At 39.0% G+C, this 61086-nt stretch overlaps 1 protein-coding gene and 1 long non-coding RNA gene across 2 annotated transcripts in view; both read right to left on the reverse strand.

The window, feature by feature from the left end:
* The window catches only part of st8sia3 (ST8 alpha-N-acetyl-neuraminide alpha-2,8-sialyltransferase 3), a 21709-nt gene extending 7788 nt beyond the window's left edge, over positions 1-13921 (reverse strand). The window contains exons 1-3 of the mRNA XM_044334480.1: positions 12871-13921; positions 3654-3773; positions 1146-1703 (exon numbers count right to left, since the gene is read on the reverse strand). Of these exons, the coding sequence (XP_044190415.1) occupies positions 1146-1703; positions 3654-3773; positions 12871-13130 (938 nt within the window). The 5' untranslated portion in view covers positions 13131-13921. The remainder of the gene's footprint in view (positions 1-1145; positions 1704-3653; positions 3774-12870) is intronic.
* A 20221-nt stretch (positions 13922-34142) lies between these two features.
* Positions 34143-40343, reverse strand: LOC122967935. The gene is made up of 3 exons (XR_006398721.1): positions 36980-40343; positions 36743-36898; positions 34143-34226 (listed from the first exon to the last, which is right to left on the reverse strand). It is a non-coding gene; the product is annotated as an uncharacterized LOC122967935 (long non-coding RNA).
* Positions 40344-61086: the final 20743 nt, after the last annotated feature.

A 61086-nucleotide genomic window follows, 5' to 3' on the forward strand; every position in this document is an offset into this window, starting at 1 on the left:
GTGCTGAAAGCCGTCTGAGCTGCTTAAACGTGGTAATTCTTCCAGAGCAGGTAGATTTAATGGGATTGGTAAAGATTAGGGTACTGTACGAGGAGCCTATTCTACCACTACATCACTATAAGCACCAGACTTAAATCCCTCTCCACACACAGTTACAGCTCTGTGCCATACCTTTCACTAAATAGCTGTTTCCTTATAATCCAGCTTTGGAGTCTAAATCTCCTCTTTGCCATATAGAGCACCGCTCAATACAATACAACCACATGTTTGTCACTAACAGTGATATACAGGGACATTTAAACAGAAAGACAGAAATAGAGAAAGAGGGACGAACTAAACAAGAGACAGACTGACAGGTGCTGACATGTTTGTGTCCTGAGTAACATGGAATTTTTCGGAGACAGAGTTGACCAGCCTCACCAGGTTTGAATGGGGACTTACTGTGTGTGAAGCAACTTTGACAAGTAGAAAAGCACTGAAAGGTGCAGGACTCTGAATAAAAAAATGTCAACTATACACCCTGAACTACTTCCCTACGACCGCTGCCAGTGCATCATATCAATCCATGCAGCAATAATGTTTTGTTCCAAAATGTAATCAGCAAAAACTACTGAGTAGTAATTAAATTAATTTTTATGAAACAGGGCTGGGCTTGAGAAACTGTGAAAATCAACAATTCAATTCAATCCAATTCATCCTACAAGCAAGTATAATCTGTGTATCCAAAGCCTGATATACTGTTCTTCTGTGCTGTAGAGCTCCCTTGCTGTCCAAAACCTATTAAAAACACATCAGTGAGTCACACTGTTGCACTGGGTGATATGTTCCTTCATTATCATGAATACATTCACATAGTTTATTTTGACTCAATCCAACACACAGTCCTACTGCCAGAAATATTCACTAAAGCACCATATGTATGTTAGTCCACCACTGAAAATAGTTCCCAACAAATGCACCTTTTGCTCATGTTGGAGCAATGTTTCCTAAAATCTAGAGGATAATTAGGAGTCTTTTTTAAAAATGAAAGCTACAGACAAGCCTTTAGCAAAGGAAAAATAAATCACCTGCATGTGGGGTCTTTGTTGTTAATGTACTGCATGATGATATTTGTGGATGTACTGTAGTATTGTAATTTATCTCACTTGTTGATGTACTGCATGATGTTTCCAGGCCAGGCCAGCTGGACCTTCAGCTGACCTCGATGTTCCACAAAGAAGTCAACCAGTGTCCTGGTTACTGTGGCCGACGTGTGGAAGAAAAACGCCGGGATCCACAGGATGGCACCATCCAGCTTCTTCAAGCTTAGGAAGAAGTTGTTCCTGTCCTGCACAGTCAGTAGATTGTTGTAGTATTTCTCAAGGATACTCGGGTTAAAGGTCGTCATGTTGGTCCGCCGCCCAACATCCTTCTTAAAGATTTCCGTCGGCGCAAAGTTGCAGCGGAAGACAAAATCAAACTTCTCAATTTGGGTACCACAGCGAGAGCCAGTAAGGATGCCACTGTTGCCGACCACTGCGCAGACGTTGTAGTGCTTGTTGAGGATTGGCGAGACCTCAGGGAGGAGTGAGCGGAAGTTCTCGCCAATGGAGAAGACATACTTGTGGCTCGAATAGTCATAGTGCATCAGCTGTCCAATTCGCACCGAGCTTCGTGTCAGCGTGAAGTTGTGGGGAATGTCGATGTACTGAGAAATCTCATTCCTGCAAGATGCAAAGATGTTTTTGTTCATTACTGCGGCCTTACTGTAAGCTTCCACAAGCTTCGCACATTGGGTTTTTTCATATTTACCATAGCACAGGGAAATTTACAGGGTTTGGACAACTGTAAGTTGTTCCAGGTCGACAAAATAATATGAAACTTACGATATAAAGACCCAATATAAGAAAACCACAAAAAAAAAAAAATACCATAGAGTTGAATCAAATCTTTATTGCATTGGATGCACTGTATACTACAGGTGTTGCTGTTAACATGTCCACCTCCTGCAGTTCTCAACGTAAGGTAATTTAAGCTTATTTTACAGATTTGCTCTTTATGCAGTCATTACTGTGGATACGACAGCTGGCACTGTGACCACAACAGAATGTAAAAGTAATTATAATAATGACAAACAGTGGATGAAGGATTTAAACCCCATACTGCACAGATCTGATTAACTATGAACACAATAAAACCAGTTAATACCAACTCTGCATTTAAATTATGTCCTTCAGTCTAATTGGAAACAATGATTATGATGATATTATGTACTGTATATAATTCTCAATCTGCATTAAACATGATTTGTATGCATATTAATGTTTGTGGATGATGGAGGAGCAGAATGTTGCTGTAGATGCAGTTCTCTTGTTTTGTCGCTGCTTTGTTTTCAACCATTTAGCCCCATCAGATCTGATTAAACCACATTTTGTGATATTAAAATTCATCAGCATCAAAATAAGTGTTTCATTTTCTGATGCTTTTTTTCCTGATGATCTTTTAATCTGAACATGATTTTGGCTCTCTGGTTGCACAAAAAACACTTCTGCTTCCACAAGGGCTTTCATTATCATTACTACTAATGGATCTGTTTTGACCAAATAGACAAGTACACTTATGGACTAAAGACAGAGAGAATTGAGAGACTCCATAACAATGAGGACTTGAAACTTGACTTGAACTTGACTGCTGAGAGACATGACTTATTTGAGATTTGACTTGACTTGAGGCTTGAAAGCAAAAACAAGAAAGCGACAGGAAGGACTTGCATCATCAACCATCAATATGTAATTATTTGGCCTCTCCACTGAAAGGACTTTGTCTCTGTGATGTGAAGAACCACTATCAACAGCTTCAACTGCTTCAACTTGAGATTTTACTTGGACTTGCCCTAAAAGACTGGAGATATAACGATTAGCTTTAACACGACTTGAGACTTGACTTGGATTTGCCCTCCATGACCTCAGACTTACCTTGAGACTTGCTTTGACAAAACCTGTCAAAGACTTATCTAAACTGACTCAAGACTTAACTTGGACTTGCCATCAAGGACTTGAAACTTTTTAGATTGGGTTTGACAAGACTCAAGCCTTGACTCGAGACTTGAATTGGACTTGCCTTCAAGGACTACTTTGTAAGGACTTGAGACAAAGTCTTGACTGACTTGAGACCCGCTTTGACAAGATTTGAGACTTAAGACCTGTCCTCAAGGATTTGAGAGTTGACTTAAGACTTGCTTTGTCAAGACTCAAGACTTGATTTGAACTTGCTCTCCAAATTAGATGTTCATACGTTTAATAAAAAATAAGTCAAGTCATAAGTCATATATAAATATAGTAACTTACATTGTTGAATGATTAACCTAAATTAATCCGATAAGGAATTCAAAAGATTTTATAATGGATTCAGATTTAATAAAATGCTTTCAAACCCAAACACCACAACAACATAAGCCATCTGTTGTCAACATTAACTTATTTGTAAACAATACATGTTCTATGTGAATGCTGCCTTATTTTTTGTTACTGTGACATTGTTGTGATCTTTGCTCAAGATAACTGAAGCATTTTTACTACTACTGCTGTAAGTGCTAAAAGCACTCTAAGCTTTCAGCACCCGCGGAAAACACGATGGAAAGAGGGAGATTGTGTGTGTATGAGTGTGTAACCTACCTCTGCTGTATAAAAGCAGTGCTGTTGTACCTCCATTTAGAGGAGTTCTGCAGGTCCTCGCTGAGAGCGTTTGTCAGAGGAGTGAAAGCTGGATCCAGATACTTCATTGCCAGCTGGGAGCTACACAAAGGAAGAGGAGGAGGTAAAAAAGGAGGAGGAAGAGACATGAAGGTTAACCCAGTCTTCCTGAGTGAGGAGGAGGTTGGCTTCATCCACTTGCACTTCAAAATGTTTTTGAGAAGCGTTTTAGCTCCTTTAAACAAGGTTTGTAGGAAATGCCTTGGGCGGTTGAAGGATAATTCGTTTGACAGGGATAGGAAGACAAGCAGTCAGACTATCAGACATGTTGTAAACAAGCCAATAGCTTAGCCACTCAGTTAAACCACGTTTTCTGACCAGACCTGGTTTGAACATGCATAAATTTGCATAGGAACAGTCTGCGCAAAAATTGGAGACAAAATTGTACACGTTCTTTTCATCCAAGCTGTTGCAGCAATGATGATAGTTTGTTGTTTTCTTAATCAGATAAAAATAAAGTATTTCTATTGCACAAAGATGCCTCTTTGTTACTTGAAAAATACCTTAAAACCTGAAAGTGAGGGCACCTGAAATGTCGCACAGGAAAGCTGTGTATGCTATGCACATAACTATGGTAAGTAACATAGGTCAAATTTGAAGTAGGATTAGGTCTGTAAACTGTGATAGATGTTTACACCTGACAGTTTGAATAATCATTTTACAGTTCACCTTTGTTTTCTCTTCCAAATGAGTTTGACTAACTTGTGGGTCTGACTGCTTGTGTTTCTTGACGTGTCAAACTTTGTTATAGCAGTGTTTTAGATATCATGGCCAAAAGTACAAAAATAAGACTCAAGATGTAATAAAGAGCTAGGGCTGGGTGCTGCAGAAGATTCATAATTACTGATATTTTTTTTTCTCCATCAGTCTTCACAAAGCTAAAATGCCTCCAAAAGAAGAAGCTGATTGAAATGTGCAAGTGTTTGAGGAGCCATTCAGAAAATATGTTTTGTTTCTTTTAGAAATCCGCTGCAGTGAAAAACTCATTCAGACAGTTTCATTTACACTATCAGCTCAGTGTAAACGCAGACTTTGAGCCCTTTGCATACTTGTGAATCTAGTATAGTCTCAGAATAAAATCACCTCAGTGGACTGTGGGGAAATTAGCAACAAGGCCAAACTGTTGCAGCAATTCTGTCCATCTTAGCAAGTTGTTCATATTTAATTTGAAACACTGTATGTGATGTGAAATATTTATCCTTCATTCAAATTCAGTTTCATGTACTTCTTTCAGTTTCAAGATGGTTTGAAAAAACTGTCGGCATCTTGAAATGACGCCTTGTAATTGAAGACTTTCTAAAATATTTTAAGATTGAAGATGAGGTCAACATACTTGTTAAGATGAACACTTTTTTTGCAGTGCAAGAAGCCTAAACTCTTCCATTCCCCTCTAATGATAATCCCCATGAGTGAGTATAAAACCTTAACCAGAGGATTAACCATGTATTCCTTTATCTTTTAAGCCTTTCCATATGCCTGCTTTATGCACAGAAACCTTGACATTTTAAATGTATTTGAGTTTTTCTTGTCCATGTTGCTGTCACCTGGTCGAATAACGACCCTCCAAAGTCAGGATAGCATTCGGTTCACATTTCCTGTTACAGTAATAGGCCAACATTTTGGGAAATCCTCTCATTCTCCATCTTCCCCAGGGTCAGATGAGAAAATGAATCTCTGAGTATCCAGTACAGAGATGTGATCCAGGTCCAGGATGTGTTTAGCCTAGCTTAGTACAAAGACTGGAAGCAGGGGGACACTGTTAGCTTAGCTCCCTCAAAAGAGAGAAATACACCTGACAAATACAAAGCTATCTGATTAAATGTTTTATCTTGTTTATTATACAGGTGTAGGTGTGTACAGGTGTACTTGATGACCAATGACTCCTGGGCACAGTAACGGCATGTAGCATCTCAAAAGTCCAGTTGTTACTGGAGGAATGTTGAAAACACAAACTCACTGGATAGTAGGAAATCTTAGTGAGTTTTAAGGTGAAAAAATTTACATGAACATTTTCAGATTAAATCCAAAAGAGAGCAATAACTTCCATTAAAGTTGTAACCCTTAAGATTTTCATGAAATCAAACTCCATTTTGATATTATTTATGGTAGCGATTCAATGTATTTACATGCTGTAATTATCTCTCTGTATGGTAGTTTTTATGAGTTGTGGCAGGGTATGCCATTCCCGCACAGGATTCAGATTTCCTTCCAAAGCATGAGGGATTCACAGGAAAATGATGCATGCATGTAATCTAATGCAGTTTAATGTCATTGATATCAGCCTCACTGTTGGCTCTCTTTGTGTCAGAGCTGAATTAAGCTTTTGTTGTGAAGCAGCCATAGGAAACACAATCTTTAAAATTGGACTGGACTTATCTCTGTACCAGTCACACAGAGATGAAACTGATATCCATCTTCTCATCATCGTCTGGGGAAGATGGACAGCAAGAGATTTTCCCAAATGTTGGAAAGCTAGTTTAATGAGAGAACTTGCCTCTTTAACACTACTCTACTGAATTTGACTAAACACCAAAATGTCGAGGTTTCAGGTCAAGATTCTGCTATGGCAGACACAACTGGTCAAATAGTATTTGCAAGTAAGTTGAAGTTTGGTTCATCCTGCATGAAAAACCAGGCCGGTGGAGTTTACTGCATCAGGAGGTTCGATCACCGAGATTTTGACAAAACCCAACACCAAAATCTGTGATCATTCAAACATTTTGTAACCTATCATACTGTCCTGAACGGCAAACCCCACCTCTGTGGTGCCTGGTCAGTTTAACACCAACTCTTAAAAGTATTTGTAAATACTGTTTGACCTGGATCTGATGGCAGTCAGACCTCCAGCAGCTTTATTTTGTGGTTGCAGCGTCCGCCATCTTTGTAGAAAGTGAGGCTCAGCCAGAATGGTGCAGCACTGGATCAGGATCAGCATGAAATATTGATTAGAATTTGCCCAAAAGAAAACTGTGGAAATACTAAAAATGAACAAATTGGTGTTGGGAAAGCAACTCACTTCATATCAAGACTTCTGAGTTGTTAATTTGGACACATCACTACAAATGCATATTAGGGAGCCCCTAAAGTCCCCAAAGATCATGTATTTTTTATCCCTTACATGCACACAAGATACTAACTTGTGCAGGCAAATATTAGATTAAAAAATGTAATCTTTTGGGACTTTGGGGGCTTTGTGATGAAATAAAGTGACATATAATTCATACTTGCTAAAAGAGAATGTTTTTACTAGTCTCTTGACTTCTTTATTTCATGCTGTTTCAAATCCAGCACCAAACCATCAAACGGCATAGAAAATTTAGTGTCTTAGACTCGATGTTGCTTCTCGTCTTTATAGCAACACAAACAGTTTGATGGCTGCAGGTTTCAGCTCGGCTGAAAACAGCTGAAGCAGAAGCTGCAGATGGTTTTATAAGAAAGACAACTGCTGCTACAAACGTCAAACAAAGACTCTCCCACTTCAAATGATCAATAGCAGGAAGTAAGTTGTTTGTCAGACCATGGATAAATAGATAATTTTCTTGAACACGTCAGCACTCTGTATTCACCTCAGGTCGGGTTTGCGAGGCGGCCTCTCGCTGCAGGAGGAACGTGAAACAAAAACATGAAAAAAGACTCATTCACTCTTATCTAAATCATCATTTAACTGACAGAAAAGAATACAAAAAATTGACTCTATGAAAACCTGGCATGCAGAGGTTAAGTGCATTCAAATCCTTAGTATATATCATATCATAGCAACAGTAATGCACTTATAATGGTGATATAATACAGCTATAAAGGTGATTACCGTATCTTTGCCATATGAAACTTTTTGCACATTTACAAAGTGCTGCTTAAATAAAAAGACAAACATTTGACAATTGGACACAGTAAGAGATAGATTTGGTCTAAACACTGGATGAGTCAATACATTTGTTAAAAAACATAAAAATATGACCCCCAGAGACTGCAATGTTCATGACATTTTATCCTGTACTTTAATCAGCAAAAATATCAAGGGGAGGGGCAGGGGGATGGGGTGTTATTATGAAATGAAACTATGAAAGGTCTCAACAGCTATTGGATACATTGCCATGAATTCGGTACAGATATCCAGGATGCCCAGAAGATGAATCCTAATGATTTTGGTGATCTCCTTACTTTTCCTGTAGCGCCATCAGTAGGTCAAACATAAAATGTAAAATTTCATACAGACATTCATAGTTCCTAGGTGACATATTGCAATGACTTTTGTGATCCTCTGACTTTTCATTGTGCCACCATGAGGATGGTATTTGTGAGTGAAATATTTTGCAACTATTGAATGGATTGCCACGAAATATGGTGCATACATTCATGTTCCCCTCAGGATGAATCCTGATAACCTCAGTGATCCTCTGACCTTTCATGTAGCGCCATCATCAGGTCACATTTTCATGTCTGTAGTACTTTGCTTTATGACCAAATACCTGCAAAACTAACACTCCCATCAGCCTCAGCTGGACTTAATATTTATTACTGATTAGAAATTGTTAGCATGCTCACACACTAAAGTAAGATGGTGACAATGTTATCATTGCATTGTGAGCATGACACCATGCTGATTATAGCATTAAGCTCAAAGCACCACCTCAATGAAAACATTGCACATGCAATGAAGGACAAGTTACATAAATTGGGAGGTACATGACCATGCACTACACAGGGGACGTTTCATTGACCTTAAACGAAGCATCAGTGTGGCCAATCATTTTAAGGGAAACCTAACCATTAGAGTCTAGTGGAAATTTTCCCCCAGCTGGTGGTGCTACAGTAAAGGTCAGTCAGTCACCAAGATCATTTGGAATATTGTCTTCTTCAACTTAATGATGGCAGATGGACAAACATGTTCTCCATCCACTGGCTGCACCGCAAACAGAGCAAAACCACAAATTTCTCTGAATCACCATCTTGCAACAACACAGCAGGAAACTTATACAGATTTGTCCACCAGCAGAGTATTTTCTCTTCAAAATGCTGCTCTCCACATCTAACTCACTCTGAGCGTAACCTTGGCCTGTGGTGACAGCAAGCCAGGAGGAAAATGATTACAGGCGGGTGGAAAATGAATGCGGCTCTCGTGTCGTAAATCTGAGCCAAGGACGGCTTGCTGGCCTCCAGAACCTTCATCAGACCGACGCTGTTTTAGCGTCACACTCCGGACCTGACCGAACATGTCGGACAACGAAGATTTACAGAATGATTTTCCATGCAGTTGTACCGCAGTGACCCTACTAAAACCTGTTTCAAGGTATCAGAGCTCTGCTGGTGTCAACAGACATCCTGTTTGGACTGGAATCTGAGGCAGTAAAAATGCAATAAATCCAGCTGTAAACATACCTCACACACACACACACACTCAGGATCTGACCATCTAAACTAGTTGTGGAGGTCATCAGACATACAGGCTCATTAACAATAACCTGTAAATGGAGAGCCCATATCCTTGCTCTACTCTGTTCGCCTCTGTTCCTCCGCATTTTTTTTCATCAGTCTCTCTGAAAAGATAAAACATTTTTCTGTCATACAAACACAGTTCTCTGTCCATACCCACTCTATCTATCCAGAGGGAAAAAAATTAGCAACGTGCAGCATAATCCAGCACTGTGTCCCGTCCACTATGTTCTCCTTGTCAGAGTATGTAAGTAAATGTGAAAGTAATCTATGTACTTTACCATTTTGTACTAACAGGAAATGATACAGGATGTGTACTGACAGATATCAATCAAACAATGGCTTTGGTTAAACTTCATACAGAGAAAACAAGATGCTTCTTATACTTCTTTTTACTTTATAATATACTATACTATTAAAATGAACACTTTTCTGAAATTTAGCTGGAGCCGTTGCATCACAGCTCACAATTCATTTTAATGTTTTGCAGCTTGGAGAAGGTCCTTCGTTTCCTTTGTGCATTGCATTGTGGGACAGCAATGTGCATTACCAGCACACACAAAATGCAAGTCTATTTAGTCTGCACACTGACTTTTGCAAGGATTTCATAACGTTTCAAATATTTGCCAGGGCCTACATTTACTGCAGAGAGACCCAAGTCTTTTTTTGAAACTTCCTCTATGTTTACCTGTTGTCTTGATAAATTCAGGATAATGTAGCCTACATTTCCATGACTCACTACTGTTACGGTTAAGTCCAGTTCCTTCTGCTTTGCTGTTGTTGATGTTAAGTTATTGTCAAGAAAATTCAACCATCCCACACAGATGTTGCACATTAAAATCTTTCCATCAACTCAAAGAGCATCATTTTTAACAGGACGGGTTGAGTTTCATTAAGAGCTGCTTAACACCAATAGAAAGAATGTGACTTTGTTGTTGTACTGAGAAAAATGGCGTGGTGGAAAGCAAGACACAAACTTGGCTTTTATGAGAATTTATAAAGTCTGTATATACAGCCGGTTTCATAACCTCAAGACTGCATAAATTGGGAGACAGGCCAGATTTCAGGTATCCACTTATAATCTCAGTACATCATGATCTCATGATTATTTGCTGAAATATGTAAAATAAAAGGCTTACTCATCACCCAGATGTCCTCCTAAGTCAGAATCAGTATGACTGTTTGCATCATGAGTCATTCACAAAATGTGTTTTAAAATTTGGAGTCTTTTTTTTCAACAAAACACTTCACAATATGCACTTGGAGAGAAACATGGCTATAAAAGGACTAAAGAAGAGACACAAGAGCTGTGAGTGAATGAGCTGCTCTAGTTCACAGCTGTGGGATTAAGTGACAGATGCCCTGTTTTCCTTCAGGCTGATACAAACACACACTGAAAACACATTGACATATACCACATTTAGACCACTTTATCAGGGCTGAGGATGTCTTCTTATTGAAGAAAAACATCAGCCAATTAGTGTCATCCATTATTGACATATGGTGTAGTTTGCCTTATTATACTGTATATTCAATACAAAATTTATCAGTAACACACTGGCTATCTACTAGGACATATAAATCTGCACAGTCTTCTGCTGAGACACTGTGATCAGATTTAAAAGCAGAATGAATGAAAACTGCTTTGTGGGGGCAGCAGCAGTAATTGAGATATTCTACAGAAAGGAAAACATCAGTGACCCCTTTTTAACTGAAGTTGTAGTAGCGTAAAGTGCTCATAATTTGAGGTGTATTAGTACATCTGTCAGATACTATTCATATAAATATACTTACAGCTGCTAGTGGTGGTAAGACCAACAGTAATAGCGGTAAACAATAGTAGTGGTACTGTAGTAGTAGGAGAAGAATGCTAGTAATAATAGTAACTGCAAAATCAGTAGTAGGTAGAATTAGACATAGTGGGAAATCAGAAATAAGTATAGTATGACCCGTACACGTTGTAGCAGTAGCAATAATACAACTCGGACAAAGGACAAAGGACACCCGAAAAGGGCTGCTAGCTGATCTGCTGTTAACGTTTGCTCTGCTTGTTTCTCTTAAGATCCGGACTAGGCTAGCTGTTTTATGCTAAGCTACGCCAACCAGATCCTGACTCTAGGTCTTTACTAAAAACACATGAGAGAAGTTCTGATCTCTTCATTTCCATCTCAGCAAGAATGCAAATAAGCGTACAAGGTGTCAAACTACTCCTTTAATGTTTTCCACAAATGATATTATGTCAGCTATCTTATTTTTTGCATGAGGATTTTAATATCAACACACATATAGGCCTCCAATATCTATCAGCAGCTTTTGTCCAAAACTGCATGTCCATTTCAGCTCTCAAAAATAAATATGAACAGAACATGGACTGTATGTTGACTCTTTCTTTGGGTAAAGTAACTTCCACATCCTAGTTTGAATTGATAATGCTTCCAGTAAAGATCGGTCAAATCTTTGAGATTCCCTTCTACCGGGAGATCAGAGGTCAGCTGCTAGTTCTAATATTTTGTCCACCTCTATTTACATTAATTGGTTTAGGCGTCTGTAAAAAGGCCCATCATCCCATCATGTGTTCATGGTCACTGAAAAACTGGTCTCTTTATTTGAAACATCTGCTTATACACTATGCTGTTATTGCTGCATATACTTTTTCAGTAAAAAGCTTGTTTACATGAGAACTGAGCTACTGTAACTAATGCTAGCAGCTGGTGTCATGGTGCCAGTTCATCCCAAAGGTGAAAGGTCAGGGTTCTGTGCAGGTCAGTCAAGTTCTTCCACACCAAACTGGGAAAAATAATTTATTTATGGAGCTGGCTTTGGAAAGAAGCGGTGAGTCCATAGCGTAAAGTAAGATCCAGCATCAAGGTTTGTGTCCCGTCACAATTCATCATTTAATGTGTGCTTTTTTTCTACAACCATAACCACAAACTTTTCCCCAACATTAGACATACTATAGATACATGGATAGATATTACAGAAAGAAATCATTTTAACAATGTGGCCTTAGACATTAAAAAATATTGTCATTATACATAATCTAGTGTTTTGCAGAAATGTCTAATAGCAAGGTTCCATCTTACAACAGGTTCTAAAATATAATTGTAGGCTGTAGCACGAAGATTCCCCTTCATTATAACTGAGGGGCCTATATAGAACAAACAATACAAACAGCCCAAAAACAGTACCAAACATACACTAAAGTACGTGGTTAGGTCCACATACCTTTGGCCATTTGGTATATAAATGATTAGAATGAACATTTTAATAAAGTCTGGTCTGAGAAACAGAACATCTCCTCTTACAGTGATTATATGCAGCAGTATTTGTCATTTACAGGCAGGTGAGCACAGCAGTACAGTGTGATCTGTGAGGCCTCACACAGCAGAGAGGCCTTCACCTGAGTCTGAGCTGCTCACTGCATCACCTTCATGAGCTACTGTAAACATATTTCAGTAAACAGCGTTTGGGTTTTTCTGATATGGTTGCTCCATCCTGGAAGAGGGATGACTTACTGTCAAACTATATAAAAAAAAAAACACCAGTGATTGCTCTTTAACAACGTTCATGAGGATTTAAAACCATTTCAAAACATAAACAGTCATGCTGCATCAACTCAGATCCAACTGGTTTTCCTGCCCTGTCAGCATATAGCCTACATATGAAAACACTGTTCTGATGCAAACCAAGCCTGGCCTAAACTCACCGAAAGCCGGCGTGGAACATATACATCCTGGGTCCTCCATTAGGTCCGTATCTGGGGGTGCTGAGCAGGAAGTCCTTCTTGATGGACACGTAGCTGATGAGCGACAGGATGAGCAGCGCCACGCTGAACATGACGAGCCCCAGCGCGCTGGCGATCCGCACCATCTTGCCTCTCTGCGGGCAGCGGCCCCCCCGGACCAGAGGATCACTGACCGGCCAGGTCCAGGACGAGGAGACAGCGAGCACCCAGGCGCACCGCATCAACGGCAGAACGAGGGCGGAGGCGCGGAGACTACGAGCTCTGCGCGCAAGTTTCAGAGTCCATGTGGAAGGAAAAGCAGACGCGGTGTCGCAGGGATGTAGCGTTATCTTACAGTGGGTTTCATCAACTGAATGGCAGACAACGCGGCGGCGGCGGCGGCGACGCGTCAGCGGCAAAGACAGGCGCAGAAATGCAAAAGGCCGGACAAGCGAACAAGGACGGGCAGACCGCAGATTTATCGACGCTTTTATCAGAGGTCATGAAGGCTACACAGTCCATGTGTAGAGCTGGAGCGAAAAGCCGGGTGTCGCGTTTCTGCAGCAGATTTCACAACCAAAATATCAGGCAAGAAGGTAGCGACGCGTCTGCGGAAGAAAAGACGCAGGAGGAACGAGTGTGACGCATTGAGGGTCCATGTATCTGAGGATGCGAGATAGGAGGGAGGAGAGGGGTCGTGGAGGGGTTTCTGCCGGCACGCAGGGTCAGATTACAGCCGGTTTCATAACCTCAAGGCGGTGAAATGCAGCGGCGACGCGCGGTATCCTGCAGGGAGGTGATGCAGGCGGCCGGCGGATGCTGCTCCCCCTCTTCATCTGCATCCTCGCGTCTCTCTCCCCCTCTGTCCTCTCCGGTAGTCTGATTAATTAAACCGGAGTGTCGCTTTAAGGAGACGCAGCTCTTGTATCGCTGTAATCAGATAAACAGCAGCAGCATCCGAGGCGGAGCTCTGCTTCCTGTTGGAGGAAAAGTCGCACAGGCAGAGGACCGCCGCTCAGACTGAGCAGGAGGGCTGCAGGGTGTCAGTCTGAACTCACACATTCAGAAACATGTGAAATTATATATATATTTAAAAATAATGTTTTTAGCGCATGTCAATACTTGAAATATGTATGTGGCGTTTGCAGCGTATGGCAAACTGTATTTTTAATGTAATGTTAAATAATGGATTTACTGTATGTTCACATATATGGACAAATCCTTTTGACCCTTTATCTGTGTTGCAGTATTAATTACAAGAAAATTCCACATTTGGGATATTTTTCAAACCTACATTTTTGTTGTAGCAGCACAAGGTTATTGGTCTGAATGCACCAGCTGCTTCGATGAAGGATGTTTAACTAATATAAAGACCATACAGATATCATATATATCAACATTTATGATACAAAACTGTGTTATATATCTGTAAAATTACATTAGATACTGAGTGAGATACATTTTACAGTACACTATATACTGTATTTAGTTTACATACATAGCCGTGCATCCAGTTTTAGTATGAGGGATTTACATTTTTATTATTCTAATAGTTTGGTTGACCTGTGGGATTAATCTTTATCTGTTCAGTTAACACAGGTAGTGAACTGTTATAATCCAACCTATGAAGCTAAGTGGAAGGATACTGAATTATCCTCAATGGACATACAGAAAGTGCTGTGCTGCCTCAACAGGGTAAAGGTGATATGATACACCCATAATATTTTTAATTATAAGTAATGGGTTCAACGTGACATCTCCTCCCTCCATAGGACTGTATCTAATTCAGAATTTGTTGTCTGGATGTCAGTGGGATTAAGTAGCTTCAGTCAGAGGTAAAGACACATACATTCTACTGTATAATACTTAACGTTTTCTTAATGTCAATCATCAGTTATTTCACATGTTTTCACCAAACAGAAGGCAGACAGCAAGAGGCTTTAAACATCAGACAGACAGATAGACAGACAGGCTGTCATGGCTGCTGGCAATTCAACATAGCAGTGACCTTTCTACTGGTCTTAAGGCCTGATAGAACCTAACACAAACACACAAACACACACACACAGAAAGAGAGAGAGAGAGAGGTCTTAAGGCTTTGTAAAGCCTGTCAAACAGACACACAGATTAAAATCCTAAAGCTTCAAATCAAATGTCTCTTTCTCTCCCATGCAGTCACCATGTGTCACTTGTAAAGTAATGACCAAAAGGTTTCCGGTGTTTTAGTTTTCCAGTTAATGTGGAAAATATGTCTCGTCACACAAATTACACATTTGATCATCTTAACTAGAAAAGTTGAAGCGACGAATTGACAGTTGATATGTGGAAGAAGGTGTGTTGATTATGTTGATGAACAAAACGTGAACATATCATATATAAGACCTGTGCTTTTCCTACTATGACAAGTTGATCTGTGGTGCCCTTCACTCAGTCTTAAAGGGGACATATAATTCACATTTACAGGTCTATATTCTTATTCTGGTGCTATATTGGAATATTTTTGCATGAATTACAGTTGAACTTATTAAACTGATACAGGCCCTTTATGCTGCACCTCAGCCTCTGTCTGAAACAGGCCGTCTTAGCTCCTGTCTCTTTATGGCTCCTCTTCTGATGAGCCCACTCTGTTCTGATTGTTTAGTTTTAGGAAGCAACTGTTCAGAAGAATTCCAACAGTTCCAGAAGCTATGTAAACAAACAGTAGTAGCCGGATTTTACTTCTTCCCATTGTTTACACAAAATATACTTCTTAAGTACATCCGTAACTGTTCGAGACTGAATCCAATCTGAAGTATGTGAGTGGACAACATGAACAACCCATGGGAAAACCTTAGCAGCAAATGCTACGGAGATGACGACTGTTTGTGAGCAGACGGGAACAATCTGTCTCAGTTCAACGGGGACGTAGAGTTAACTTTACATAAGAAGTGTTAAGAGCAGGCTCAAGCCCTGGCTTTTGACTTTCAGGCAACATTTTTACATACATTCACCTCAAGTTTTGGAACTTTGACCATGTTTAACATTGATATCTGACATTATAATAGTATATACAGTACCTGTCATAAGTTTGGACACACTTTCTCATTCAAGGGAATGGGAAGTGTCCAAACTTTTGACTGGTACTGTAAATCATAAAAAAACATTAAGTCCCATTAAAAAAAAAGATGTTCACACACACTGATCTGTTAACATGATATTCTATAAGATCACGGTGATACTGTTGTGGCTCAGAAAAGAGCAAAGAATGAACAACAAAGGCCCCACTTACACTTGTCATTTCAAGTGTCTCATATCTTAATAAAAATCATTTACACTTTGCCACTTAGAGTTTATGTCTTGGCCAGATCACAAATCTGACTGCAATCCGTCTTGGTTTTCCAGGGCTATACGGAAATAAATGACAGCCCTAAAAATGAAAATGAAAGATTACGACTTTGTCAGATATAAATGGCTTTGAATATGTGATTAAAACTCCAAACAGCCACAAATGGAGTGATGAGAGGCCAGAGGAAACTCTAAGTGTCTAGTTGACTTTACTTCACTGGACTTCACTGTTCTGCACTGCATTGCACTTGCACCCCACATTGCACCCCAAACATCCAAATATGGTCAGTGGTATAATGAGGTGCTGCTATCACAGCCATGAGGTCAGAGGAAGTGACCTCAGAGAAAGAGAGAGAGAGAGAGAGAGAGAGAGAGAGAGAGAGAAGGCCAACTAGAAAAAAAACAAAGAAACAAAGAGAGAAGGTAAGAGGAGAGGATTTGGGAATCAGTTAATTTAAGGAAACAAGATGAGGGAAGAAAAGGAGTGAGGGTGGGAGATGTGAGTGTAACAGATAGACGAGAAGTAAAATGATACCGAGAGGAGAGAGAGGAGGGAGACGGAGGGATGAGGAGAGATCCAGGATGAAGATATTGGTGTATCAGCTTCCGATAGATAAAACACCATCAGGATTTGTTTTTTCTTAGGAGAGAGACTGATTGTGTAATGACCTCCCTTCATCACTCTGAGCCCTAAAGAGTCACCAGCTGTCACTGCTTTACACTCTGTCAACCACCACTCTACCACCACTACTGTCATATTCTAGTATAGAATCCAATAGATAGATAGATTTTACTTGACTATACTTCACTTTATGTCATTGCACTACACGACACTGCTCTTCAATTCACTACATAGCAGTTCACTGTAATTAACTGCTTACATTATTTTACATTGCTTTATTTTATTTTACCTCACTTACTGCACTGCACTTCACCTCACCTTACTGCATCGCATTTCAGTTTACTTTACTGCACTGCTGTTGACTTTAATTTACTTCACTTCAGTTTATCTTCATTCACTTCATGAGAGATTCACCATGAAGACATGCAAAATTGCAAAACAAGCAACACAAATATTGTTGTATGATTTTAGGCAGCTGAAGCCTCTCCTCTCAGGGGTATAAACAGAAACTCATCCTGTAAAGGATGATTTTGACTGACCATAATGCACCTGGCTTTGCATAGCGCTGGTTGCTCAAAGATGATAGATAACACTGTCCCCCCAGCGTCTCACTGATCTGTTTCACAATGTTTTGCCACCTCTATCTGGTCTATAGTATTAGATTTAGATGTGTTTTTCTGTCCTCAGCTCTCTTCTTCATGTGTTTCTACAGTTACACTGCAGCTTCAAAGAGTGAAGGAGGAGCTTGATCTGGCTGAAAATAAGAGCAGTCTGTGAAGTACTTTTGGGGCAGAGCGAGGAGACAGATTTAGAATAGGGTAGAGCTTCACTGCTGCCCCACATTACATAAAGATGTTTTTTTTTTTTTTTCACCATTTTTCATCCAGAGAAGTTTAACTGAGAATCAGTTTATCATAAACAGCTGTGCCGTCAGTGCCTTGCTCAGGGACACCTGGACAGCAGCTGTTCATAACAAGCAGAAGAAAAAATGCAAAAGGAAAGATATGGAGAGAGATAGAGGAATTATTGGATGGATAGATGCAGACATTTTAATCAAAGAAACAACTGAATTCACATTTCTGTAAATTGGTGTGTTTTTTTTCTGGGTTACATATAGTAATACAGCTATACAGCTTTTCAGAAGATGACTCCAGTCTCAAATGTATCATCCATAAAGTCACCACAACAGTATTACCATATGAAATTAGTATAATCTCATTGTCACAAAAATGTAATTTAACCTAAAAACTGATCATATTGAAAAAGCTATTATATAAAATATACAGATTTTTAGGTAATTGGCTGAAATGTGTCAAACTCCTGATGTTGTCTTTTAAGCATAGAAAGACAGGCCTGACCAGTCTGTCCTTGGTGTGGCGTCTGTAAGACTCCAGCTCCAGTGTCAGCACGCTGGACAGCAGTCATCAGACTCTGCCAGGTTTATTAGAAGTGACTCTAACACTACTAATGATAATATGACTAATAATGATTGTCATAACATCGTCAAAACCAAAATCATCAAACAAAACAGTGAAACTTTTACAGTGTGGTTTTCCTTTGTTCTCGCGCGGCTGCAACACTCCACTGAGCGCTTCAATAAAAAGCAGAATGAACTCATGAATCAGGTTGATCAGATTTTCATGTGAACTCTGTGATATGAAACCAATCAGAGGAGCTCACATCTCATGAAAGAGCCAATTAATAATCAATAGTCATTAGAGCAGGGAGGAGGGTGGGCGATCAGAGGCTGCAGCTCCGCCTGAGGCAGAGGAGCGTGAAATTGCTGCACTCTGTGTACTGTACACACACACACACACACGCACACACACACAGAAACAAACACTCATAACAAGACCAGGGTAACGTCCCAGCTCCAACTTGAATCTGCCGAGCTGAGGCCAAATGTAAAAGGAACAAAAATACTCTCGTCACTCGGTTTTTTTTCATTCTGATCTCACTTCCTTTACAGTTCACAATAAATTATGTCTTTAATGATTTAATGTCAAAGCACAAGTAGAACTGATAAAATGATTTGTTGTTACTTTCAGGGGAATTTATTAACACAAAAGCATGCGGCAATACTAACAAACTACTACATACATACTGTATAGTATATATATGGTACATACATACTGTGAGTGAGTGTTTTTAGTTGCAAATGGACAAAATAATGACAACCTGTGACCATGACGATAGATACGAACAGTGCAACATAAATTACTGTGTGTTCCACATTCACACAGTGCTGATGAAGCACACTAGCTGAGTTTTTAAATGTCAAATTCTTAAGAAATAATACCTAATGATGTTGTTCTTTGATTGTTGCCTATTTAGTCATGAATATTCAATGTTACAGAGAAATACATCAGATTTGAAGTTTTCAGGGTTTTAAGTACACTCCACATGGCAGCTTCAGTTTGATTAAACACAACTTTCGTTAGGAATATGCACCATAACATTAGCAGAATATAAACTTCAATAATCAAGATCATAGAAGATTTTGACATAGGGACCCAGCCCCATAACATTAACCAATAATGCAATACCCACCTTAGTTTATATGTACAAACAAATATGCAATTAATCAAATGATTATTACCTATAGATAAGCAGTAAACCGGGACTTTTCCCAGCTGGTGATTCAGCTTTGCACAGATTACAAGTGGAGAACACAGTCAAACTACAAGAAGAGAGGATAGTACTCAATCACAAGAAAATAAATGAAAAAGCAATATTTGTGGTTCAACACATAACTAACTGAACAAAAATAACACTGAGCAATAACATTTTAAGAGTAACTTCAAAGCCACAGAAAATCTTGTTATTTACTGACCTTGCTGCAGTGATTTTTTGTTTGTTTTTTAAATTGTAGGAGCTTTAAAGAAAAAGTTTTTAAAAAAAACAAAAAAAGACCTGAATATCTTGTAAAGCTTACAGTAATTATATTTTAACAGCTTTTTTGTTCGTATATTCAGATATTGAATCAATGTATTGTTTGATATGAACAATCAGCTCTGAAAAGTTTGGCTTTTTGCTAAAAATGTTTGATTTGTGAACATAAAATTTGGTCAAAATAATAAACAAATGAAATAAATAAAACTGAGAGCAGAAATTCCCGTCATAGTCAGTGAATCCAAACAATACATGTTTCTATAGTCATGTAAAGTGAGGATGATTATGCAATAAAATATGACAATTTACTTCACAGTTGTTTTGTATGTGGGCAAAACCAAATGAAATGTAGCAGCGTTTCTCTGAGCTCCCCATGAAAACTACAACTTACATCAATGTCTTTTTTGAGTTTCTGTAAATAATGATGAGTTGGATAAAAACTTGTGCATTTTAAGCAGATAACATTAAAAGTTATGGCTTTGACTTTGTTAGTAAAAAAACAAAATGTATTTGCAACAAAGCACATGTCCAACCACATCCATCAGTGATGCTATGTGTGTGTGTGTTCAGAGGTTTAACAGAATCCAAACTTTCAACCAGAGAGGGCAGGAAACACTGATCTGAAACCTGGCTTTACGTTACTCTGTAAATGAAGGTAAATTAAAACCTTGATTTTCAAAACGCACTGTTAAAAAATGTCATGCTAACTGATACTGTCTGCAATCTAAACATATTACTGTTATTATTCAATAAAAATGGACCTGCAAAAAGCCCTCTGATTAAAACTTTGTAACAGATCTATTTAAATGTCAGGTGTGAATGTAAGTTAACTTAGTGTAATTATCTGGCCTGTTTTTCATTAGTCAGTCAGTAGTTTATTATTGAGTGCGGATGTCAGGTGAGGCGGAGCTCAGCAGGTGAAGAACAGACAGTGTGTGTAAATGAAGCCTCAGCTGAATGTCCAAGGTCACATTGAAGAATCCAGTTTCCACATTTCATAATTCATCATCTCAACCTCGAGATTGAACCTGTTCCTCTCTCAAGATGAGGTGTGTGTGTGTGTGTGTGTGTGTGTGTGTAAATAGACTGGACTGCAGTGCTTTGTTATGTCCACTGTATCGATGGAGGACAGCAGACAGACTGTTCATCACTCATAGTTCAGACAGCAGACAGCAATGAACTGAGCCCTCTTAATGTGTGTGGCGCGTGTGTGTGTTTGGTGTGTGTGTTCACATCTGTGTGAACAAGGCCGAATAAGCCAAACTGAAGCCCTGACAGAGTTAGATCAGGTTCTGCAGCGTGTATGACGAAGCATCATAATGTTTTTTATGTGATTACAGAAACACTAAATCTGTGGTGTATGTGACTGAAAAGAAGAGTCATTCACCTTTATTTAATCACTTTAGTTGTTATGGGTGACCCTCAGCCTGGGGTCACTAAATAGAATGTGGATTATGTACTGTAGGTGGAGAAATTATCTCATATACAGATGTATCCACTTTGGATGCTGTTTTCAAAAAGCTTCCAGGTGAGAAAAACGTTTGTGGACAGACGGCATTTACATGAGAGATATTATCATGAAACCAAGCAATCCTTTATTTGTGTTTCTGTTTCTTTGAGGCAAATCAAAGCTTTCTGGTTACATCATATGATCTCCACAGCACCAATAAACAAGGTTAAAGTTAAATATGATTGAACTTTGAGTGTAAATTCCAAGCTGAAACGCAGGTCTGAAAGCAGCAAAGAAAATCCAAGAGAGAGCCAGACTCCAGCAGCTGAACTGTGTCTCTGCAGGTCTCTGAGTCTGAGTCGAGCAGCTCTACATGTCCAGAGGCTGAAAGGTCAATTTCTTTCTATTTCAGAGCAGAGAAAAGATAAATGGGAGAATTAGGTGAGAGGAGATGGTCTCTGTACTGCAGAACATATTCACTCTCCTCCTTATTTCTACTCCTCCCTCAGTCATCCCTCCATCATTTCATCCAACCTCTAGCCCCTACATTTTATCTGTCCTTTTGACTCTTTTTCCTCATCCTCCCTCCATCCCTAACTCTATCCTGTCCTAACATCCTTCTCATTCTTCCCTTCTCTCACTCCTCAACTAATCCAGTCTTCCATCTCTCCCTCTTTTCTCCTCCTCCAAACCTCTCTCTCCCATTCTCTTTATCATTCATCTTTTTCTTTTTTTCTCCTCTTTCTCCTTTCACACACACACACACACACACAATACCTGGCCGAGAGCGAGGGGGAGAGAGAGCAGCTGTTGCCAAGCAACCCGGATGACCAACGAGGTGCGGAGAAGTGAAGGGGGTAAAGGCGAGTAGGTAGGAGGATGATGGGGGAGGAGATGAGGGACTGGGTGGGAGAGAAGGGATGAAGGAAGGAGAGGAGGGAGAGAGGCTAGATGATGAGAAGGAGGAAGAGGAGTGAGAAAAGAGAAAGGATATGAGAGGAAGGAAAAAAAGGGGGGGGGGGATAAGGTGGTGGTCACTGCCCACTGATTGCAGGAGTCGCTCCGGCCAATCAATTTCAGCAGGTGCGTGACCAGAGCTATCCAGCATCAATCACACACATGTGCGCGCGCACACACACACACACACACACACACACAGTCGTGTTTCCATCACTTCAGAGGACATTACATTGACTTCCATTCATTTCCTGGAGACTTATCCTAACCTTAATCATAGCCACCACTTGCCTAACCCTAACCCTAACGTTAATGTAACCCTAAACTAACCATAACTTTAAACCAAGTCTTCACCCTAAAATGAATGATTTACGTTAGCAGGACTTGCTTTTTTGTCCATGTAGGGAAGGCAAGTCCCCACAACATGACTGTGTAAACAGATTTACATCCCCACAGCATGAGGAATACCTGGACCACACACACACACACACACACACACACAAGGGAAAACTTCATTACAGAGGAATTTGTGAAAGTAACAAGGAGAGAGAGAGAAGGACCATGAGTGCAACAGAGAAAAAGAGAAACCAGTGGGGGAATAAAGAAGGAGAAATCATCTGAAGAGAGTTTTGCAGTCCCGGCCTCAGATCAATCTGTGTGTCTTTAAAATTTAACTGCTGCCATCCAGCTGAGCACCACTAATTCAATTTATGTTTAATCAATCACGGCCATAACAATGATATGAATAAATAATCACGTAGAGTACAAACAGTAAAAGAAAGAACAACATAACATCATTAGCAGTGGCCATAATAGTAACAATAGAAGCTGTAGAAGGAGCAGTAGGTCGCATTGAAGAATCTTAAGGTAGTAAAAGAAAAAGATGCACTTTATTTGAAGTGAAGATGTTCTGTATCAGCTTTAGCTAATTGCCTTCCATCAGCAGTCTCCGGGCAGATTAGTGCAAGTATGTAGTAGTTACAGAAGAAGCAGTGCCAGCAACAACAGGACTACACTGTAAAACATCAAACAGGAATTTAGTGGAATCAACTAATCTTTTGGAATTAGCTTAATGTAAATATATCAGTTTTGTTTATTTCAAGTTAATTCAACTTAAAATTTGTATAAACATGAGTTCAATGGATGGAAATCTTTTGCCTTGAAATGATGAGTAGAATGAATGTACAGCTGAGAGTTCATTCAACAAACAAACATGATCAGCATATTAGCAGACTTCCCAGCATGCATTGTTGTTGTTTTATGTGTTTGGAAAAAAAACAAACATGATGAAAACTTAAAACGATGCAAACCATGATGACGGTTTGTATCAAATTCAGTCCACGTCCACTTTTAATTTAACAGGGTCAGTGAGAGCAGCCTTGCATGTTGTTTTTTTTCTGACTCTGGTGCAAAGTGCAGCGTCTCCAACAGCAACAGGCACAGCTGTATGTTCTTTAATATAAATTTAATATAAAAGTGACTCTTCTAACTGAAAAAATAAAATGGAAAGAAAATCTGACTGTGATGTTTTTCAGTGTGACTGAACTTGTTATCTCTAGTTGAGTTAACTCAGTTGGTTTTACATTTTCACAACTCACAACATTGAATAAATTATTCAATTTAAGTTTAGTCTACTCACCTTTGTAAAGCAGCAGGGAAACATGAAGCGTTTTAAAGTTCAAATGTTTTACAGTGTACCCGGCAGTGACAAGCTTTTGCAGCAGTAGTAGTAGTAAGCCTATAGACACAAAGAAAAGGTGTTAACTAGAACCACAGTGATGTCAAAGAAAAACAATTTTTAAAGAACCTCTTTCTGAAGGGTTCTCTTAGGAACCCATTCTGTAAATGGTACTTAAACATCTCACAAAGGTGCTTTAAAGAACCACAAAAAAGGTTCTCTAGGGTACCGTCATTCCTGGTGCAATACTTGGATAACGGACACCAGGATTGGGACTCTGAGTCCTGCGTGTAGTGAGCTTTAGGCTACTAAAACATCTTGATTACAGTTGACTATGAATAATGACTTTATTTGCTACAAGCTGGTATTGTAGTTAAGGTCTGTCGTTCATTTATTTATTTAGTTGCAAGATGTAGAAAGAAAAGTAGCACTAGTAGCAGTAGCAGTAATATAAATAAATAAAATAAAACAATAAATTAAAGTACTTGTACTAAATAAAAAGTACAAGTACCAGAAACAGTATCAACCATGATCGTAGCAGAGTTATAGATAGAACTCCTCATTTCTTGTATCCCCCTCCTCTTCCTCCCTCTGTCTGTCTCTGGCTGTCTCCTTCATTAAACTTGAGGCTCCCAGACATCAGAACTCGCCAGTTTCACTGATCAGTCTGTCTCTAAACAGTATTGATCCGTCCTTATACGAGCCGCCATTGATCTGATCTGTTAGGATGATTTTACCCCATGGGATGAACACTGTAAAATATGACAAGGCTCACAAATCACTTCACTCCATCTTATCCTGTAGTCAGACCAGATATGACGGTCAGTAAAGTGAAGTACAGAAGCTTCTAAACTCTGTTACACCAGCTGTCCTGACAGTACCACAGCTAAAGGTCTTCACCAGTCTGACTTATAAAGTTGTGTAGTATGGAAGAGTTTTCAAGCATCCAGGGTACCTGAAGTAAAAGTCTGGTTCATTATCTTGTGGACAATGTTAGGTGACTGACAGTTGGAGGTACACACTTGTAGACACAGAAATGGGAGGAGAGAAGTCAACTACAACTTCCAATGTGCATTTTGGTACAAAACAGCTTAAAATTCTGTGCTGCTAACTAGGGATGTGCCAAAATACAAATACATTATTCGGCAAAGCACAAATAATAGTTTTATTTTAATATTATAATTTAATATTAGTTTCATACAAATATTTTGAAAATGATTTGTTTTCACGAAGAAAAAAAAACCCATGTCAAATACTAGCACACAGGTTACACGGTTACATATCTATCTCAGTCTTTCTCCTTTGCTCCGCTGTTACATCTATCAGCAAGTCACACTGTGCTGTCTCTATCTTATGGGTGTATAAATAGGTAGAGGTCTGTCTGCAATGAGGTGATGAGTGAAGTTTTAGCTCAGTAGTCAGCACAGTCATCTACGATCTGGGAGACTCCAGTTTGAGACCTGGTGTGGGGACCTCCTTCATAAGGTACTTTATTCATGAACACTTATTGTAACACTTTCATTTTCTAAAATTAAAAGCGTCATAAAAACAAAAGCAGGATTTTTAAGCCTCTTTCCACTTTTATTGAATACAAATACAATTACAAATGTGTATGTATACTCAATGTTGAGGAACACTGAGGAAGTCAATGAAAGAAAACTTTGAAAATGGTAATTGACAGTATACAAAAAACACTTTTCAGAACCTGTAACAGAGAATGCATTTTGTCATAGAGAGTTTCATTCATCAGTCTTTTTGAAAAGATGGAATAATGTACTGCACATGGGTGTCTGTACATATTTGTATATTTGTACAATTAATTGTTATCAGTACCAAATTAAATAAGTAATATTTGAGTACTGCATTGATTAGTATGTTTGTATTGAGCTTAAGTCTCCTTCTCCACCTGTGTTACCTCACCTTAAGATTTTGGCATTCACTCTATGTGACTCATTTTTTACAGTGTGCCATCATTGCAGCTCATCAGGTGGGATAAACAGGGACAGTCCAACACACAAGGCAGAGTGACTGAACATCTCTCAGTTCATTTCAGAAAATGTCATCTGGGATGTTGATTATGAGATGATGAAGGTGAAAATGAAAGTAAATGTGATGGAGGGAAAGAGAGTGATTGACACTGAGTGGGTGAGTGGAATAGATAGTGGCAGAGGTATCACAGAGACACAGAGAGGAGATTAAGTAATTCAGTAATTCACATTTTTACATTTGCTTCATTTCCATTAGGTATTACCCAGAATCCCTGAAGAAATCTACTCATAATAGAAGATACAATCAATTTGAGTTTGACCAGAATACATAAAAGGTTGAATTGTTTTAAATAGAACAATCCCTCTTCTTCATAGCTTTATATTTTTCCAGATATTCATTAAAGTTCACGGGAACATTTGTTTCATCTCTCGTTGATTTCAGTGGACTCTGAAACTGTCATGTAAATTAATGGCTTTTAAATAAAACATGAAGATTGGAGATTTGACTGCAGCTTGCAGGCTAACTAGCTCACTGGCTAACTTGTATTTTGGACATGTTCGGTACCAGTGATGACACTCATCAACTAGCATATGAACATGCTAACATTTACTAATTAAATAATTAGCAATAAACACAAAGCTGATGGGAATGTACCAAATCTGTTGGCAATATATAGTTGTTTTGTTATATCTGATGAAGGTCAGACAGACCGAAACATTGTACACTAATAAATAGTCCAACAATAAATGAGACAGTGTTTGTCTGTCCATATTTACCAAAACATTTCACTCCCAAATCAATAATGATCTCATGGTGAGGCTAGATGAGGTTACATGATCACCAAATTGAAAGACATGATACACTGTCTGGAATGAATGGTTGTATCAAATTGTGTGCCAATCCATCCTGCAGCTTTTTTCTCAGATGAGTGATGTCTTTTATTCGATAGGCTCACAAGTCAGTCTCTCAACACTTTACTCGTCTAGAGACTGAAGACAGTCTCCCAGCTTTCGTTGTTAAAACTGGGTGGAAACAATTAGAGAGTGTAAAAAAAACCCTGCATTGCAGAACCGATCCAAAGTCTTTAGGATGGCCCTTCATACTGGGAGGAGAATGGGGGGAGAGCATCATTTCTGGTAAGGCATATCCTTGACACATTGTTAGGGGCGTAGGTTTGTTAGCGTCTGTACTGTTCAAGCAACTTCCATGCATTTAGAAATCCCCAGACGATTGGTAGGCAGGGAGATCTCTGAATGTCGGGTATTGTGAGACTATTTATCTGGTGACACTGCATCAAAGATCAGGGGATCACAAAAGTCATTACAGTTCATCCTCTGGGGAGATTGAATATCTTCACCACAACTCCATGGCAATCCATTCAATAATTGCAAGGATATTTTAGTCTGGATCAAAGCAATGGAATGACTGACTGATATTGCCATTCTTAAAACCTAGCTACCAAAAAAGGAAAAAAAAATGTAGCCACTACTGGCTGAAATATACTCATCCTGTGTATTTGTGTGTCATTATGAAGCACTAATATGGTGCTGCAAATTTATTCTAATAGACAAAACTGGATGATGACTAGCTGTGTAGTACACTTTGGGAAGGCTCAGGGGTTTCACAGTGAACTAGATGTTGTCAAACTGTATTAATGAACCTCTGCCACTGGCTTAGACACTTACAAATTAAGTTTATATAACACTAAATGTTTTTGCCAGGTTTTGCCAAATATAATTTGGTGTAAACATAATTGCTGTGTGGATTATGTTCATTGGCAACATTTAGTCCAGTCCAGTCCATGAAGTGCAACAATCTTGTACCACACAGAATTCATAGGGAGGAGTACAAAGTAAAAGACTTTGAGATTGTGGTCCTCATTCTGTGTCAAATGCATGGTTAAGTTTAGGCTACTAAAAAACTTATTTGGTTATTAGTAACTGGTTATAAATATGGTGGTTTTGGTTAAATATTGGAAAAGTAAACATCATGCCTTGTGCTTCAAGTCAGTGTTGATGACTTTAATATACCAAGACCACAATATTTCCCAAATCTTAACCAAATGACTTGATTTCCTAAACAGAACAATAAAATGAATCATGCTTATGTTGTGTCTTCGCAGATACATTCATTACAAACATTTATGGTTTGAGAGGTTTAAGTCAGCTTGGTTTCCTAAAAAGTATTCTACCAATTTGAAACAGCTAATACATTTTGTAAGAATGCCACCCGGCTTATATCTATTTTTATCTACTTAATGAAACAATAACTGACAAAAATCATCATTATCAAAGGCATTTAAAAAGTCAAATTAGAGAATTAATGTAGCTTATTGCAGAGAAAAAGATTTTGTTTTTCTAGAGAGACCTTTTCCATCCATTATAATACCCTCTTTTTTTACATTACTACAGCCAGTATTTGATATGTCCTCCAGTGGATTCAAACTAACGACCCTCTGATCACCAGTGTTCCTCTGTGTCCTAAGGCAAAGCTGGCCTGGAGGTTAAATACCAGAGACTGTAGGATGATTGAGTAACAGACATATTAATCATCTTTAAAGGAAATGACCTGTAAAAATGGCAATCAATATCTATCCAAATATTAGCTCACACACCCCATCACTGCTCTGACTCTCAGGCTTAAGTGTTTAATCATTGACTGCAACTCAGTAGTACATTTGAAGTGGATTTCAGTCAAGAGTGGGTCTGTCTGTTGACACACATACACCCACTCTTGTAGCTGCTTTGTAGTTTTCTAGTTGAACCAGTTTAACCATTGATGTCGTGGCTGTTTACTGACTGATTGTTGCTATCGCTGTTTCTTTGGGAACAATGGCAGATAACAGTGCAACTGATGTTAGACAGTTATACTGTAAACTACACTGATAGCAACACTCCCTCTGGCGACCTGGAGGTCCTCAGCCCTGTAAACACCTGGCAGTTCTGAAGATTATTTGAAGATCATTTAATCATGATCACTTAATTTCGAACTGGGGACATTGTGGTTTATGATTGCTTGGCAGCTGTCCTCAGCTTTATCCACTTGAGTGTAAGTCAGCAGATATGGTTTACTTATGTCTGTTTTAACTCAGGACTGATCATTCAATCATGATCATTTAATTTGTATGAAGTGACTACTTCCTGGGCTTGGCGAGCTGGCTGGCAAGCAAAATTTTAACATGCTAATGCTAGACTTGTAGGAGGAGTGTGCTGTTGCTACTTTACCAGCCAACTATGTGTTCAAGTAACAAAGTAACAAATGTGAAAAAAACATGTTGGTGAAATAAAGAAGATTCTTGCAGAAGTCAGCTTAGTGTTGCCAAGTTGTTTCAAGCATGCTAGTGCTAGACAGCCACAATAGCTTGCCAGCCAAGCTTGCTACATACCTGTAGCTAGCTAGCTATAGCTTAGCCACCAAGTTAGTTAGCTGTTAGTTAATAAGTTAACTGTGTTAACTTACTGTCTGTGGACAGTAACACAGTTCATTTCAGAGGCATATTTGACTCCTGTCTGACAGCTGACTACAGAATATGCTAAATATTTGTTGTGTAGAAGTTTATAATAGGATTATACATAATATAATGTTGCAAGACAGCTAACTTTTTTCTGTTTGTTGCCCACTTGGTGGCAGCAGGTGTTTCTTGTGTTCAATATTCGTTCTTTTAGCTCTGTTTTTGGTCTCCACCAGCTCCTGAGGGAAATATCTGCTGGTTGCCTCCATCAGTCACATGACTCTCATTTATCCCAGTGGTCTCATCTGCTATAACTAGACCACTTGTGTTTTGTTTTGGTAATTATTTTGTTTCAGTACAGTCCATCACATAATCCAGCTGCTGTCATTGACATACGGTACCGTATTGTTGTATTTCTGTTGTTTTACACCAGTGTAAAAAAATGAGTCATGGTTACAAATTGCTAACTGGCTCACATCGTTTCAACATCTATTCTTACCCCCCAAAAATGAACTTTCAAATAAAGACACAATTTTATTCGCATACCCAGCAATGTTAACAGCATAGACGTGACATTTCCTTTCATCTCCTGTCACCTCTTTTTTCTCTTCTCCTCCTCCTTCCTTTGATTTCTCATCCTCTACTCCTCTCCTGATATGTAGTAATATGTAGAGATGATGACCTATTGATTTCTGCTGGAGGGATGTTTGACAAGCAGGCGGCAGCTGGAACACACTCAGGTTGTAATCTCACTTGTTCTGTAATTAGCAGTTGACTTATTACACTGAGACTGAGGCTGTGGCATGCAGGAAATTCTAAAAAAATTCTGAATATCAGCAGCTGAAAAAAGCTCTGAAACTGCAACCAAACCATCCTTGAACCTTTAAACTCTCCAGTACTACAATGGACTACTACTACTGGCACTGCTAATCCTACTATTGTCACAACTACAAATACTATTAAGTCTACCACTGATACTTAAGTCAAATAACACTATTGCAGTTACTACTACTATTAATTCTAATATTACTACTTAAACTACTGCTCTACTATGAATATAGTACTAATGGCAATGTAAAAGTATTAATACTGCTATTAATTCTGCTACTACTATGACCATAATCACCACTATCACTGCAGCAATTACTACTACAATCAAGAGTATCATTACTGCTGTTTCTGTTGCTACTACAGTCACTGCTACAAATATTGACTATGATTCATATTTTGTAGATCAGTGGTTGAGCATGTTATGCATCTTATTGATTTTGTTCTGTTGTAGCTCTTAGAGTACTTCTGTCTGGCATACATACATTTTTCTATTTTAGCTTTATTTTTTTCAATATATGTCATTTTACAGTAAATGTGCTATTAAACACCTGTATTTAGACTGGTGTGTAGGAGAATAGGAGATGAGTCCAAGTAACAAAAATAAACTCTTGCAAACTGTTGATATGTATTATACCAAAATGTAGCTTCTGATAAACGTTTATCAAGCAACCATTGCGTGACGAAGGTTGCTTCACTAATACTTTCCTTTTCAATGATTTTAACATAACTGTTGACATCGTGCAGAAGTAGATTTTTGTTAAATGTACATTTAATTTCAGTAACGGAGTAATGGATATTACAGTCCGACTACATCAAACAGATACTTTGGAGTCAGTTCACATTAATTTCTCCTCATTAACTGTCAGTGCAGAATAGTTAAATTCATTCATTAAATACAGTATGTGATCCATGAAACTGCATCAAATCAGAGGCTGAAAAGATGATTTATTTAATGAAAGTAAAACAGTATCTGCTCTGTTTACAAGTACCTTTTAAAATGATGGAAAAAAGAAAGTTTAAGAAAATATTAAAAAAAACTCTTAAACCAGGTGAATCTGTGTGAGACACTGAGTGGAGTCAGATTACTCTCTGGTGTTTTGAGGACATTTTAAATGCTGTGAAGATGAACATTGTAGTGACAAACAGAGTCACACCAGCTGTATGCTCATCATTACTAATTTATACTTGATCCTTTCTGCTAAAACCCCAGAGACACACACACACACACACACACACACACACACACACACACACACACACACAGATGAATGAAATTAAAGGGTAATTCTATTGTGTTGGAATGATATTGGCCAAGTTGCCTTACTAACAGATGACTCTTATTTCTTTTCTTCTCACTTTTTAGCCATACTTGCTGATAATAAGTCCACCACTTTGGTCCAGACTGAAATATCTATACAGACATTCATGGTCTCCAAATGATAAATCCTGCTGACTTTGGTGCCACAAGCAGGTTAAAGTTTTCACTTATCCTATGAATATCTCAACATCTACCGAATGTCTTGGCACACAATTTGGTACAGATATTAATGGCTCCCAGGACAGGAATCATTAGCAAGGCCAACAAAAATGAGCAAAGCGTAAATAAATTTCCTTAAAATTGTACAATTATTAAGTCAAGTTTTGTACAGTACTTAAGTAAATGAGCTTATTTTTACTCAAGTATTTATTATTCAGTTACTTTCCACCAACCAGTGATACTACACACACACACACTCACACACACACACACACACACTACACACTGTGTGTGTATATAAGAATCACTGTGTGAATGTGTGTATATTTAGTATCTTCACATGTACATTGGGCTGTAGATGACAAAATGTGTGTGTGTGTGTGTGTGTGTGTGTGTGTGTGTGTGTGTGTGCGTGCGTGCGCACGTCCTCTAACTAAATGGACGGGTCTAATCACCTCAGAGGGAGGAACCTCTTCCCCTTCCGCCGCCTCTTAACATTAACGGATATTAACGGCCCCCAACGCTCCTCTGTTTCCTACTGAGAAATGAAATACATCACTAATGGTTTATCACAAACACAGCTAATGCTTTATGCAGACCTCTTACCATTAATAAATGATGGCATGTAAAGGGGGGGAGGGGTACTATAAGAGTTGATGGGGCCTAAAGGGGGGAGTTGGATCAGTTTCAGATATTAAACAGAAAAAGGGGCGCTTGATTTGTCTCATTTTGTGGCGATGAGGTGATTAAATCTGTTTTTACAATCAGTGGGTGCTCAAGAATTCACACTGATAAATAAAAGGGACTTTTTTACAAATTTGTGGGGAACAAATTTAATACTATACTACCTCTGATTTATGAAAACAGATTTTTGCCCACAAATTGTATAATGCAAAATAACCTTCCCTCAATTTAGTAATTTGTGCCCTTAGTTAATTTGTTCCCTTATATAAATGCTCTCAAATGAATTAGTTCCTTTAATGAATAGAGTTAATTTCACTTTTTATTTATATATAATTATTTTTTGCCTGGTATGCGAGTCAAAGATTTTATATTCTTCAGAAACTTTGTTTTTGCCTCAACAGGCCTTGTTCACTGTGACAGGTACAAAACCACAGAAGATCACCTGATCAAAGAAGTCAGTGTACGGTAGCCTTGATGTGCCAATCAAGAGAGAGTGTCTGAAAAAGGCTGTTTTTTCAAAGCTTGTATCAATGTCAGCACTGAAAAATATGACAGAAGTAAATTCCAAAACTGTCCTCAGACAAATTAGTTCAAACTGCCCAGTGAGCATTTTGGTGATCTGTCATTCAGGTGGGAGGACAAACACACAAAAAGCTGTTTTTTTCTTTTTCAAGTTTAAGCAACTAAAGCTTGGATTAAGGTTGGGGTTTTAATTGGCAAATAATTTAATGATATTTTAGTTTAATTTGACTCATCACCTTCAGTCTGGTCTGTGTCATGTCATAAACAACTCATAGTCTGGCTTAGTCTGTAAGTGAGTTTATTTACATGCACATGAGTGTCCCTGTTATAAGTCTTATCCTGATTATAATCATCATCATATGATATGGAATCTAATAAATGTTGTGTACTTATAGGCAGACTTTTAAAACTAGATTGGGCATCTAAAATTGATTTGTAAAAGTGTCTTCCTCCTCTTTCATCCTAGACAGTCATATCTAGCTCATCTATGCCTAATGGTGTGTTCACACCAGATGCAAAGCAAATTTTTCATGTGGCAAGAATACATACACAAGTCAATGCAAAAACGTGAATAGACGTGAATTTGCGTCTTTTTGCACCAGGCAACATGAATGACACATCGACAAACAAACACGCCTTCTTTGACAAAATAATTTCTTTGTTTGATAAAATACTCTTTAACACAAGGCCCACTTATAGGCTTTTGTCCAAAGCATTCATCCACACATCATGGTCTTCATCTCCATGGACTCCAGCCACTTTCATGTGATTTAAAACTCCGAAAAAAAGGTTATAATTGGACTTTGTTGTGACATTATTTTGTTAAACTATTTCACAGCCCAACAATAAACTCGGGCAATTATGCTTTCTCTTTGTGAGGTTTAATTGGTGTGGGCTCCATCTTTCATTCCCTGTTAGTACAAAACACTAAAGTACATATGTTTCTTGAATACTAACTGCACAAACATCACAAGATGAAAATTGGTTTTAACTCTAATCAGCTCCTGCAAAGAGAGGAAAACCGGCCAAAAACTCAGCTTTTATCCATGAACCATAGTATTCACACACACACACACACACACACACACACACACACATTTGACCCTCATGTCCAGTATCCTACATACTCCCCTGTGTCCTCATTAACCCAACCTCAGAGGCTGCCATTCATCTCTCTGCTCTCGTCTCATTCACTGTAATAACATTCTCGCCCCGTCGCCTCGTTTAACTTTTTCAATTAAAAGAGGAGGATCACTCTATTAACCCCACGCCTTCTCCTGCCATTTTTCCAGCTTAACGTTGTTTTGGAGAGGGCCGCGGGGACGGTCCAGGCGGCCGTATTTCACCCTGAAACTGGCGAGGGTCTTGTTGCGGTGACAGCAAGCGGCAGGCGCGGTGGTGAGTTATGGAGCCTGGATGGGGAGGGCAAATCATAAGTTTGTGTCTTGTCCTGCTGCTGATCTGTAAGGAGGGAGGTAAGTACATGAGGAGACACCGCAGAGGTCAACATCTGTAACTGTCTCTCTACCTGTCTGTCTGATACTGTGTCTGTCTCCACTTACCTTCTACTCTCTGTTGTTGTAACTGTCTTATCTTTCTCTGACTCTCTGTACCTGTATCTCTTTTATTGTTAATCATTAATTAATCATCTCATGATCCTTCAGAATTTATCTTGTGACCCTTTGGAGGGTTGGGTAACACTGTAACCTAACTGTACCCAACTATATATAAAGTGGTTAAAACTAGCAAAATCAAGAGGTTGTGTTATGTAGCACAACAAGCTAGCAAAACATAACCATAAATGTAACCGCTTTCCTGCACATGCACAGTGTCTGCTGTACAAGGAACCACTCTCCTGTGAGTTACAATCTTATCGCTGTTATTACCCTTCGGAGCCGTTTCTAAACAAGCTACGGTAACCACTCTCTTCAAGGACGAAGGAACATGTCACCCAGTGCAGCAGTGTGACTCATTGACGTGTTTTTAATAGTTTTTGGACAACAGCAGAGGTCTAGGGCACAGAGAAATAATATATATCAGACTCTGGATACACACACAATATTTGTATATTGTAATGAGTTCATTGTTGGTTTGAGTCTGCACATGAGATTTGTTGACAGTAAGAAAAAAATATAGAAAATTGCTGGCCTTATCCTTTAAGCATATCTTGCTGATAATACTTCTACACTTTTAATTTAGTAGGATTTTAAATGCAGAACTTTTACTTGTAACTAAGTATTTTTACATTGTTTGTTTTGTCCTTTTATTTAAATGCATGATCTGAATACTTCTCCCACCACTGTTGTTGAGGGTGACGGGGGTATATAGTATTTATCGTATCTCACACAGTGTCTTAAGTTATGTTTTCTTTGTTCCACATTTTTGTTGCTTGACTTCCTGTTTTATTTTGTGTTACTCACCTCTCCTCTAGTTTCAGATCCATACTTCCTGCCCTTGTGTGTTTCCCGCTTCTGTGATCGTCTGCCCTGCCCTAATGTGTTTCACCTGTGTCCAATTATCCCTGCTTCCTTTGTGTATTTAGTCTGTGTATCTCCCAGCTCCCTGTGCCAGTTCATTTTCATCCCTGGTGTCAAGCATTCCAGCATTTTTCTTGCATTTAGTGTTCTTCCTCTAGATCTCTGCTCATGTTTTGACCTCATCTTTGCCTAGTGCTTTTCTGGACTGTTGCATAACTGACTGCCTTCTTGTGTACCGAACCCTATTTCTGAGTAAAGACATTTGATCTCACAACAGAATTGTCTCCAGAGTTGTGCACTTGAGTCCTCAATCTTTGTGTGCCAATTTTGTCATCTGTATCGTTGCAAGATTTTTTTGTCAAATTTTCACCCCACTTCCCCCAGGTCCCTGTCACCTGCTATATCTTTTTTTTAAATTATTTCAAACAGTGTGAGCTTTCCAGATGGTTTCTGTTTATATTTTGTACAGGGGCCTATAGTGTTGTCTCTGTTGTGAGGGTGAAGGTTTGGACAGGATTCAGAAAGAGGGATTAGAGCGCAGCATGACCACATATGTTCCCACTGTTATGTATTTTGGTAGTACTTTCTAATAAAAGGGCACCCTTTATAAAAATGTTATGAAAGGTTCATAAGTTGTACATACTAATGTTTTATGGATCAGTTTTAAGCAACCAAGAACAACCATTGGGTTGCCATGTTGTGAAAAGTTGATCCTTTGTATTTGGTAATACTGCAATTATGTTAGTAATCTGTTAAATAGAGTTCTCACTTTCTAATAAGCTATCAAGTTGACTGTTAATAATGTTAAGTCATTAACAAAAGGTTTTTAGTCCATCTTCAGTAGTCTGCTGTTGTAAATACTTTGTAAAGGGTAAGTGGTCAAAAGGCCCAACCAGTCAAAGGAACTTTTCACAATTTTTGGAAACCCAAAAGTCTTAATGGCCTATGATTGATCTAAAAGGCTTTAGTAAATGATTTATTTGAGCAATATTACACAGGAAGGTGATGAGGTGATGCTTACGGAAGCCGGCGCAAGCAAAGCAACACAGTACAGAAACATCAGACAGGTTGGACCACCATATTTAACTATATATATTCAAACGTTACAGTTATGGCTGAAAAATAACAACAGAAATCAAAACAAAAACAAACAAAAACAAAAAAAAAGTTTGCCAAGTTCACATATCTCCGCAATTCAGACCAATTGCCAGTCGTCTTCCCAGAAATGACTGTTGTTGTTAGCATGTCACGGTCTATTGTTCTAATGAATGGCGGAGTAATATTTTTAGTGATGAGGCATTTATCATTTTAGCACGGTTAGGTGTGCTGTAATGCTGATTTCATCGCATTCTAAATGTCTAGTTGACCAATCAGATGGCTTGGTCGGAACTACCTGTTGTATAATAATCATTAATAAATGCATTATTCATAATTTATAAGCCCTGTATAAAGGGTGTCTTATTGGAAGGTGGCACCCTTATTTTTTCTTTCACTCTGTACCTGTCTCCCATTTTATTCTGTGTCTGCACTAGTCTTCTGTCAGTTTTTCCTCTTCCTCTGTCAGTCTTTTAGTTTCTGTCCCTGTTTCTCTTCTTCATCTTTGTCTCTACGTTTCCAAGTAGATCTCTCCACCAGGGTCTGCCTGCCTGTCTCTTTCTGTAACAGATTGTGGGTCAGGCCAGAACAGACGATATCCTTGATGAGCTGCAGTTATTAAAAACGTCACTGCACAATTACCTTCCTGATAGATGACATCACCATGACATCATCATCATGTGTCCCGCCCTGTCTGATGCTGAAGGTCACCTTGCTTTCGACAAACTGTCCAATTCCACAGCAACAGAGATTCACTTTGGGTGGAAACAAAAATAATTTCTGCAGTTCATCTCTCAGGGTTAAACTGTGCCATGATCTAATATTAATTTTCACATATAAATAACAATTCACATTTAATAGAAGTACTGCAAAATGGGCATAACCCATATTAGTATCAAAGGTCTTCACTGTTATATTTAGGTTTTTTATTTTAATTCCTTTGATACACATACTGTATCCTAAAACTGTTCTTTTCGCCAATTATTTTGTGGTCTTTGGTGCAATGACACAGTGTTCCACGAATAAATAACGTTTTGAGAGAGAAGGTCTGAAGGAATAAATTTTCATCAAACACCATCTTGTTTTCAGAATTACTGTAAGAGGAAACCAATTATGTCAAATCATTTCCAGCCAACACATTTTATTGGACAAATCAAAGGTGTTTACTTTCAGCAAGTGTTATACTGCTACGACATATACAATGATACCAAAAAATGTACAACAAACATCTCTTGTGACAGTGAAGCCATAAACTGAATGCAGATTCCTATCTTAGCCTTACCTTACCTAAAAGTCAGTTAAACTGCAACTCAACACTTAGCTCATACTTTTAATTGAATGTTATTTTATACATAACATATAACTTATCGCGTGGCTTCAAACTTAACTTTAAATATTTTTTTTTTTTAAAGAAAAAACTGTAACTGAACTTAACATTAGACCAGCGGCAGAAGAAGTATTCACATCTTGTACCTACAGTAAGTAAAAATAACTATTATGCAAAAATGTGTTTTCTTAAATCTGCCATAACTGATTTTTTGGCCACTTGGGAGAAGCGGAAGCAAGTTGCACTATGAGCCTCTGACATAACACATTGTCATTTTATACATTATTGTAATAATTTATATCATTATTGTAAAAAACATTTTAACTTAAAACCTCATACATATCTTATCTTAAAGGTTAGCTTAGCTCATACTTAGCTCATATCCAAACTTAAAAGTTACTTTAACTTAAAGCAGCAATAATCAATATTCAAACAACGCAGGGTCTTCCAGCAAAAAAGTTCCAGCTACAACTTTTGCTGCAACACAACATCATCCGACAAGGCACTGCATTGGCTAATTACGTACATACAAGCGCACATTCCTCGTAAATTACTTTGTAACGTGAATGCTGTGTTTCTGCTGTTTACCTCCCAATCACTGCAACAAAAGTTAAAATAATTGCTGCTGCAATAACTTTTCAAGAGTTGGGGAATTTTACCCATGGGGTTTTTCAATAGTACATTACTATGTTTTAATAAAATATTCCCCCAGTCTTTGACTGAGAAAAACTAAAACTGTGTTGATTAGTAGCTTAGATATAGGTCTATATGTGAGTGTGTGTGGGTGTGTGTGTGTGCATGTATATATAAAGCTTAAACATAGCTTTACATAATAATGTTATAATAAGTATGAGCATTTTTGAAATAGACTTAGTCTAAAGCTCTCTTATTATTTATAAGTGTCTGCTGCAGAGCCATCACTCCAACAGTCCAAGAGATCGGGAAAGATGGCACAGCATGGACTACCATGGAGTCTGGCGGAGGCACAGGGAGACAGCAAGTCCAAAATATTCTGACAGAGTCAGCTGGCCCCACACCACACGCAAGGCATAACATTTGCAACAGTCAGCGTTTTTATGTCTGTCTGATGAAGTGATGTTGCAGCACATCCAAGAATGCACAGTGACTGAAGCATGCAGAGCAAGTGAGAGAACCTAAGATGTGTATGTGTGATGTGATGATGTGATTGAAGGTCTTTATTGCACTTCTCGATGTGAAGGGTGCATACTGATAGAAGAACAATGAGATTGAAAATTTTTGGTCTGAGCAACAGGGCATTGCATTTTTCATCTCAACATTGTTGAGGAACTGGTTTCAGGAGATGATGTGCTTACTATGCTTTGATCGAAAAGAGACCGATGATACCATCTGACCATTGACAAGACTGAGGTGTCAGAGCTTAGATGCCAAACACTACTGCTGTACATAACCTACATTTAAATAATAATCTATTTCAGGTGAGTTGGGGTTCAACTCACGTGTTGGAAATACATTCAATTCAGCAGCTCTCTTTTATTTCATGTCATTTAGGTAACCAAATAATCCACAAACAAGACACTCAACAAAATCCATTATAAAAAACACAAAAAACTCCAAAGTTATTTTTTTAATGTCCGTGCTGGTGATGCACACTACCACATTTGCTAGATGACCAGTTAACTATGTACGCAGTCTCTCCATGTGTGCTCCTGTTGCAAACCGTTGAAGTGGATCATGTTAGGGAGTGAAAATTGTACGATCCACTTTAGAGATGTGCGAGATAGTTTTAGATGCTTCTTTAGGCCATGAATGGGAAAATATATTTTAATATTTATGATTGAAGTTACGAAGGATGTATAAATGTTTTGACTCCCAAACTGCTATTTTCACCTTCTTTGGGAGGGTCTTAATTGTCTTAATTGGGTGGGACCCCGTAATTCATACCATGCCACCATCTTTCACATTAAACCACTGGTTTTAGTTGCTTTACTTGAAGCAACCTTAGCTGTCATGTGTGGATAATGACCAACAGAAAAACATCATGTCGTCATCACATGTCCTCCTAAACATATTTTACAAATTGCAAAATAGCCACACATGAATGTAACTTGGAAGAGATATGATTGTGCACTCAAAGACGTTTGCTATACTGTACGTGCACATGGACACACACAAAACTGTGTAGTTAAACCTCTGCATTTTACACACACACACACGTTAACACGGCCTCTGTTCTGTTCTCTACTCACAAGCCAATCAATAGACAACATGTTGAGTTCTATACAGGCAGAGTTACTATGGATCCAAGTCCTAATTGCATGACTGTACAGCAAACTGAGTGTCTGTGTCTGTGTGTTAGAGAGAAAGAGAGGGCTGTAGGAAGAGGGCCAATCAGAGTTAGTAAAGCATAAGAGTGGCAGAAACAGAGAGATGAAGAAAGACGTGATGGAGACAGAAAGGAAGATAGAAATAGAATCACTCATATGTATTTTAGATCAGTGAATCTCTGTGTTACACTGCTGCTCATTCACACTCATTGTCACCTGTCTGTTTTTATGTCTTTACATTAGATTTTTAAACACATCAGTTAGTCCTCACCTTCAAAGCCTTTTCTTGTTGTAAAAGTGAAACATATTGTTTGAAATACAACCACTAAAAAACAAATCTAACCTCTGTGTGGCTTGTCTAAGTATATTTTTCTACAGTATATGTCTGATCTCATATTCTCTGTATAATGCTGTTCTGTAATATCTTAGGGCTGACTCAATACCCTGCAACAGTAAACCGATGCTGCTCCTTTATTTCCATGTCCTCTACATTAGTCACCAACTGGTGAGGATGCTGACTTTTTGCATGGTCTTTCAATATAAGAACATGATTTCTAGATTTCATGTTCAGATTTTGTAATGCTTTCCCTCAAATCCCTGCCTTTGCACTCGAAATAGTCCCTGCTCGTTCACAGATTTTCTCTACTCCTGCTCAAAATTGTATGTCTGCACCAAGCCCCCAGGAACCGCGCTGGGCTTTGAAGCCAATTTGACATATTGGCCAAACCATGTAATTACACCACATGATGCTATTAGGCCCAAAAAGACTTTTCTCCCCATAGACTTACATTATGAAAGAGACGTCTGTAAATTAGCAGATATGGGGGGGGGGGGTTGAGTGTCACAACCCCTTCATTTTACTATCAGCATTTGATCCATTCAGTCCAATCACATTTCCTAAGTCTAGAAGAGCCGCACGATTGAATTGTTTTATCACCATTCAAGTTAGTCGGAGGGTTAAACCAAAAGTTAGCAGTCTCAGCTGGCGGAAGTCTCTAGTGAGCATGCTCCAGGGGTGCATAGGGCCCAAAGAGCGTGCGCAGTATGTTTTCATACTGTGACATTTTTGGCTTCACGCTATGGATGTAGTTCCCTATGCAGTTAGCTATATAATGGCTGCTACAGGCGACTAGATCCTGTCTTTACTTTCGTTCAGACTCCGAAACAAACTTCTAAAGTGATTCATGTAAAAATCATGTTTATTCGGAAAGAAGTAGGAATTTCAGCAGATTGCCCTGATGGTTGTCGTTTTGTGATTTTAAATGTCTTTTTGTGAATGGCTGGAAACTCTATAACGGAGCTGGAGAAAGCAAAATTAGCATGACACATAGAGCCACAATGGCAACATATATGGGAAATACATCAGCTTGAAATAAACCCAAATTTTCTTTTAACGTAGTCCAAGATAAAAATAAAACCAGCCAAGTCCAACAGTCTCTCAATTCGGAAAGAAGTCAGGAATGACAACGTCTCCTTCTCATTTGTTGGAGGGGCAATCTCTTGGGATGCTGTTGTTTCAGAAAAATAATAATATAATATCTTTATTTGTATAGCACTTATCAAAACAAAGTTACAAAGTGCTTCACACAGAATCACATAAAAACAGCAATGAAAAAAATAAACATGCTAAACAAACAAAATAAAAAAGCCAGCCTGACAATAATTAACTATATATATATATATAATAATTACTATTGATTAACAGTAATAGTAAAACAGAATAAAACTAGAATCAAGTGAAATCAGGGAAGGCGGTTCAATAATAGTATGTTTTGAGCTTAAATTTAAGAGAAGCCACAGGCTCAGCATGCCTTATTCCCTCAGGCAGGGTGTTTTAGAGCCTCAGGGCGCTTATAATGAGGAGTCAGACCATTTAGTGCCTTGCAAGTAATTAAAATAACCTTGAATTCAATTCTATAACATACTGGAAGCCAATGTAAAGAGGCCAAAACCGGTGTTCAAATCTGTTTACTCTGGTTAAAAGCCTGGCAGCCAGGTGTGATGAGATAAAGGCAAAACTGTTTCTGTATCTTTGAAACTTAAAATAAGTTCAATTCTGGCAATGTTCTTTAGTTAATAAAAGCGTGTTTGTACAAGTTTCATGATGTGCTGCTCAAAGTTAAAGTTAGAATCAAACAAGACGCCAATATTTCTTGCAACAGGCTTAATGTGTTCAAACAAGTAACCAATAGATGGCAGTATTTGAATCTTGTTATTACTGGAGCCAATTACAAGGATTTCTGTTTTAGTTGAGTTCAACTGAATGAAATTCTTAGAAATCCAGTTTCTCACATCTACTAGGCACTCCTTTAAAGAACTCAGCATACTGAGGTCAGTGGGCTTAACAGGGACAGACAGCTGTGTGTTGTCAGCATAACAGTGAAAGGAAATGCCATGTCTACGAATAATGTGACCTAATGGGAACATATGAAAAAGAGAATAAGATTTGTCCCAAAATTGGCCCTTGAGATACCCCACTCTTGACTGTAGGCAATGAAGACACATGGTTATTAATGAACACAGGGAAATTTCTGTCTTAAAGATAGGACTTGACCCAATTCAGTGCAGTACCCAATATGCCCACCCATTACCTCAGTCTGTCTAATAAAATGCTGTGACTGATCATGTCAAAAACTGCATTCAAATCAAGCAGTAAAAGAATGGAACAGCATCATTGGTCATCAAAAGGTCATTTGTGACTTTGAGAGTCTGTTGCTGTGATGCTGATGGAAACCAGATTGAAAGGTCTCAAAAATGCTGTTTTCTTCCACAGCAGCAAGACAAAAGCTTATTGTGACATAGGTCTGTAAAGGCTTTTTGAGGAGTGGTTGAGCACTAGCAGTTTTGAATTAGTCTGGGACACAACCCGTGAATAGAGAACTGTTAAAAATTGAGCAACCAGCACTCAATTCGTTCAATTACATTAATCACAAACTTTGTTGGTATTACATCCAATGGACAAGAGGACACCTTCATGTGCGAAACTATATTAAAAATTTCAGTGAGGGAAATCAGGATGAAGTGGCTCAGGGTGTCCCGTTCTGGGAGATCCTCATCAGTGAACATCACACAAGGCATAATACTGACCCTTATAAGCTCCATTTTCTCTGTGAAGTAGGTTTTCTTTTCATAAACTGTGTAACATGAAACATATATATATTTATTGCCTACTTTTCTTACAGATCCTGCCTAGATGTCACATCTCGCAGAGAAAGCAAAACAAAATTCAATACATAGTCAATCATCCTAACTCAGACCTATCTTCACTTCATGTGCATTCATGAATTAATCCTGATTGACACACTGGCAGAGCAGATACCGTTGCCTGTGAATTGGGAAAATGCCCTCAGAGAACTGTACTACCTAATTAGATGTCAGGTGGAAAACAAGGAACATATTGCATCTGTTGAGTTAGAGGCAGTGCAAGGGGTGAAGGGAGCAGATTCATCATCTAACAGGAAAAGTTACAGGTCTGGATAGACACCCAGTTGCCAGTTGTATGCAAAGCAAAACTGCTGGGAGTCAATGAGATTACAGTTCTCCATCGCATGATGGAATTTAGAAATATCTATGTCAGGGTCCTACAGTAAAATGTCAGACCAGGAGCATGACATTTTAATGTTTGACATTAAAGCTCAGATGCCCCATATATGCTATAGGTTAGTAATGGAAAGACTGAAGTCCTCAGGTCACAGGGTACAGTGGAACAGAATGAAGACAGCTGTGCACAGAGTTGATGCAGCTGGGATTCTTTCTTGTTGACACAGGCTGCATTGTGAGGAGAAGCTTAAGAGCATCCCTTTCTCTTGTTCATGTGGATACTAAAAACAAACTCATAAGGTTAATTGCTTTTAAATGCATGCAATAAATACATACTGTACATACACTTAGGTCTACTTTCTCCTAAACAGGTAGAACATTGTCATCTTTGGCATTGATGGGTTCTGCAGAAAGGTACCCTGATATATAAAAATGATATGTATTTTTGTGAGAGTGACAGTTATCGCAGCGAGTTTTGGGATCATTTTTTCCCATGTTAGCTGGCAGATAACATTATAAAAGGGATAACACAAGGCTGACAGTGTCCTAGATTTAAGGGATGCTTATATTTATGTCCAGATCGTGTACCTGGAACCTGCTGAAAATAATAACTCATCTTCTGGCCTCACCTTTATCCTGACCTCTTGTGAGGAATGGTTTGCCCGCAAGGTACAGTATGTACAAGAGGTCATGCAGTCTGATATGCAGCACATGCACGTCATCCTGATGTTTTACTACTGTATCAGTGCTGAATTTCTGTAGGAAATAACTTTTCTGCAGTTACTGTACGCAATGATCAGAGGTGAACAAGGAGTGATGAACATCGACACAGCAGTTGTATGTCAAGGCTTTTAACCTTGCATAAGGAATTTAGGCCACTGATGTAGCTGAACTACAGTACATCTGACATACCTGACAGACAGCCTAAATGCAAAAACAGTAACATGAAAAGACAAGAAAACTACATTAAATTTGAAGACTTTAACTGATTGCTATTGGTTGCATGACATACCATTTTAAATACCAGGACTGGTGTTAAATGTTCTTGTCTTACCAAAATTGGCTTCACGGTTGTGCTTTGTAATTTGTTTTTAAGGTCCCTGGTGTGGATTCTGTTGAAATGGTCTCAGCAAAAATTGTTACATCAGGACTAAAATAGCAAGATATTTGTGGTTACTCTTGTAAAATCATTGTTTAAAATTTATCAAGCAAAACTAAAAGCTGCTCAAATTTTGAATTACCCCTCCGTTCTTGTCAAAGACATCCTCTGAGGATGGCTGGTCAACACAGGACACACAGGACAGTCAACGCTGCAATGGCATACTATATCTGCAGGTTCTCCAGGTTGCCTTAGTTGCAGCTTTTGAAATTCATGCACATCTGGAGAAAGAGGGGATGTATCTAGTTCGTCCTGGATTGGAATTATATAAATGGTCTTTCGTCCTCAGTGGGCATTATAACATTCAGCTTCTGGGGGGGTATCCACCTGAAATGAGCAATAAGTGTATTTAGAAGTGTTTAAATATTAAAGGATATGGCTGGCGATTTTATTTTTTTTTCTTATTATCAACAAATCTCATGTCTTAATAATGAAGTAATCCTACTTACAAATGTTATGTGTGTATCCAAAGCCTGATGTATCGTAGTCCTCTGTGCTGTAGACCTCTGTTGTTATCCAAACACATCAATGAGCCCCACCGTTGCACTTGGTGACATGTTCCTTCACCAAGAAGATTACGGTCATGGTAGTTTGTTTAGAAACGGCTGCAAAGATGAATAACAGCAATCACGTTTTCAGTTTCCAGAGAGTAGTTCTTGTATGGCAGATGCCACTGCACATCCACAGTTCCATTTAGCTTTGTGAGCTTGTTGTGCTATATATCTCAACCTCTTGACTCTGTACTATATTGTACATTTCTCAAAGAACTTCAGTACAAAGTCAAGAGGTTGTGATATGTAACACAACAAGCTAACGAAGCAGAAAATGGAATTCTCCATCCCACCTAGGAGTGTTAACTCGCTGCTTGCTTTTGGTGTCTTTTCTGTGTAAATACTTCAGAACTGCAGGGTTATAGTCCTCCCATGGGTGGTGATCACCTTATACAGCTAGAGCAAAATCTTTTTCTTTCCCTTGCGGGGGCGTTTAAAAAGAAGCCTGGAAATGACCTATGGATTCACATAACAGTATTATCAGTGGCAGGTTATTCAGTAGCCCTGGTCTTAATTTTAATCCAGGGTATAATTTCATTGATGGCGTTAAGATTGCATTTATTTCAAGGCTAAATGAAACCCTTAGCTTTTACTGTTACATGGACACCAAAGGTATTTTATTTTCCATGTACTGTGTGGATTTTAGTGAACATGTATTGCAAATTCAGTGCTTCAGTGCTTACTGGCTTATCTTTTGTACTGTGCTGTACTGTATGTTTTTAATTATTCTGCCAAAATATTATTTGTGTAGTGTGTAAGTAGCGTATGTACATCCTTAGCAACAAGATTTACAACATCTGAGAAGATCATTTTCTTGTTGAACTCTGTCTGCTGTTGTGGCATCGTCTGCTGTGGACTGTCGGCTTGTAGCTGGCTGCTCAGAAAAGCCATCTGATTTCTGGCAGCCTCTTTGATGGAGCTTCTCTGTAGGTTTAAGAATGTGTCTTACTAATTTGAGTCTTTTTTTAAACCATATTCATTAAACTTAAACAGGATATATGCAACAAATATGGATAAAGGGAAAGGTCACCCCTTACACAGTGGCATAAATTACTATGTCACGCAGCAGCAAAATAAGCTGTGGGTACCTGTGGGTACAGGTTGCACCCTGTGACAAAGATGTAATAATACTTCTTGCTAATACTGATGTCATGTGCTACAAAACACAGATCACTAACCTTAACATGTTATTTTAATGGAAAAACCAAACACTGCCAACAAAAAATGGTTATCTTGCTGTATAACACTATGGCATAAACTACCTGTAGACAAACTTACTGTGTACGGTAGCAGCCAGTAAGTGGTATCTGTGGAACACAAGTTTGTATGTGCAATAACCTTATGCCAGTAGAACAGCAGTGGCATACCACTAAGAATCAGCATATGACACCACAAATGTTGCACACCATCAGTAGCATCATATGCCATTGGAGAGAAGTATCTGTCAGTTGCACACGAGCTGCGTTTTTATGTGGCACACATCAGTAGCATATCAATCAACACTAGTATATGCCATTGAGAATCTGATAATTGCATATTGTGAACAGTAATGGAATAACTCACAATTAAGTGACACTTGTAGCAACATACTGTAGAGATATGGGTGATCTCCGGGGAGTCGTTAGAGATGAAGGGATGAACACCAGACGAAAATACTCTACTACTTCAGCTGCAGTTTTATTGAGAGCAGACGTTATTGTGGTACAGATCACGGTTTCAGCATTCAAAAAGAGACTTATAACACAAAATTAGTGATCTTCTCCACACAGAAGTAAACTCCGCCTTCACAAAAGTGGAAGTGTGACGTATATAGAGACCCAGGCAGCGGTCATTACAATATGCCAGTAGGAATCAATTTATAAGGGAATGGGGCCTGTCAGTGCAACACGAGTGTCATGCCGACCTCACTCAGTTTTGTCAAGCCATGGTGGATCACTGCAAAGCTAACGTTAATTGTACAAGCTGGCTGAGATTGAATACAGAGCATTTTTATGATACTATGTTAAATTTAAGTTTGGAAGGAACCTACAAAACTATAGCTATGGCTAAGTAGATAGCTTTATATGGATAGACTAGGCCAATTACTAATTCAGTTTAGCTAGCTAACTGTATTTTCTTGTACGAACAGTCGTACAAGAAAGGGAAGTACATGACAATGTCAATGATAATGAAGTGAAGATAGTAAATAAAGCAAAAAAGCAGAAAAATTTGGCTCCAGAAATGGCACCATTGAAATGAAAAACTTGAGACTCTTGATTTTGGTGATCCATGTTGGAAGAAGAACCCGCTAGATTCTCACTCCCAAGCTATTCATCCATCCATTATGTCACAAAGGTGACATCATTTTCTCCTCTTGCAGGACAGGAGGCCACTGTGCAATAGACAGAAGGCTACTGTATGTAGCTATTATTGCAAAAAGTACAGGGAAGCGGTGGATATATCAACTGTTATTTTATTCCAAAAGTCTTACAAGAATGGGAAGTAAATATCACAAATTCCTGGTGGACAGGAGTGGATGAACTTAATTAAAGGGAGAGTAACCACCCGCTCATGAGGGACGTTCTAAAAAGTAAAGCTAATGCGCTTGCAAGGAGGCACTGATACTTTCATTGGTCAGCACCATACCTGGTATTGTATTGGTTTGGACATTTTGACAGGGATATTGCCCAACAATCTGAGCAAGAGCAGAAATCTGAGAGCAGAGTTTCACAAGAGCACAGAAGCAGCCTGAATGCAAGGAGAGGGACTTGTGCAGGAGCACAAGAAATCTGAGCAAGCAATAATAAATCTGAGTGCAGATGTTCTACATAAAAAAACAAGACCATCAGCAAGAAGATTGGCTATTTCTATATAATTATTCTAAATGCCTGCCACCAGGTCGGATTCCCCGTGAAATCAGATGAAACAATTTATGTCACGTAGACTGGAAGAGCCTATGTTTCCATTACATGCAGCATTGTAGCATGAGGGAGTACAAAAACATCTCTAGCATGAGGGGAGGACATTTTTCTTCGTTTGATAACTTTACTCTTAAAGTTAGATTTGTTGTTTGGTTCCTGACTCATTTTAAAAAAGACAAGCGAAAAAGAGAGAGCACGAGCGAGCTGAGAGCACCAGCAAGAGAGAGAGAGAGGTGGTGGTCAAGCGAGCTAGAAAATGAATGAAGTGAGGGAGCAGCAGTGGCAAGAACAAAACAGTAAACCAGAAAAATAAAACATTATTTTCTGATTGTTTCATGGCGGTTACGTTCTAAAGCACAAATAAACACACCCACACCACCGCACAACCCTGCAGGAAGATGCTCCATTGTTGATGTGAATGCAGCCTTACGCTTAGGATACACTACCTGCGTGAGCAGCAAGTGTGTCACAGAACCTCTTGCTTTTCATTTTGATGCCCATGTTAACAGATTAGAGCAGCCACAGAGCCCACGAGAGTCATCCAGAGATTCAGCGTCTCACCTGTTTTTTCCGCGTGACATGAAAATGATCTGTTGATAGTCATATTGATATCATGGTACAAAGCAGCAGTGCGCTCATATTGACATCATACCGGCAACATTACACCTTTCACTACAGTTTCAGTCTATGGGAATATGTCACAGACATGAAAAAATATAAAATGTATCACTGCGGGTCAGCCTGCATGGTGCACACTGTCTCTGGAGGGAATCTCTAGCGCAGAGAGTCTGTGACACACAGAGATTCTTTTCTCGATTCCTACTCGCTTTCTGTAATTAGATCAAATCAGGACTCCTGCCTGTTGTTTTCTCTGCTTCCAGGCTGAGATTTGGTGTTGTTATTTTCCTTATTTGTTGACAGTTTCCCTCCTGACAGTTAGTTTGCAGGTTGGTTTGTCGGAGTGTGTTTGGCTCGTTTGGGGAACTTGGTGTCGTCTGGAGGGATCTTCTTTTTTTGGAGCAGTGACAGCAGGGGTTTAACTGGCGGAATAATCAATATAGTCAATTTGTAAAAATCCTGTCCTGTGTGAGGAGTGTATGTGGCTGACACAAGAGTAACCCCAACCAGACCCCACCATGCCCGTCAGAAAGAAAGCCACACGCACGCTGCTCAGGTAGAGGTGGGCTTTCACTATCATCAAATTACAATTATTAATCTTACATAGCAACAAATAGACATTTCATCATCGCTGTGCATCCTGCATACCGCTGTGTTTAAAAAAGAAAAATAGTATTAAAAATAAGTTGCCTCTTTCTTTCACTCACTTCCAAAACAAATGCACACACAAGCCAGATTCAATTTTTTTTCAATTCAATTTTATTTATATAGCGCCAAATCACAACAAAAGTCAAATCAGGGCACTTTTCACATGGAGCAGGTCTAGACCGTACTCTTTAATTTACACAGAGAGACCCAACACTTCCCCCATGAGCAAGCACTTGGCGACGGCGGTAAGGAAAAACTCCCCTTTAACGGGAAGAAACCTTAAGCAGAACCCGGCTCTAGGTAGGCAACCATCTGCCCTTCCCGGTTGGGTTGAGATCACGATCTTTACGACACAAGGAGGTGATGCTCATGGGAAATGCAGTCTTCATTCTAGGAAACACTACCGCTTTTGCCCACAGGGGCCACCAAAATCAACACAAAGTGAAAGCTCCTTATAGTGACCTCATGACCCTCTAACAGGGTTCTCGTCTCCAAATGAGTCACCTGAAGACAGTTTCAACCAACTCACACAGATAACGTTAATTAGCAAGCTAGTTACAGCTTCTAACTATCTGCCAGTGACCATCGTCTTTCCAGTCAGCAAAATCGACGGTCAACAGCCAGAAATGAGAAACCTGCTTTAGTATGACTCTGACTGAAATTAAAGAAGCACTGTTTCAAAAAGAAATTAATTTCGAGTGGTTAATCTGCGGCTGTTATCATTGTAAACTACATACCTGCCAAGCTAGTTTGGAAAACTAGACAGGCATAGCAACAGTAACTATAGGAGTGGGGCTTTGCGAGGGGTTAATTAGCTTGGCTAGTACAACGTTATTAGGCTGCATTCATGCCAAATCCGGCAATGCGGCACCTTCCTGCAGGGTTGTGTGGTGGTGTGGGCGTGTTTATTTGTGCTTTAAAAAGTAACTGCTGTGAAACAATATGAAAATAACTTTTTATTTATCTGATTCACTGTTTTGTTCTCACTACGCTGCTCCCTTTCTACATTCACTGGGGTTGTGTTTCAGCATAAGTTCTGGTTCACTTCTTCCCACACAGCTGCTGCGGTATTTTGCTTCACTTCATGCAGTCCCCATGCAGTCACCCACCCCAGCCTAAACACACTACTACCATTCAAATGAGTGGGAGGACTTGCGTTTTTCCCACATTGCTGGATTTGATGTGAATGCAGCCTTACTGATAGAAATGGGCTACAAAACTACAAATAAAAGTGGAATTATCCTGTAATGGAGCCAGATAAAAGCAGACTGTGTTCATTTATGATGCCTCTGAGTTTTGCGTCACGTTGGTAAATGGACTGCATTTATGTTGTATCTGAACGCGCCATCAGACTCGTCATTTCAGGTGCTAATTTCTCTTTTCTCTCTAACACTGTGAGCTGGTGGAATAGCTGTTCAGCTGTTTGAAGGTGTTTGAGCTGTCAGTCATGTGGAAGCAGCATGTTTCCTCTATGGGGCTCTGCTCTGTTCAAGCAAGCTGCTGTTCAGAGCGTTATCTGTGTGTGTGTGTGTGTGTGTGTGTGTGTGTGTGAGTGTGTGTGTGCGCGCGAGCACTAGCTAATTCCCTATCAGAGAGAGAGGGCATGGGAACGGGGCAATGGAATCAGTGCAAATAGAGCATGAGGGCTGACTTCACAACAGGAGAGAGGGCAACACACACACACACACACACACACACACACACACACACACACACACACACACACACACACACACACACACACACACTCCAGTGTGCTGGTTTGTATGTCAGGCGCAGAGGCTCTAAAACATAGTTTATGTATTTTGTGACTTGTGTCAATGTGTTTTCTTTTTTTGACATGAATTGTTTGATATTCCATCAATCAGGATCTGATTTTCATTTATTGATCAACAAACAACAACATTGAACTGAAATGAAATGAGTAAATATGTCATTGGTGTTTGTTTTGATTTGTTTGGTCAAAAATTGTAATAGACCCTTTTCACTAAAGACAGCAGGACAATCACAGGTGTAAATAATAAAATAAATGATGGTTGAATTCCATTTAGCTGCTTCAGTTTCAGGGTCCTGATATTGTTCATGCTGGATCACTGCCACACTGTCATGGCTTACTGGGACACTTGAATAGAACAGAGCCATCGTTAATGTTAGTTATACTTGTGCTTTTCATAATATGACTAGTCACATTTTGTACAGTGGCCTTGAAAGTTCAATGCATTGCAACTTAAGCAAACACATGCAAAAAGATACAGGACAAGCAAATGAAAATAATATCTTCATCAGTGTGACAACAAATGCAGAGCACTTAGATAAAAATGCTGCCAAGTGAGAAAATACAAACAGAAATGTGCTGCAAATACAGAACCAAAAGCAGAAAACGTCTTCAAGTCGCACAGAACACAACGAAAATGAGTTAAGTATAGTTCAGGGCCCTGCCTTTAAACAATGCATAATAATAAAATCACCCTGCATTAATTATATTAAATAAAATAAGAGGCACATTATGATATTGAGAGTATTTTAAGAGGCAATAATAATGTGAAAAGAAATTATACAGTATACCCTATTATTTGAAATCTTTGCTGATTTAGATTTTTCTCTGTCTATTAGTCCTTTATTGACCGGCCTGCTGCCCTCAACCCACCCCTGATCATGTATGGACAGGTGCTGAGAAATCTGTGGGTCGTAGCTGTGGTTAATTATATGTTATTGAATATGTTGATGGTTGTTGTATAGGAAAATACTTTAGGGAGAAATTTTTATATTTCAGCTATTTGGTAAAGATTTGAAGATTGTGGACTGTTTTTAAAGTTTTGGATATTTCTACTATGGATTAACACTGATAAATTTTTGCAGAGTGTCTGTGCTTTTTTGTCACGTTTTCCTCTTAAATCAAGACAAATTAATGAGTCGGTTTAATTTGTTAAGTAACTGCTTGTTGTTGCAATTAGCTCTCACTGGTGAAACTAACCCAACCATGAGGTAAACTGATATAGAGACACACTTGATGTAAAACCTATAATACATTCCCTGATGTCCACACCTCATTCTATATTTTCTTATATCAAATTACCTCGGAAAATATGAATGTATGTTCAAGAGCTTGTCACATGCTTGTGTATTTGTTTTGTGTTTGTGTGTTTTACAAGTCTGAGAGTGTGTTCTGTCCATGTGAGCGCATGTATTAGAAAGGTTAAAATGGAGGCATGGATGGAGAGAAAAACAGAAAACAAAAGAACCCACAATAATAGCATTTCTCGCCTTGTGTGTGTGTGTGTGTGTGTGTGTGTGTGTGTGTGTGTGTGTGTTAGCCCGTGTAGAGATGGGCTGAAAACAACAATGGATCAATAGGTTTACTGTGGCCTCTAGCCAGCGGCTCTAACACCCTGCTTCTGTGTGTGTATGTGTGTATGTATGTGTGTGTGTGTGTGTGTGTGTGTGTGTTTCTCTCTCCTCTGCTCTCATCAATACTTCCATTCGGTCGGCCCGAGGGCCCGGGCCCCCCCACAGTGATCACATTTATTTTTAGAGGGCCGACAGTTTCACTGCAGGGCAGATTACGGCTCCATGTGTTTGTACTGCAACAGTACTGTATACAAGGCAATGTAAAACTCACTAATGTATTTCTATGGATCCATCTATTACAAGGGTTAACAGTGAAAGTACACGATTTTCCAGCAGATTCACAGCAGAAATAACACAAGACTGCGTTAACGATAATCTGACTGAATTGCCATTTTGTTTCACTTCGTCAGTCAGTCTGACATTTTGTTCCTGGTAGCTGTTTTGTTTGGGAGATGATGTTATTTCAGATTATATTTTGTTATTTTGATTATTCTTCTTCATTCTACTACTGAGGGATGGGAGGACGATCTGAAGAAGTGGTCACGGATAATGTACTACAGTAGTTTACTTAGCTACTTTATTGATTCCATTGCCACCGATCTGAAAATGAGGTGGGACACAACCTTGTCTATCTGAAAGCAGACATACCGTGGAGCCAAATCAAATCTTTTGGATTCGTCGTCTTTTGGTATGGAGTTACTTTTGCGTCTTTATTATGCAATCAAACAGAATAGGTTTGCAATCAAAAATATATATTTTAGAGCAAAACTAATGACACTGCAATCAAAAGATGTTTAAGTATCTACTGTATATCTATCAGGGATGTGCCCGAATACAAATACGTTATTCAACAAAGCACAAATAGTGGGTTTTTTATGAATATTTGTTCCATACAAATATTTTTAAAAATTATATGTTTTTCGGGAAGAAAAAAAAAAAACATGTCAAATACTAGCGCACAGGTCGGTTACATATCTATCTCAGTGTCTCTCCTCTGCTCCGCTGTTACATCTATCAGCAGGTCTCAACGAGGGGAGTCACATCCACCTGCTACATGATGCACATTTCCTAATTTAGACATCACTCCCAGAGTTGGGGGTGTTCCCCAGAGATAAAGCTGAGCTACTGACACACACATGACTCTCCATAAGCTGTTGTTCTCCTTCTCCTTTCTACAAAGTCAGGTTGTAAAATATAGGTAATAAATGAAAAGTGCAAAGCAATAATCACCTTTGATCACACGTTACACAGTGTGCTGTCTCTGTCTTATGGGTGTATGAATAGGTAGAGGTCTGTCTGCAATGAGACGATGAGTAAAGTTTAAGCTCAGTAGTCATTGCAGTCGTCTATGATCTGGGAGACTCCAGTTTGAGACCCAGAGTGTGGACCTCCTTCATAAGGTAGTTTATTCATGAACTCTTATTGTAACACTTTAAATTTCTAAAATTAAAAGCATAATAAAAACAAAAACTCTTTCCACTTTTATTCACATACAAACACAAATAATTTTGTTGCCTCAACAAATACAAATACTGGGCCTTCTGCACATCCCTAATATCTATCTACCATATCTCTCATTGAGCATTTTTTCATTTGTCTGTCTATTAGAGTGAACTGTGTTCCTGAAGTTTACTATCTATATTTTAAGATAAACAATTATCTACTACTGACCTTGCTGTTAGTATGGGGGCCCTTCATGTCAAAGTAAATCAACAATTTATTTGCTAGCATTTTAAAAAGCCAGAGAGTTTTACCAGCATAGTGCACAAAATTAATTACTTTCTCAGTCACGTCTAAACTAACAGCAGCACTTAACTTGCCAAAGGACTCAGTCGGTCAAGGTGGTGATGCTTAACCTGCAATGGTGTATGACTTACGGGAAAACTGTGTTTGTTTAAGGTCAAGAGAACATAAATATTAAATATATATACGTACATATTAAGTCATAAAATTGTTGCAGATTGCACTGATTGAAGTGCAGATTGTTAGGGCAGTGCATCAATGAGAAGGTGAGTTTAGTAATCTTACAGCCTTCACAACATCATAAAAAAATAAATGAGAATAATGGGACAAACAAAAACACCTCATTGTATGTGAACTAAGAAGAAATATTGATGATATACTGATATATTTATTCATTAAAATAATAAAAATGACACATCAGTGAACTGTCATGATGGATCAGAACCAGGACCAGAGTTAAGTGAGCTGTTTTTACTCTGCAATTTTGTAACATCTGGTAAATTTTCACTTCACACAAAGTGATGGAAATACACTGATTCACATTTTTGTTTGTGCTTCAAATTTGGATGGAAACTGTTTCTCTCGATCGATTTCACTCTCACTTTCTCTTTTGCTCTCTCCGTCAAGTTAACTCATTCCCTCTATCACACACAGTTTCACCCCGAGTGGCTCAGGATATTACCTATCAACTGGAGCTTGATTAATTAGTCCTTAATTGGTTGTCATGTCACTGACCAATCGTGTGACAGCACCCCTGAGGGCCGGGTGAGACAGAGGACACCAGAGAGAGAGAGTAAGAGAGAGAGCAAATGTGTGTCCTCAAGGAGGAAAAACCATCCATACTCTACCGGCTAAAAGAATCACAAACACAATCATGTATCTCATGGTCTCTCTATGTGCATGTATCTCAGAAATAACTACAAAAAGCAGTAAGGATGAAAAGGAAATATTTTTTACAGAGAAAGTATCCAAAGAGGACAATTGTTTTTGAAAGACTAACTTAACTTCAGCCAGGAGACACAAATGAATGAAGTAAAAAGAATTGTTTATTATACAGATGATATTGATGATTAAGTCTTATCAAAGTTTTCGGCTCTTAAACTCTACAGGGAGATTTTGAATGGAAGGACATCAGTCCCAAGCAGCAGCAAGATAAATCCCTCCATGGAGTCCAGACACTAGTGGTGGTGCCTGATGACTTCTGAGACTGATAAGACTGATGAGGTTGATGAAGTGATGCACTGATGAATCTGCAAAGACTGAGTGGTGATGGGGAGGTGGTGAAGGTTGCATAAGGTGTGAAAGCACTAAGGCAGAGAGGGACAAAACATATTTAAAAAGAAAGCCGCAAGATGATAGGCTGACAATGAAGGTGTGTCACCTGCTATTGGTTAGATGTGACCAGCTGATGTGAATAGCTGAAGTCTCTGAAGGGTAACCAAAACTACCAGCATTGAGTGTGTTTCACCAAACACTGATACAGTCATGTCCAGATCTGTACATGTATATGATCATGACACATCACCTACAAAGCACATTTGATCCACACGTTCAATACTGTCCTAACTGAGCTTTAGCTACTGTTTCATGCAACTAAAATGCTCTAAGTTGGATGTTTGGAGAACATTTAAAAAACAGATAATGTTACCAACAACCACACTTAACACTTCTCCACAGCCAACTGGCTCGTCATACTAAAAATCTGACTGCTGACTGTCATTTCAAATCCATATCATCCTGTAACATATACGGGGCCATTTGTCCAAAAACCCATAGTCTGACGGCCTGTTATCCCAAAAACAAAAGCCCACTGCTCTGATAATCCGTTGCTCCGAAAAAACACATGGAGTTAGAGTTCAGTGACTGCCAGCCTTACTACTTTACAGACGGCGTTAACATATTGCTCAATTTAACAGATAACGTATAAATCATAACGTGAATCATAATGTATGACTCCTAAATAAAGACTTTTCATTTCAGCTGATATTTAACAGCTCTTCTGTGAACTAAGTTAAATAAACTAAAGTAAGATGTGTAATGTTGCTGTTTGACTGCCAGTCAGCACGTCCATACAATTTTTAAAATGTGATTTCTTTAAATCAGAGTTCTACTTTGTGAAACATGACAAATTTATCAGAATTAGAGATTCTCTTTTAATTAGAAAAGAACTGAGTGAATTGTGAAAAGTCTGTTTGACACAGACACAAACTCATTCAGCAAACATGATTAATTCAGTATTAATTGTAGCTCCATGTAAAGTGAATAAACGTGATGTTTCCCAGATAATGCTTGTCTGCCTCAACAATGCAGTTTACACATTTTTATATTTGTAATATATAATATTTATTAAATTGGAGTTCTACTGAGTGAAACGTGACGCCAAATTTAGCAGAAGACTTGAAAAATCTTTTTTCAGTTAACAAACATTATCAGTGTCTGATAACCAAGAATGATGCACTGCCATTATTCACGATTAGGCTTTCCGATTAGCCTACCTCTGTCACCTTTTGCCTTTAGTATCTTTTGTATTTTGACATGCTTGTTAAAAAATAATTATGTTTTATGGTGTGACAAGGTCTGGTTAGGTTTAGGCACAAAAACCACTTAGTAAGGGTCAGAGAAAGATCACAGTTTGAGTTAAAATGATCAATTGCACGTAAAGGCAGAGTGTGTTGGTCTTTGTTTACAGGATAATGGTCCAGTGGGAAGTTTTTTGAACTATTGGGGTTTCGGAATAATGGGCCGTCGGACCACTGGCCAAACAGACTATAAACAACATCAACACGAGGCCTGACAATAGGCATATAAACCACATGAAGAGACTGCTCTGTGGTACAGGCTGCGTTTATTGGAGTAATGTCTATTTTTTGTCTTTAATCAGTGTTTTTATGCCTGTAATGAAAATGGCCCTGCAGGGAGACATAACGTCTATTGAACTGAATTGAATTGTTCTTCTCTGCGATCTCTGGCTACCAGGCACAGACAGGCCGTTAATAAAAAGGCTATTTGTCAGTCTGTCAGCACTCGCTCCTCCAATCAATGAAGACCCACGAGTCTGTAAACGCAACTGTAGGAGTACACATTGAGGAGAGGACAACAAGAACAAGGAGCCTACAAGACAGGGCCAACAATGAGAAGACTACAAGGAGAGGTCAACAAGAAGGACACAACAACAAGAAGGAGACAACATAGAAGGGTCAACATGGAGGAGACAACATGGTTGAGGCACCAAGGACAGACCAAAAAACCATGATGTATTAAGAAAAACTGGATACCACGTTCCAAGATAGCGCCCCATTTGTTCCTATGACAGTTGCTCACTGAGTGCATACGCTGAAAAAGTGGACTTTCTCATGCCTCAATGTTTTTGGGCCCACAGAGCATACACACTAGAGTCCCCTAAGACTTTAAGAGTTACGCTGGCCGAGTTGGCTCCCTGCACATGTGAGTGGCATGAAATAATTCAATTATACAGCTGTTCCAGACTTTCAAAATGTTATTGGATGGAATACATAAAATCCGGATCATACAAAGAGTCATTTAGGGGGTTTGTGATTCTCAGAAAAATGTATTTACTGTTTTACAAAAACTCCTTTTCTAATGTGTATGAGGAACATTTAGGAGCGTTCAACAAGGAGGAGACAAGGAGACATCAACAAGGAGTGATCAAAGCCACAGCTATGAGGAGACATCAAACCTACAAGAGGAGACAGCAAGGAGACATCAAGCAGCCTCATAATACTAGAAGCCCAAAGCAAGGAGTGGTCAAAACCAAAAAAACAAGTGCTTCATACTTTTTTGTCCTTACCTACTTTTTCCCCTCTCTCCCTGCCTCCTCCTCTCCTCATAAATATTTCATTTCCAGACAGAAATATAGAGAATTAAATATTTAGAGCCAACTTTTGAACTTAATTTCATTTGAAATTTCTTTTTTAAAATTTCCTGGACTGCAGTTCATAATAGGAATATGCATATGTAACATTGACATTCCTAGCTCCCTCCAAGCAAATTCCAGATTGGAAACAAGTGAATTTTACACATTTTAAAAACTCTCCTTTATTGCCAGTGCTCAACTATATACTGTACATTTACACTCTTGAACAACAACAGATTACAAACTTATCAAAAGAAAGACACCAACAGAAAGTATATCAAAAATGAAACACCAACATGTTGCCTTGAACATAGCAAAGTACCTGTCCAGTGCTTAAATAGTCCATAAAAGTGCCCAAGTTCGTCCATTCACAATAGTTAAAGGGGACCCATTATGCTCATGTCCAGCTCTATATTTTTATTTTTGGACTCCTAGAGTAGCTTTACATGATTCACAGTTGAAAAATCTCCCTTGCCTTTTCTTTGTACTGTATTTGAGTCTGACAATATATAATTGAACATTGAAAAATTGTCCTATCCATCCCTCAAAAAGTGTAAACAGCTTTCCCAGCCTGTGACACAAAAAGGATGATGATGAGAGGCACCCTATTTCCAGACTATTACCTCCATTTTTGTATGATTCAGCAAAACACCAGATTACATTCCATGAAAAAATGTCATTGTCAAAATGTTGCTTTCTTTGCTTTATAGTTGTTATAGCAAATATACTATGGTTAAGGTATGGTCAGGGTTAGGCAACCACTGGTTAAGTTTAAGGAAATATAATTGTAAATAAATTGCAGGTCATAAACCCCTATCTCCTACATGGAAATCGATCCACCACTCCAACATCCACAACTTTCCACTTCGCTACATGAAAGGCACACTACCGCCTGCGTTGGCACTTACTGTAACGTTGGCATTTGATATACTGTAAATAATGAGGTGCAGAATTGTCCAATATGGTACTATAGTGTGCCAAAGCCTCATGGATAGTCGACCGCTCAAGGGGGGTTGGTACAAGTTCAACTTAACCCAATAAACTCGTGACACACATTTTTTGAATGACAAACTGAAAACTGTCACATTTTATGACACATGAAGATTTGTGGGTTTTCTAAAGCATAAAATAAAGCACCATTAGAACATTATTACAGACATTAAAACTGAGAGATATCAGGGTTCTGAAATGGAGGGATGGGCACCGATGAGGATGGTGAGGGGGAGGGATGTTGGGGGGGGGGGTCAGGGGAACAAACGGAGTGAGAGAGAAATCCCAGGAAGACTTTCTCTCATAATTAATAAATGAAAGATGTTGTTAGTGCATCTGATCAATAGAGTTGTTAGGGAGAAGGAGCGATTGATCGGACGGTGGGATGAAGGATGGAGGGATGAGGGGATAGAGGTGGGGGGTGAGGACGTGGGGTTATGCTATTCGCTCTTGTGGCTGTTTCGAATTTTCACCCTCATTGAGAACAAAGGAGTCTCCTGAGCCTCATCAGCACTGATAGACACTTAGCACCATCCTGACCTTAATAGGAGGGAGGGAGGGATGGAGGGAGGGAGGCGGGATAAGGGAGGGATGGAGGAGAGGAGGGGGAAATGTGGAGAGGAGGGAGAGAAGAGGGAGAAAGAGAGAGAGAGAAAGAAGGAGGAAAAAGGAGGGAGGAGAAGAAGAATGCAAAAGGGAGGAAGAGGGGAAATGAAGAATGGCAGAGAGAAAAGAAGCAGGAGAGGAGAAAGGAGGAGAGAGTGGAGAAAAGGGGGAGGAAGAGGATGGATGAAGCAAAAGAGCAGGAGGAAGATGTAATAAGTAAAAAGGGAGAGATGAAAGGAGGGAAGGAGGATCAGGGGAGGGAGAAAGAAAAAGGAGAAGATATGCAGAGAAGGAAGAGGGGGAAGGAGGTGGTGGAAATGGATAGAGTATATGGATGAAAAGGAGGGATTGTGGAAAAAATGATGTAAAGGGGGAGAGTGTGAGGGGGAGAGAAGTTAGAAAGGGGGAGATCAAAGGGAGAAAATATTTGGAGAGGAGGCAGGGAAGTGGAGGCTGATTGAAAGAAAAAGAAGGAGAGGAGAGAGAGGGAAGACAATAAAGGAGGTAGGAGGGTGGAGGAGAGGGAAAAGGGAAAAAATATGGAGGAAGAGGAGGGAGAAAAGGTGGAAGGGAAGACAGTGAGGGAGAGAAGGGAATAATGGAGGTGCGATGGATTGAGGGGGAGGACAAGTGGGGGAGACAACAACATGGAACAAAAGAAGGAAAAGAGAAATATGGAATGGACAAGAGAAAGGAAGAGAGAAGAGGGGAGGCAAACATTCACAGACAATGTATTTCATTTGTTTTCCCTACAATATTCACTCAGTGATCCTAATGCATGATTTAACTTAAAGCATTTAGTTTAGGTTCAGGAAAGATCATTTTCTTAGGACGTGTTGACTCTCCTGTCTCTTTAAGGCCCCCCTCTCGATGAGCCCACTCTGTTCTGATTGGTCAGCTTTACGTATCAAATTGTGTAACTTTACTGTCATTGCAAACCAAACATTTCCTGCTTTATGCTTCAAATTAAAAGCTTTTAAATGACTAACTAATGGAAGACTGTTATTGTAAAGAATTTACAGGAAGTAAAAACGAGTTCCTCACTGGCTTAGCAAAGCTTTGTTAGCGGCGCTAAAAACCGGTCAAAATAACAACATATGGAGCTATTTGAAGCTATTTGTTCAGCGGATCAGTTAGAA

This window comes from Thunnus albacares, chromosome 18 (assembly GCF_914725855.1).
Source record: "Thunnus albacares chromosome 18, fThuAlb1.1, whole genome shotgun sequence".
Taxonomy (NCBI): domain Eukaryota; kingdom Metazoa; phylum Chordata; class Actinopteri; order Scombriformes; family Scombridae; genus Thunnus; species Thunnus albacares.